Source organism: Propithecus coquereli, unplaced genomic scaffold, assembly GCF_000956105.1.
Source record: "Propithecus coquereli isolate 6110/MARCELLA unplaced genomic scaffold, Pcoq_1.0 Scaffold119, whole genome shotgun sequence".
NCBI lineage: Eukaryota > Metazoa > Chordata > Mammalia > Primates > Indriidae > Propithecus > Propithecus coquereli.
Window position 1 is genome coordinate 4,000,343 of NW_012135969.1, and position 67,345 is coordinate 4,067,687.

Genomic DNA, 67,345 nt, shown 5'->3' on the forward strand with positions numbered 1-67,345 from the left:
CCGCCTCGGCCTCCCAGAGTGCTAGGATTACAGGCGTGAGCCACCGCGCCCGGCCTTAATGTTCTTTTTTCGTTCCAGGATCCTATTCAGAATACCACATTACCTTTAGTCATCACGTCTCCTTACCCATCTAGGCTATGACAGTTTCTCAGAGTTCTCTTGCTTTTGATAACCTTAATCCCAGTTTCCTCCTTACTTCCCCCGTATACAAGCAGTATGCAAGGCCAGGAGATTGTGGGAGGACCGTCAGATTTGGAAGTGGTGATGTATGTGCAACTAACTGCACCTCAGTGTCGCTTTTGGAATACAGGTGTGGAAATGAGAACTCTGGTAATCCCAGGGATTTAGGAGAACAAAAAAAGGCCAGGAAAGAGAAAGTACCTATTGCTGAACGCCACACCCTTTCCGCACCTACTAACTAGAGGGTAAGGAAAGGGTGTCCGAATATGATGAAGCCCGGTCGAAAGTGACGTCATTGGGCGGTGCCTGGTTGCAAGCAGCTTTTCGCGCTCCCCCAGCTCCTCAGTCTCTGTGGTGCCCCAGCTCCTGGAAGTCCTCCCTTAAAAGACAGAAACTATGCGGACCGTCTAGATTTGTCCTTTAGCTTCCTCTCCAGCGCGGACAAATATGATCCCAGGCCAGAGAACTACAATTCCCAGAAGACACCGTGGCTTTCCTTGCTGCATTTCTATTGGTTCCTGTTTGTTACTCCCAGCCAATAGAAAATGAACTCCTTGATAAGTCCCAAAATGGCGATGCCTACGCTCTAGAACTAGATTGTCCGGTAGGCTTAAATTTGGGGAGGTAGCGAATAAAAAGGAAATAGGGAATTATAGTTACAAGGTTAGGGAAGGTGGAGGAAATGGAAAAAAAAAATCTGGACTTGGGGTGCTAGTGCCTAAGGGACTCAGCCAGAGTTAAGGGCGTAATTAGACAACCGGAACTGGCTTAACTCCTTGCTGCCCTCTTTAGTCTTCGTAGTAGCCCCCTTTGATACCATCTTCTTAGTGCCCCAGTTCAAGGAAGGATGGTTCAGGAGCGAAGAGCCTGACAGGATCTCTACCTTGCCTCATTCCACCTTTTTCTTTCTCGTTCCTGTGCCTTGCTTAAATCTTTCCGCATCTTCTCCATTCTGTTTAACTCTGCATTCCCTTGTTCTTTTCCTCAGAACTTCATCTCTTCTCTGGCTCCATTTCTCCCACCTCAAGGCAGCTGGCTGCCACCGGCCGCACCTCCTCAGAGTAAAGTCATGAAGGTGGTGAACCTGAAGCAAGCCATTTTGCAAGCCTGGAAGGAGCGATGGAGTGACTACCAATGGGCAATCAACATGAAGAAATTTTTTCCCAAAGGAGCCACCTGGGACATTCTCAATCTGGCAGGTCTCAAATGAAGTGGGATAGAAAGATGGGAGGGATAAGGGATAAACCCAGAAAGGTCGTAATCACATTCTTACTTGTCATTCCCCATGCAGATGCACTACTGGAGCAGGCCATGATTGGACCTTCCCCCAATCCTCTCATCCTGTCCTACCTGAAGTATGCCATTAGTTCCCAGGTAAAGCGCCCCTCCCCACCGCTCTCAAGGAGTAAGGGTTTTGGAAGTAAAAGACTTGGAGTGCAATTGTCAACTTACACTTTGTAGATGAATTTGTTTGAACTGGCCATTTTTCTGAGTTTCAGTCTTCCTGTAAAAATAATACTTCTTTTGTTGTGATGAATATTACATTCACTTATTTTGTCAATGAAGAAATATTCATTAATGGTTATATGTGCCAGATAGTGCTAGGTCCTGTGGACATAACTGTGAACAAGACCTGATCCCAGTACATAAAGAATTTAGTGAGTAATGCAGACATATAAATAAGCAGTGTGTCACAGAATGGGTTTATGATGAAGGCTAGGACAGAGTACAGATGCTCCTTGACTTATGATGGGGTTACATCCTGATAAACCCATCATGAGTTGAAAATATTGTTAAGTCGAAAATGCATTTAATACACCTAACCTACCAAACATCGTAGCTTAGCCTAGCCTACCTTAAACATGCTCAAAATCTCTTACACTAATGTACAGTTAGGAAAAATCACCTAACACAAAGCCTATTTTATAACTAAGTGTTGAGTATCTCATGTAATTTATTGACCGCTGTACTGAAAAAGCGAAAAGCAGTAAGTTGACTCAGTTGGGGACCATCTGTACCATGGGAGTACAGGGGAGGGGCACCCCTCCTGTCTGAACAATCAGGGAAGGTTTTCTGGAGGAAGTAATGTTTAAATCTAGACCTGAATATTGAGGAAGAGTTAGCCAGGCAGGTTGTGTGCCAGCCAGGCAAGGAGAGTGTGCAAAGCAGAGAAAAAGCATATGCGAAGTCTGGGAGGCAAAATCACATGATGTTGTTTAGGAAGCAAAAATAATTTGGTATGGCTAGAGTAGCAGTTTTGCTCTCACGACCCCATTATGCTCTTAAAAATTATTGAGACTCTGAGCTTTTGTTTGTGTGTGTTATGTGTATCTATATTTACCATCTTAAAAATTAAAACAAATTTAAAAAAATATTCATTAGTAAACTTAAAAGTAACAAAAAATAACCCATTACATGTTAATATAAATAACATTTTAATGAAAAATAACCATATTTTCCAGAGCAAAAATATTAGTGAGGAAAATGGCATTGTTTTACATTTTTGCAAATCTCTTTTAATGTCTATCTTAACAGAAGACAGCTGAATTCTCACATCTGTTTCTGCATTCCATCGTTGCAACAGGCTGTTTTGCTTAAGTATATGAGGAAAATCTGGCCTCACAAATCAGATGTTTAGTTTGAAAATGGAAAAGTATTTTTACTAAGTTTTTCAGAAAACTGGGGGTATTTTTCTTTGATACTACACTAAAATTCTACACTAAATACTACACTAAAATACTCGGTTACATTAAAATCCATTGATCTTTCTTGCACTTTGAATAGATCTTTTACCTATCCATGAATTTTGGTTATTTGGAAAATATCTATAAGTTATACAGCTATTCCGATTGTTGACATATTTAATTATATAACATCATCACACATCATGGACCTTCTGGGACACTCCACTGTACAATTGGGAGAAAATTAGAGTGAAAAGGTAAATAATACCTTAGTAGTATTTTAAAGATAGTTTTGACCTCCTAGATCCCCTGAAAAGGTCTTGGAGATCCCCAGGAGTCCTTGGACTGTACCTTGAGAACTGCTAGACTAGCACTTCAAGGAGAGTGGTTTAGAGAGAGAGAGGTAAGGTCATAAAGGACCTGTGGGTGATGTTAAGGAGTTTGGACTTTATCTTGACAAGTAATCATTTAAAGGGTTTTAAGTAGAAAAACAGTGTGATAGAATTTACTTATATATATATATATATATATATATATATATATGAATAAAATACACAAATCTTAAGATCAATTCAGTTAGTTTTAGCAATTGTATCTTCTCATGTCAACAACATCCAAAATAAGATAGAGAACATTTCTATTCTCCTAGAAAGTTCCCTTTTGTCCCTTTCTGTCCCACCTCCCTCTCCTGTAACCACTAAATGATTTCTATTACCAATTATTGCCTTTATTCGGATTTCATAGAAATGCAATCATATAGTATGTACTCTGTATACTGTCTTCTTTTGTTTAACATAAATGCTTTTGAGATTGATCTATGTTGTGTATGTCAGTAGTTCATTTTTTAAATTTCTGAATGGTATTTTTGAGTTGATACATAATTCTTTTTTTTTTTTTTTTTGAGACAGAGTCTCACTCTCTTGCCTGGGCTAGAGTGAGTGCCGTGGCGTCAGCCTAGCTCACAGCAACCTCAAACTCCTGGGCTCAAGCGATCCTACTGCCTCAACCTCCCGAGTAGCTGGGACTACAGGCATGCGCCACCATGCCCGGCTAATTTTTTCTATATATTTTTAGTTGTCCGATTAATTTCTTTCTATTTTTAGTAGAGACGGGGTCGCTCTTGCTCAGGCTGGTTTTGAACTCCTGAGCTCAAACAATCCGCCTGCTTCGGCCTCCCGGAGAGCTAGGATTACAGGCGTGAGCCACTGCGCCCGGCCTGAGATACATAATTCTTAATACTTCCTTTTTCCTCTTGGCATTATGTCTGCTTTCTATGTTAGCACATATTGATTTACCTTAATCTTCTTAACTGCTGCATAATGTTCCATATGTACTGTAATTTAGGTTGTTTGTAATGTTTTACTGTTTTTTTTTTAGACAGAGTCTCACTGTGTTGCCTAGGCTAGAGTGCCGTGGCGTCAGCCTAGCTCACAGCAACCTCAAACTCCTGGGCTCAAGCAATCCTTCTTCATTCAGCCTGCCAAGTAGCTAGGACTACAGGTGCTCGTTACCACGCCCAGCTAATTTTTTTTTTTTTTCTATTTTTAGTTGACTGGCTAATTTTTTTTTCTATTTTCAGTAGAGACGGGGTCTCACTCTTGCTCAGGCTGGTCTCGAACTCCTGAGCTTAAGCGATCCTCCCAACTCGGCCTCCCAGAGTGCTAGGATTACAGGCGTGAGCCACCTTGCCCGGCCATTTTCTTTAAAGGACCAGATAGTAAATATTTTTGGCTTCGAAGGCTGTATGGTCTCTCTCACTGCTATTCTGTCATTATAGCTGGAAAGCAGATATAGGCAATCTCTAAATAAATGGGCATGGCTCTGTTCTAATAAAACGTTATAAACAAAAAAGGTGCCGAGCCAGATTTGGCTTGTGAGCTGTAGTTTTTCTAACTACTGATTTGGGCCACTGCAGTAATTCAGGTGAGAGATGACATTAGCATAAAATTGGGAAGTAGCGGGCGGGGAGATGAATTCAAGAACAATTTAGGAAATGGCCTTGAAACGATTTGGTGATTAGCCAGATGAGGGGAGTGAGGGAGGGAAAGAGATGAAGGATAATGCTTGGGTTTCTGGTTTGGACACGGCCGATAGCTCATGAGCAGACAGCAGAAGCAGATAGGACTTTCGTTAGAGTTGGGATGTGGGCGGGGATGGCATATTTGATTTTGGCCTTATTAGATTTAAGGTGCCTGTATGGACTATCAGAGGCTACTCAGTAGACAGTTGAACGTATTGTCTGGAGCTCAGAAGGAGAAGTTGAGACTGGAGCGACTAGTTTAGAAGTCATCAGCCACAGGTGGTAATCAAAGCTGTGGGCATGGAGATCTTGCCCAGAGAGAGTGTGAAGTGTGAGTAAAGAAGTCATTCCAAAAAAAAAAAAAAAGTGACTCCAGCCAATTTCCTGAGGAACCAATGATATTTAAGGAACGCACATAGGAAGAGAATTCCTCATAGGAGTCTGAAAAGAAGGGGCCAGAGAGAAGAAAAGCAAGAGAGTGTGGTACCAAGAAAAGTCAAAGGAAGAGAGGAGTGAAGAATGAGGGAGTGTTTTATGGGGTCAGAGGCTGCTGGGAAGTCAGGTAAGATCAGAAGCAAGAAGCATCCACTGGGTGTAACATCAAGAGTTTGTTGATGACCTTAATGAGCAGATTCCCGGGGTGGTCAGGACCGAAGTGATTGGAGTGGGTTGAAGAGCAGCAGAGAGAGGGTGGTGGTTAAATGGAAGTGTGGGGTCTGTAGGAAGCTCTTTTAAAAATAGAAGAATCTCAAGATGTGTAAACACTGATGGGAAAGGCAAGAAGGAGAAAGAGGCTAAAATAACAGGGAGAGATAAATGGATAGAAAGACCTTCACGACCTGTCAAGTGCTGTGCAAAATTAGTAATTTATTCTTCCTTCAGAGTCAAGAGGCTCTTTGGTCTGGTGCTGTGCGTGTAGAGGGCACTTAAGCGTGGTTGGGGGTGTTGGATATGAGGAAGAGCAGCGGAGAGGATTAGAGAGCAGTGGCAGGCTCAGGTGGGGCTGGCCACAGGTGTGGTGGGCCACACAGAGGGTCTCCAGCCTTGGAGCTCGTGATGGTTCAGAGCTTCTATAGTGACAGAATTATTAAGACTGGAATAGGTCAGATCCTGCTGTGTTCAACACGTGGAAAGTATTTTTAGGTCTGTGGAGTAGCCATGCTTTATTGATACTGTTAGCAAAAATTTACTGAACAGAATTTATACTTTGAAGACCATAAATTCATTTTGACTAATGATATCCCTCTGAACATACAGAATTGGGGGGTTTCTCTCCTTGTAGTTTAGGGTCAGTGGGAACATCCTGCTCCCCCTACAGGTTGGTATCCAACAAGGTTCAGTTCTTTGCCAAGAGCTTGCTATGGGGACATCAGTTATGAATAAACAAACACTCGCCTGGAACTTTATGGTCATCCTACCCAGGCAGGCTCCCAACTTTCTGATCACTGTCAGACATTAGCTCTGGCTTCACAGTATGGTGCTTTTGAACACTGATTATATTTAAGCCCTTTCTGTGTTTTGTGCCTGTTCATCCAAGATTATTAGTTAAAGATGTCTGAACAGAGAGCAGTGCATGCAGGTGATAGGGAAATTATGCATAGAAGGAAAAAGTACCATTCTCAGGTGATTGAGGCTGACTTAGCTTTCTTCTTTCTTTCTTTCTTTTTAGAGACAGAGTCTTGCTCTGTTACCCAGGCTGGAGTGTAGTGGCACGTGGCACAATCTTAGCTCACTGCAGCCTGGAACTTCTGGGCTCAAGCGATCCTCCTGCTTCAGCCACCCAAGTAGCTGGGACTACAGGCTCACGCCACCACACCCAGCTAATTTTTTAATGTTTAGTAGAGATGGAGTCTTGCTGTGTTGCCCAGACTGACCTCAAACTCCTGGCTTCAAGTGATCCTCCCACCTTGGCCTCCCAAAGTGCTAGGATTATAGGCATGAGCCACCCTGCTTGTCTGACTTAGCTTTCTTCTTAAATCTTTGAAGGTTTCTACTTGCGCAGAGACAACCTTTGAGGATGGTGATTGTCTTGATCATTTCTGTGATTGTGTTCTGCTTTTTTATTTTGGCGTACTTTGCCACTGATTTTGAGAATGCCATCATAACTACTTTCTATGATATTATTCCTATTTTATCAGCATACTATAATTATTTTTTAAAAATATAACAACTTAGAAGAGTGTCTATAGGGTTTAATTCCATTCAGAACAAGTTATTTCTTTTGAACTAGATCTCTAATCTTATTATGGGGATGAATAGATTTTACTAACAGAAATTTATTTTAAGGTCAAATTTTTTCAGAATGCACAGTTTCACCACCTCTCTTAGTGGGTTGAGGAAGGCCTATTGAAGAGGTTGAGGTTTCAGGAGAGCTACAGCAACTTTAAGCGTCAGTGTTTGTTCTTCTCAACTGTGGGTGACTAGTCATCTGAATGTCGCCTTTCTTCCTTCCCTCCAGATGGTGTCCTACTCTTCTGTCCTCACAGCTATTAGTAAGGTATGACCACAGCCACTCACAAGCTAGATGGGGCGTGCCAGACAAGGCCCCACTCCACGGCTGCCCTGCTCGTGTGACCTCTGTGGCTGGACAGGCAGCACTTGATGCCTCTGGCTGGCATTGCTGGCCTTCCGGGCCTGGGTGGGGGTGGGGAGTGGGCGTTCCTGGGAAGTGGGGGCTGGCCCTTAGGCACCAATTTCTAGTGTTGAAAGGATGCTGAGTCTGAGTCCTGAGGTTGGAGGAAAGAGGGCAGGAGCGATGAATACCACACTTTTGTGCGCGACCCAGGGGTTGACTGGAGCATCCTGTAGCATCTCCACTGTTCTTTCCACAGTTTGATGACTTTTCCCGGGACCTGTGTATTCAGGCTTTGCTGGATATCATGGACATGTTTTGTGACCGTCTGAGGTAAGGGCATGGGTGAGGGGCTCACAGTGTTCCAGTGTTAGCTTAGTACAAAGGAGAAGCTTCTGGCACACAGACTGAGTCGCCTGTGGGTTCCTACATTTATTCTCCCCACGTCTCCCCCCATCCACACCCAGTCATCCCCATCCTTTTCTACTTACTCCCTTAGGACAGAAAGCCTCTTCTCTGTTTGGAGTAGCTCATTTGAAATCTTGTCCAGTGGAAGCCGAAGGGCCTAGGTGTCTTCCCCAGGACTTTGCTGGCTTCTGTTCCCTGGGAGGAGAGTGCCAGACACTCTGGGGAACATCAGCGTGGGTCGGATTTCAGCCTTTGGAGCAGAGACAAATTTTACATCCTTTCCCTATAGCTGCCACGGCAAAGCAGAGGAGTGCATCGGGCTGTGCCGAGCCCTTCTCAGCGCCCTCCACTGGCTGCTGCGCTGCACGGCAGCCTCTGCAGAGCGGCTCCGGGAGGGGCTGGAGGCCGGCGCCCCAGCCGCAGGGGAGAAGCAGCTTGCCATGTGCCTGCAGCGGCTGGAGAAGACCCTCAGCAGCACCAAGAACCGGGCCCTGCTGCACATCGCCAAGCTAGAAGAGGCCTGTATGTCCCCTGATTCCCCTGAGCCCCACCTGCCGCTGCTCCCATGGTTGGTCCTTTAATTGAGAGGGGAGAGGCAGGATGCCATCCCACTTCTTTCCAGGAGGATCTGAAACCATCCCACTTCCTTTTTTTTCTCCCCATAAGCATTGCACACATCCCAGGGACTTGGGCAGGGTGGCACCCGAGCCAATCAACCAACAGGTATTTACTGAGCATTATTGTATGCCCAGCACTGTGCCAGGTGCTGGGGGCGGGGGGAGGGGGGCTACTAAAGGAGCATGTGGCAGGGTCCCTGCCCTCAACAAGCATACATGCTAGTGGGGAGCCAGGCTAGTATGTCATATACGCAGAAAAAATTAGAGGGCAAGACAAGCACACCGTCTGTTCTGGTGTTTGTCTCCATGTTACTTACCGTCTGGAAGCAGACGATTCTCATATCTGAGTGTTCCCTAAAATGTCCCTTAAACACGGTGCCTGTCTGCTGTTGGGCCCGTTGTGCCATACACCTCTTGACTCAAGTTCAGATATTAAGTATTGGAACCTTCCAGAGCCTGAGAACAGACAGATCACCTGGTGGGAGGGAAGACTCTGGCATTTCAGGCAACGGGGTCCTAAGGCCACAGTCTTGCTGGAGCCAGGGTGGCTTGGGACCAGCTAAGGATCTCTCGTTCTCCAGTAACGAGAACACTAGAATGGATTTCACTTAAGTCTTCAGGACCTGGTCGGAGAGCTTGTTACAGGATTAGTGTATTTATTACTTCTGTAAATACGTTTTATTGCCTGTGAACAGTCCAGAAAGATAATCATTATGTAGAAATGGACTATGTTGACAGTTTCTTACCTATCTTGGGCACTCGATAAATGTTTATAGGCTGAAAAGTGGATGAATGCTTAATTTTAATGGATCTCAGGTCTTTTTCCCCCCCTGTGCTCCATGGAGTTTAATGGGCTAGTTGGTGTCATTAGTCATCATTTCACCCTCTGGAATTGTAACGAGGATATTTGGCTTATAATTAAGTGCTAACTGATGCAGTCTAGACCATGAGTGTAGGATCGAGGAGGGAAAGATCAATGGTTCAGAGCAGCTGGGTGGGTTGTTAAAGGAACCTGGGCTCGAGCAGAGACTTGAAGCATGATGGGGGCTGGAGAGGGTGTAGGAGAGGCATTCAGAAGGGGAGGGCCATGAGCATAGCGTCCAGTCAAGGGAGCGGGTGAGAACGGGGAGGCCATGTAGGGACCCAGCTCAACTAGAGGACAGTGACAGCCTCTGCAAGGCTGGCCTTTCAGATTGGCCCACTCCTGAAGGGCCTTCCTTGTTCCGGCCACTGGACTCTCACTTCCTCTGCCTCTCTCTTCCACTGCCTGTGTCATGCCATACCTAGTCACTAAAGTCAGCTGGGTGCATCCCCTGGGCCTTTGGACATGGTTTCTAGGGGCTCTAGCCCTTGGTGCTCACTCCCCTTCTGGAAGCAGTGCATGCTGCCCTCAGGCCCTTGCCTCTGTGTCATCCTCAGGGGAAGCCTCCCTGCGTGGTTTCATGGGCCTAACGGGGTGCCAGAGTCGAGGAGTTTGGGGCCAGGCTGTGCCTCCTCTGTTTCCCATCATGTTTCTGTGTTTCCTTTTCCCCGCCAGCCTCCTGGACTGCCATGGAGCACTCTCTCTTGAAGCTTGGGGAGATCCTGGCCAACCTCAGCGACCCCCAGCTCCGGAGCCAGGCTGAGCATTGTGGCAGCCTCATTAGGAGGTGTGGCTCCCTGGGCTGTGCTGGTGATGGGAGAGAGAGGGAGTGCCCTGGGGCATGGGGGAAGGCATGGCACCGGGCCCCGGCCCCTCCACTCTCCCCTTCGCCCCCCAACACTGTCCCCCATGTGTGTCCCCTCAGCATCCCCACAATGCTGTCTGTGCACTCGGAGCAGCTGCACAAGACTGGCTTCCCCACCGTCCACGCGCTGGTCCTGCTCGAGGGTACCATGAACCTGACAGGCGAGACGCAGCCCCTGGTGGAACAGCTGATGATGGTGAAGCGCATGCAGGTGGGAGGGGCCGGGGTCCCCTTTCCCCAAGATGGGCTGGCCTTTGGGGGCAGGAGGGAGGATTCTTCTGGGTTTCTTCTGCTCCTTGGTGAAAAGCAGAGGCCAGTCGATCACACTTCTGCCATGTGGCCTCATGTCCCTGGTTCTCAGGACTGGATCTGGGTGGCGACCGTGCTCTGCAGCGGAGAGGGGAAGAGGTGTGGGCAGCTTCTCGTGCCTCACCCGCGCGTCTTCCCACAGCACATCCCCACCCCGCTCTTTGTCCTGGAGATCTGGAAAGCTTGCTTCGTGGGGATCATCGAGTCTCCCGAGGGGACGGAGGAGCTCAAGTGGACAGCTTTCACCTTCCTCAAGGTACCTAGGGACGTGGCAGCCACAGAGAGCCCAGCCGAGAGTGGGGAAAAGTGAGGAAAGTGAGGACAAGCAGTGACACCCTGGACCTTTGCCTTGTGTCCCTCCCTGCTGGCCCGGTGCCCAGCCTGCCAGGTATCCCAGCACAGTTCCCATCGATTATTTTCTGTGAAGTCCCAGGGCTATATTTAGCCCACTTGGCAGGACTCTTGTTTCTTACCACAGCGGTGCGGTTTGGCTCAGTCATCAGCCAGATCGAGGCAGGACAGTGACGGCAGCCAGGGAAGGGGGCCCTCGGTCCTCCTTGAAACTAGGGTTCTATTTCTGCTCAAGGCATTTCTTTGTCAAGCCAGCAGAGATGAGAGGTCCCTGTGTCCTGCAGGCCGAGGGCATCAGGTGCTTGGGCACCTCTTGGTTTTCTGATGTAGCTCTGGGAGTGCTTTCACTGCCGGGGCAGGGTGTTCCTGTGTCTCTGCCCAGAGGAGGGGCGGGGAGGATGCTTTCCGTGGTAGGTGAAAGAGAAAAGAAATCGATCCTCCTGTTTTTCCCCTACCCCTCCCACTAGATTCCACAGGTTTTGGTGAAGTTGAAGAAGTACTCTCACGGGGACAGGGTGAGTTGAAGAATTGAGATGGGGCCATGGGAACAGGTGAAGATATTTCTGCCCCAGAGAAGTGAGGGCAAGGGGAAGGTCAGTGAGGCCCTAGCTGGGCAGTAAAGCATTCTTGTGCCCGGGAGAAGGCTGGAAGCATGTGTGTCCACGCACACGCACCCGGGCTCCAGACACGCCACCGGCCAGCTTAGGCCAATTGCTCCAGCAGGCAAGGTCCTTGAGATTATCAAGGCCAGGGTGGCTGTGCAGGGAGCGGGGATGCCTCCTGCTTCTCTCCATCCAGCCACTGGGGAGCCAGTGGTGGGCACGCCCGGCCGGCTTGCAAGCTCTTGTATCCAGCCGGGTGTCCTCGCGAGCCTGCATTGCAGACTGTGGGAGGAGTGGAGGACCTCAAAACCAGGTGGAAGTTTCTGACTCTTTGTAGGACTTCACTGAGGATGTCAACTGTGCTTTTGAGTTCCTGCTGAAGCTCACACCCTTGTTGGACAAAGCTGACCAGCACTGCAAGTACGGCTCCCCTGCTCACCACGCTCTATGGAAGGTGTTCTGGGCCCTTCCCCTGCTCTTTTGTGCCAGAGACGCCTCGGGAGACTCTGTCTCCTTGTTTACACCCCTTGGCAGAGGCAGGAAGCAGCAGCCCATAGGTGCTGAGTACCCAGAGCCCCTCTGCCTTCCCTGAGGCCCTCCAAAGTTTCTTCATCCTAAAGGAGGGAGGACCCTGGGCGGGGACCTGCTATTTCTACCCCTCAAAATCCCAGCTAGGTGCCCAATTCTCTCAGCATCCTTTCCCTTCACAGCTGTGACTGTGCAAACTTCCTCCTCCAAGAATGTAGCAAGCAGGGGCTTCTGTCTGAAGCCAGTGTCAACAACCTCATGGCTAAGCGGTAAGTGTGGGCGCATGTGGGCTGCCCCAAGACCCCCTCGAGCTCCCTCTCCCATGTCCAGATATGGCTGCTGCTGCCTTTCTCCTCCTGTCGAAAGTTTGGGTTGCAAGTGACTGGGCCCATGCCCAGGGGTACAGGAAACAGGAGGGAAAGAAGACACTGATTTCTTCAGACCAGAGTTTTACACTCTTATTTGCTGCTTTTTAACTCATGCCCACTTCTGTGATAAAAGTAAACATCCTAAATCTTCCTTTAATCTTAAATGAACTTTCAAAATAGATACAGTGACATGACCCAATCGCAGGGACTGCAGTATTGAGTACATGTTCGTAAACTTCACCCCAGCCCCAAGGATATGCGTCCCACCGTCTCTGTCCTCTGCTTCTGGGCTTGGACTAGGGAGTGTGTCAAGAACTTCTGTCTGTTCCTCTTCCCTTCTCTTGGCCTCCTGGTTATGGCCTCAGCGCATTAGACCGGGAGCACGCACCCCAGCTGAAATCAGGAGAAAACGCCAACATCCAGCCCAACCCTGGCCTAATCCTCCGGGCGGAGCCCACTGTCACAAACATTCTCAAGGTGAGTGTGCCCTTCCCGGGCCACCAGGGTCTTCTCTTTCCTCTTTACAGTTTTCCTTCTACTTCCAGATAAATAAACAGAGGCCACAGACCTCTCTCTCATTTGGCTTTCTATGTAATTGCTTTGGAAGTAGAGAAAGCGGGGGCAGCTACCACTGAACACTGACACTTGGGGGCTTCACTCGTACACCAGGCCTGTGCTGGGTACTTGCACCCAGGCCATCGCATGTGGAAAAATAGAAAATCCCTCAGCCGTGACCTCGCCCACCCCACAGTGGTGCCAGTGTTGAGAGGGATGGGTCAGGGGGCAAGGATAGGTGTTAGGAATGATTTTCCAGATTGCAGTCAGAAAGATGTAAATTTAAAGATTAAATTGCAAGCTGTGGGAGAGAGAAAATGTGGCTAGGCTGGATCTCGGGGGTGTCTTCAGTGTTCCTCAGGACTTGATTTCCTGTCCTGTCCCCAGACGATGGATGCAGACCACTCCAAGTCCCCGGAGGGACTGCTTGGGGTCCTGGGCCACATGCTGTCTGGGAAGAGTCTGGATTTGCTGCTGGCTGCTGCTGCCGCCACGGGAAAGCTTAAATCATTCGCCCGGAAATTCATCAAGTGAGGAAGGCCCATCCCTGACCACAGCGGGAGGCCCCGTACGAAGGGAGGAGTGAGGCATGTGGGTCTGGGTCTTGCCCGGAGATGTGCAGGCCCAGGAAAGCATCCCAGATAGGGAGCTCAGAGGAAGGGCCAGTTCTCTTGGCCCGAAGTGCTCTTTTCTCTTCAGCTGAGGATGAAACGAAGATGTTTAGTAGAGTGAGGTGGCATTGACTATTAGGCATGCAGGAATTCCCAGTATGCCCAGTTATTCACAGGGGGCACTCAGATTCTGTTACCTTTGCTAGTTGACGGAATTTGACATACAGAACATTGTTCCATTCAGCGAGCCATTCTCTAAGCCTTGGAAATCTTTTAGCGATAGCTAGAAATAGTTCTTTTTTCTGTAGCAATGGTGTTCATTTCAAGTCTAGCTTGTCATTCAGACTGTAATGACCAGCCCTGAGCATGTGCACCCCAGCACCCAGCTCCTGCCCGGCTCTTGCCCTGGCTGATGCAGCCTGTCTCCGTTCCTTCCACAGTTTGAATGAGTTCACGACCCATGGCAGCGAAGACAACCGTAAGTCAGCTCTGCGCATCCTCGGACCCAGTAGGCCCTGAGAGTGGGTGTGGAGGGAGAGAACAGGGGAGGGAGGAGGGAGCCTTTGCTCATGGTGGGGAGGCTGTTTCCTTCCTCCCCTGAGCCATGACTGACTGAAGCCCGACAGAGGGTAATGCTGGAAAAGGATTCTTCTAAAACTATCCCTGTGTCTGTCCCACTCCGGCCCCCTCTGGGATTTGGTTGGGTGTTGGGGGCAGGGAGGGCACCAGGTGCCTTTGATTCTAAGGAAGGGATGATGTTTCAAATGAGACTCAAGAAAAGGATTCTGAGCCTCAGAGCTTTGAAGGAGCCGCTTGGTCCCTGACCTTCCTGGAGGCAAGTCCTGATCCCCCCTACCCAGATGAGGGCTTTGGGCCCCTACCCTAGGCTGACGCCTTCCTGTCCTTCCCACAGCCAAAGCAGCCTCAGTTCGTGCCTTGCTCTTTGACATCTCTTTCCTCATGTTGTGCTACGTGGCCCAGACCTACGGTTCAGAGGTGAGACGAGAGCAGGCAGGACTAGGGTGCCAAGTGGGCGGGTCAGAGGGGAAGGAAGCAACCAGTAACTCTCCACCACCTCAACTCCCTGTCTCCTATCAGTCTCAAGCCAGTTAGTTCTGCTGGCCTCAGAAATCAGGCCCCCATCCTGGGCAAAGTCTAAGTAGATGCCCCTTTGGTCACGTCTTGAATCCTCCGGTGCCACGCTCACACTGACCACTAGGTGGCAGCATAGCCCCCATCCGCCTCCCTTAGACCAGCTCGCCCCAGGTCTTCAGGCTGGGGAGGGAGCAGCGGTGTGGCAGGAAACTGAAGTGTGGACGGTCCCAGGTCAGCTCTGGCAGGCGCCGCACCCACCCCACTCAGCTGGTGCCTCTCTACCCCCTTCCAGGTGATTTTGTCCGAGTCACGCACAGGAGCAGAGGTGCCCTTTTTTGAGACCTGGATGCAGACCTGCATGCCCGAGGAGGGCAAGATCCTGAACCCTGACCACCCCTGCTTCCGGCCAGACTCCACCAAAGTGGAGTCCCTGGTGGCCCTGCTCAACAACTCCTCAGAGATGAAGCTGGTGTTAGTGGCCTGGGCACCCACTCCAAGGGCGGTGGTGGGGGCAGGGTCGAGCCAGGGGTGGGGAACCTGCATCCTCACGGCCACATGTGGCCCTCCAGATCCCCAAGTGTGACCCCTCGACCGAATCCAAACTTCGCAGAGCAGATTCCTTTATTAAAAGGATTTGTTCTGTAAAATTTGGATTCAGTCAAAAGGCCACACTCAAGGATCCAGAAGGCCACATGTGGTGCAGCCCCTGAGACCCTCTCGCTAAGCCCATCCCACACCCCATAGGCAGATGAAGTGGCACGAAGCCTGCCTCAGCATTTCAGCTGCCATCTTGGAAATCCTCAACGCCTGGGAGAATGGGGTGCTGGCCTTCGAGTCCATCCAGGTACCCCACCTTTCTGGCAGCCTTCTCTCTTCCCTGAGACCCAGAGCCAGTCATTGGTGGATTATTTTTGTAAGAGCAAGAAGACCCTAATCTTTGGTATTGATCACGCTTTGGTATTGATCTTCCCTGTAATTGTAGTCTCAGCCACTCCTTCCCTCCCAGATAGCTCTGGGAAAATCAAACTTGTGGCAGAGAGAGGCGTAGAGTGTGGCCTAGGACTCCACCTGCTGCACTTAGCTGCCCCAGAGCCTGGGCAAGTGATGTCTAGGGAAGGGGCCATAGTAGCCTGTCACCCTTTCCCCCCTCCCCCAGAAAATCACTGATAACATCAAGGGAAAGGTATGCAGTCTGGCAGTGTGTGCTGTGGCTTGGCTCGTGGCCCACGTCCGGATGCTGGGGCTGGATGAGCGTGAGAAGTCACTGCAGATGATCCGCCAGCTGGCAGGGCCGCTGTGTAGTGAGAACACCCTTCAGTTCTACAATGAGAGGTCAGTAACCTGTCCGCTCCCTTCTCAAACCCTGCAGGTGTGTTGTGAGAAGTCAGCACCTCTAGTAACCAATACCCCTCTCTTTTCTCACCTTCCCCAGACGCACTGCTTGCTCACTCACTTCCTCTCTCACTTTCTTATTGACGTATTCACTCAACTGACTCAGCAAACATTTAGTGTGTGTCCCTGTGCCAGGAGTGTTTACAACCCAGCATCTACTCTGTGCCAGAAATATAGACCCCAAACAGCTTTGACTCCTACCCTCCAAGAGCTCAAGTTCTAGAGAACTAGCTCACCAAAAGCACAAAGCCATGTCACTGTCTAGGAAACTGTCAGCCCATCTGTAGATTTTACAGGCTGTCCCTCTACCCCCAGCTGTCTCTTGTGACAGTTTCCTGCCCTGGTTCTTCTGAGGCTTGGAGGACCTCCCTGGTGACTTCAGCTATGTTGAGGTCAGTGGTGTTGGTTCATTCGTCCAACCAATAAGTTGTTTTTAATTGTGGTTAAAAAAAAAACACATAAAATTTACCATCTTGAGCCAGGAGCAGTGGCTATACCTATCGTCCCAGCTTCCTGGGAGGCTGAGGCAGGAGGATCGTTTGATGCCAGGAGTTCAAGACCAGCCTGGGCAACATATTGAGATCCCATCTCTAAAAAAAAAAGAAAAAAAAAGTTTACCATTTAACCATGTTTAAATGTACTGTTGAATAGTGTTAAATATACTCACGTTGTTGTGCAACAGATCTCCAGAACTTTTTCTCCTTAAATCTCTGAAATTCTGTACCCATTAAGCAACTTCCCATTTCTCCCTCCCTCCAGCCCCTGGCAACTGCCATTTTACTTTCTGTCCCTATGAATTTGGCTACTTTAGAGATCTCATTTAACTGGAGTCATTCGGTATTTGCCTTGTCATGACCGACTGATATCACTGAGTGTAATGTCTTCAGAGTTCAACCATATGTGGCAGGTGACAGGATTTCTTTCCTTTTTGAGGCCTACTAACACTCCGTTGTATGGACACACCACGTTTTGTTTGTCCTTCGTCTGTGGACGGACACTCGGCTTGCTTGCGCCTCCTGGCTGTAGTGACTAGTGCTGCTGTGAACACGGGTGTTCGCCGGCCAGTGAGTTCTGAGTGTTGCCTCACAGACTCGCCGTGGAAGATGTCTTACAAGGGAGAAGCAGAAACATTTAGCTGAAGTGAGGTTTAGGAAGGATCTATAAAGTCACACCTCCCATTTTGCCCCTGCCTCTTCCTTTTTTCCTTTCTTCCCTCATCCCCAACCCCCAGCCAAAGGATGGAGCATTTGCTCTGACATAATTCAATCTAAGGACCCTGAGTCCTATCTGGGTGAGGGACAGTGGGACAGTTGGCTCCATTGTGCAGGTGGGAAAAGTCATAGCGACTTTTCCAGAACCACCAGCATTCCAGGAACAGTCAGCACTCAGACCCGGTCTGCCTTCACAGCTGAAGACTTTCCTTGAGAAAATTCCTGGACATACATTTCTATTTGCCCAGCTACCAAGGGCCGGGAAGAGTCCTGTGGGGCAGCCCTCGGGCCCTCCCTCTCCTGGAAGTGACAGTTTACTTTGGGAGGAGGCCAGGCTAGGCGGGGACCCCCCAAGCTCTCCGCCCAGGGGGAAGCGATTGTATTTATTTATGCCATCCTGTTGGCTGGGCCAGGCCTGGGGGATGGGGAGAGTTGGAGAGTGAGAGAGAGAGAAAATATGAGTTATGTGGCTGGAACTGGAACGGCCTGGGGGAGGAAAGCCCCCACTAATATGCCCAGCAAGAGAAAGCCCTGCCAGGAACAGGGCCATGGGGCCAGGTCTGCTGGGGGTTGTCTCCTCTCCCAGCACAGAATGGGGTTAATGCCCCAGGGATCTTTCCATAACCCAAACCCATGGGAGAGTCTGGCCTGGACTTTCCTCCCCTCCCCTCCCCACTGCGGCGCCTGAACCTCAGGTCCTCTCCGCGCCCCCAGGGTGGTGATCATGAGCTCCATCCTGGAGCACATGTGTGCTGACGTGCTACAGCAGACAGCCACGCAGATCAAGTTCCCCTCCACGGGGGTGGACACGATGCCCTACTGGAACTTGCTGCCCCCCAAGCGACCCATCAAGGAGGTGCTGACGGACATCTTTGCCAAGGTGCTGGAGAAGGGCTGGGTGGACAGCCGCTCCATCCACATCTTTGACACCCTGCTGCACATGGGCGGCGTCTACTGGTTCTGCAACAACCTGATTAAGGTGCTGGGGCTGGGGTGGGTGTGGGCCAGACCCATGGGCTGGGGAGCAGGTATCCTCAGACCTGTAGACATCTGAGGAAATACCTGACCGGTCCAAACTCCGTCCCGTCCCCTGACTTCCCAGCACCCAGCCTGGTCAGCTGGGCTTAGAGAGACTGCAGTGAGCTGGGCGGCCTCCTGGGAATAAAATTACACTAAGACAGGGCCCTCGCCTTGGAGTGGCCTCCTCGGGCAGCTCTGGCCAGAGGCTGGGATTCGGCCTGAGGGATGGCGCGGCACCCGGGCCCCTCTGCGCCTTCCCAGAGAGCCACGCTGAAGGCGCTGGGGTGTCAGAGCCCCAGGTCCAGGGCCCCCAGCTCCTAAACTGCCCCCCTCCCCTGTGTCCCCAGGAGCTGCTCAAGGAGACACGGAAGGAGCACACTCTGCGTGCGGTGGAGCTGCTCTACTCCATCTTCTGCCTGGACATGCCGCAAGTCACCCTGGTCCTGCTGGGCCACATCCTGCCTGGCCTGCTCACCGACTCCTCCAAGTGGCACAGTCTCATGGACCCACCGGGCACTGCGCTTGCCAAGTAGGATTCTCCTCAGGGCCTGCTCTGCTCTCACGCCACAGCCCCAAGCCCCCAGCCTGGAGCCCGCACCCCTCCCCTGGCTGTGGGGAGCCCTGTCGGAGGGGCCTGGTCAGTATGGACACAGAAACCTCCTTGGGGCCCCTCTAATTGTACCCTTTTTCCTGGAACCCTTCGCCAGGCTGGCTGTGTGGTGTGCCCTGAGCTCTTACTCCTCCCACAAGGGACAGGCGTCCACCCGCCAGAAGAAGAGACACCGCGAGGACATCGAGGTAGGGCCCCCGTGTTCGCTGGTTTACGTGTTTATTCAGCAGTTTACTGGTAAGACGCACCTCCCCAGGCGAGGAGAATCAGACACGGTCCCTGCCCTGGGGACAGTTGTGGCAGGGTCTGGAGGGGTGGCTGTGTGGCCCCCAGACTGCGCTTGGTGAGAGGGGCCTGTAAGGTGCTCTTTGCCCAGCAAAGGACCGTGGGCAGAGTGGGCGGCGTGGGCGGAGGGGCTGAGACCCTGCCTTCCAGGCCCGCAGAGGGCTGTGGGGTGTTGACTCTTCCCCACTCAAATCTGAGCTCCAGTCCTCTCTCCTGTCCCCCGATAACTGGCAATTTGAGATTCAGGGGTGCGTGACAGTGACTTTCCTGCCCTCCAGGATTACATCAGCCTCTTCCCCTTGGACGACACGCAGCCGTCCAAGCTGATGCGACTGCTGAGCTCCAACGAGGATGACACCAACGTCCTTTCAAGTCCCAGTGAGTGTGGGCAGGGCGGGCAGGCTGCTTCCTCTCCTGGCAGCCCACCCCCAGGTCTGCTCTGTCCGGGCCCAGCAGGCATCTTTGCTGGTCAGAGAGGGTGTAGCGGAGGCTTGTGCTGTTCTGTCCCCTGTCGGGGGGACTGTGTTTCCTACAGAGATTGCCGTCTCCTCTCCTCTGCCCAGGTCCCAGCCCAGCTCACGGTCGTCTCTGCCCCTCCCCTTCTTTCCCGCAGGGTTAAGGGGTTGACAAGCCACCAAGTGAGTTCACTGCCTTGGGTACAGCCTGTGCCATTGACTCACCAGCTCTGGCCTTCCTTCCTTACCCCAGATGTGCCCTGAGAGGCCCTGGCTGGGCCTTGGGGCTACCCCCGCTCTTCCTGCCTGAAGTGTGCCCCTCCCCACCCTGACTTCCCTGGATGTCGCTCCTTTCTCACTTTCCTCCTTCCCACCAGACTTCTGCCAAGAGCTCCTTCTGTGGCATTTAGAGATTTCTCCTGAGCCTATAAGTTTCTCTGAAGCCTTTAAGGGACTGGGGGACAAACCACGTGCTTAAGCAGAGGAGCGATGCTGAATCTGACACGTATAAACCCTGCGACTTAGCTATCTACTTAGCAAGTGTGCGTCTTGGTGTCCTCATCTGTAAAATGGGCTGTTGTGAAGGTGAAGCCTCTTAGTCCAGGTGGTGGTGGCCAAGTGTCAGCTCCTCTTTCTCATGGCCAGCGGGGCCGCCTTGTACTTCCGGCTCTGTTGCCCTGGCTAGAGTGCCGTGGCGTCAGCCTAGCTCACAGCAACCTCAAACTCTGGGCTCGAGCGATCCTCCTGCCTCGGCCTCCCAGAGTGCCGAGATTACAGGTGTGAGCCACGGCGCCCGGCCCCCTCTGTGCTCTTGATCTAAGGATCTTCCCTGGGCCTCCGTGCACCAGTTACCCCGTGGGTGGGGGACAGGATGCAGCGGGCAGCGTCCTCAGCGCTCCCTCTGCTCCGCCCTGCAGCCGACCGCTCCATGAGCAGCTCCCTCTCGGCCTCCCAGCTCCACACGGTCAACATGAGGGACCCTCTGAACCGAGTCCTGGGTGAGTCCCTGTCCCTCCCTGCTGCTGCACCAGAGGCTCAGCTGGAGGGGCTCCCGTACCGCACCTCCCCACCCCTTCCTCCCTCACCCAGGCTCTCCCGGCTCCCCGCCTCTTCCTAATTCTCTCACACCTCCTCTCCTCCACACTCCATTTTTGGGGCACTCTCAGCACGTTTTCCCTTTTCAGCCCCGTCTTCCCCCAGAGCCTGACCTCTTCTCACCCCTGTCATGGAATCCCTCTCGCTCCCCCCACTCTGCACAGCCAACCTGTTCCTGCTCATCTCCTCCATCCTGGGCTCGCGCACGGCCGGCCCGCACACGCAGTTCGTGCAGTGGTTCATGGAGGAGTGTGTGGACTGCCTGGAGCAGGGCAGCCGCGGCAGCATCCTGCAGTTCATGCCCTTCACCACCGTGAGTGCCCTGGGGACGGGGCCTCCCGCCTCCTGCCACACACCCTGCATGGGCCATCCAGTGGGCAGCTGTCTGTCTGTCTGTCTGGCAGGTGTCAGAACTAGTGAAGGTGTCGGCCATGTCCAGCCCCAAGGTGGTTCTGGCCATCACGGACCTCAGCCTGCCCCAGGGCCGCCAGGTGGCTGCCAAGGCCATTGCTGCCCTCTGAGGGGTGGCCAGGGAGGGTCCCGGTCCCCGGCGCCTATGAAGGGAGCAGTGAGGAAAGATGAGACATCGTTGCTCACATCCACATGATGCAAGAGCCCTTCGTCAGTGTCCACGTTTCCCCTGCTCCTGACTTCTGACCTCCGAGACAGCTTCCGGTCCCTTCTTTTGTAATCCCCTGTCCCCTTCGCTGGTACCTGGAGTGTGAGCAGCCCGGTTCCCAGCGGTCACCCCTGCTCCAGGTGGGGATGCTCCTCTGAGGCGCCGTGTGGATGCACAGTACGTGTGTGTAGATACATGTTTTCCTAACACTTGAGGGGAAGTCCACCCCCGTTCACTTGTAAATAAAGATCCTCGTGGATCCCTTTGTGACGAAGTGTCCGTGCCTGTGCCAACTGGGGCAGGGGACAGCACCTTCTCCCTGGACTCCCTAGTGCTGTGGCCCGGGAGAGGCGCAGTCCTGTGGGGGCGGGGGGAGGAGGAGGAGGAGCAGGAGCAGTGGAGGAGGGACATGTTGGTCCACTCAGCTGGGGCGGGGCGGGGGCATGAGAGCAGCTTCCCCCCTGAGTCAGCACCACCTGCCGCCCCCTCCGCCAAAGCGGCCGTGCCCTGGAGAGGGAGAGCTTCTGGCTGCGGGCCCGCCGGTGCCGGGGCAGAGTGTCCTGCTCCTCTGCTACTCAACCCGGCCTGACCCCACCCATGGTCTGGCTCAGATTTTGATCTGTCCCCTGCAGAAGAGGAACCGAGGGACACAGTGCAGGAATGCCCTGTAACCCTTCCTTGTCTGCCGCGCACGTCTCCAAGCCCCGAGACGGAGGACCCTGAGCTGAGCAGCTGGTGCCACTGACCCTGCTTTCTAAGGAGCCACATGGAGAGGGCAGGAGGGAGGTGGCCGAGGAGCTCAGGATGGGTTTGGGGGGACGGTGGGGGCACCCGGAACCACAGGGCATTCTGTGGTCTAGATGCCAGCCCCTCTGCTCGCCACAGCTCGCCACCCTCCCGGCCCCTTCTCCCCTCTTCAGCCCACAAGGCCGCAACTTCGAGGAAGTGGCCAGCCGGGCTGAGTGCAGAGGCCGAGCCTGATAAGAAGTTCTGACCCCAGTGGTCGCCCTGAACTTGGCTTCCTCTGTGTTTGCAGGTGACTTTATGGATGGGCACGAGTTTAGGGATGATGGCAAAGTGACAAGCCCTGCGCAGATGTCCGCACCCCCTTGGGTCAGCCCTGCCTGGTGGCGTCTAGCCTGTTACTTGAACCCCCAGCCCCATCTCTCTGTCGCACCCTTGGTCCCTGTGCTTTCTGTCTCCCCCTCAAGGCTGTGGCTGCATGCGGGTGGGGACTATGTCTGCCTTGTTCACTATGTCCCTAGCACTTCCGCCAGCACCTGCACATAGTAGGTGCTCAGATAAACACAGTAGAGGAATGTCGCTTGAGCTCCAGAACCCCCCTTACTCCTCCCCACACCTCCTCCCCCTCCCTCTGGCCTCTCCCACCATTCAGCCCCCACCCCCCAGCCCCTGGCCAGGCACCAGCTGGACTCAAGAAGGAGGAAGGACATTTGCTGGACAAACACTTTATTATTGTGAAGCTTGGTTACAGTGAGACAGTGGGGGCAGAGGTGGAAGGTACACGGTCGTGCTTCCTCTCGCACATACCTGACATGTTCCCTCCCACATCCCCAGTCCCAGCCACCTGCCCAGCCCTAAAAAGAGTCAGGGTCCTGACCCTGGTGGGGGCAGGGCAGGCGTCCTAAGGGCACCGAGAAAAACCACCCAGAAAAATGGGAGAAACGTCGCTGATGCCTGAGTGCCTCGTGCTGGGAGTCAAAACATGCCCCCAAAATCTTAAGAAAAAACTAGATTCCCCAGCAAATTCGTGGGACCCCAGGGTCAGCCCCCCTACAGCTCTGTTGCCCTTGCGAGTCCAAGGGATGCAGGGCCTGGCACAGATGGCCGAGGCCAGAGTGAGGGTAGGAGGACCCAGTTGGGGAACACTGTTGTTTAAATATTAAACAGGGATGTCTTGTCTCCCATGTGGGAGACCTTCTGACGCTCCCGAGGGCCCCAAGGTGGGTACCCTTGGGGGAGGGCTCACTGTGGCTCTTCCCAGGGCCCCGCAGAGCCAGGGCAGGAGCAGTCACAGGAACAAATACTTGGTATTTACCTATCTACCTCCTAGTCCAGGGGACAGGAGGACGGAGCTTTTTCTCGCTGCCACAGGCAGGAGAATGAAAGTTGGAGACAGAGGGAAGGACCCAGAAGTCTGGGGCTTCGTTCTTCTCTTCCCCGCCTTTAAATACAGGCTTAAATAGGCATAAATATTAAATAGAGATAAATACATCGGAGGGAAAGGGCTCTGCTCAGGGCTGGGCGAGGTAGCGCAGCACGCGGTACGCCAGCTTCAGGAAGCTCTGCAGATGGGAGATGACCAGGACACCTCCCGCTCGGCGCTGGAAGGCAGAGGTGAAGGTGGGCATGGTGCCCTGGGTGGGCTGCAGGGCAGGGGCCACCCCCAGGTCTTCCATCTGTGGGCAAAGATGAGAACAGTGGTCAGGCCGGCTGAACGGGCATTGGTCGCGTCACATGAGGAAATGCTGACACATCCGACTGTGGAAGGTCACTCGGATAACGGGGGAGCCAGGACTTGAACCCAGGTCTGTCAAGGTCCCGTGCTCTGTCTCCTGCTCTAGCTAGGGGACCAGAGGAAGGCCAGCAGAAGGAGGGGCCTGGGATGGGCCACATACAGGCCCCCAAGAATGCTCGTGGCCCCAACCCTAAAGACTTTGGGGATCCCCAGCCTGCTGTGCCGGCCGTGCCAGCGTGACCTTGGGGACCAGCTTCTGGCCCTGCTGCCTGCCTCCCCCAATGAGGCTCACCTGCTGCCAGATGGTGGTGGCAAAGTCGGCGACGTCCAATTGCAGCATGTCCACAGTGGGGGCCAACTCCGGGGAGATCCCCGCCAGGGCCTGTAGGAGGCCGTGGTAGAGGAAGAGGCCGCTGTGCAGCTGGCTCAAGCAGCCCGCCTGGGGAAACAGCAGGAGAGTTAGGTGCTGCTGGGGACACTCCTGTCCTTCCTGCCCCGTCACCCTCCTCCCCTCCTGATACTCACCAGCTGCAGGGTCTGGCTGGGGCAGCCACTCAGGGGAGTCCGGGGGATGCCCAGAAAGTGCCCCAGCAGCACCAGCTCCTCAGGGTGGCACAGCTTGTAGGTGGCACACTGGGGATGGAAGCGTGCTGCGTGAGAACCGCCTGGCCAGGCTGTCGCTCCTCCTCCCCGGGGCCTCCCCGGCTTCCTGGCCTTCCCTGCCTGTGCCCGTCCTGCCACGATGCGCGGACCCACTCGCCACCCTTGGCCCATGGCCCTCGATATCCTCCCTGGAGGTTCTGTTCCCCAAGTTCCTTCCCAGCCTTCCATGTTGCCACCTCTCCTAATTTTCTCCCATGTCCCCCGTGTGTCTCCCTCTCCCACGTCCCTTCCTGAGGGCATCTTCCCCCTCCTCTCCTGCTCAGTGTCCTCCAGCTCTCCCACTCACCAGCTTCTCCTGCAGGGCTGCGCTGTCACTCTGGATCTTTCTCACTTGCTCTAAGCACTTGAGCAGGAAGCTCTGGGGCAGGGAGCTGGCAGGGTCCAGGGGGCTGGCTTCTTGCACTGGCCAGAGTGCGCTGTGCCAGAGCAGCAGCTGCAGGGCTGGGGACGGACAGGGCTCAGGAGGCATGCCGCCCACCCACTCCCACCTGGGGACACTGGGTGTCCCTACTCCCCGTTCCTACAGTGAGTATCCCCAGCCCCTCTGCCACTCCGGCCTCCCTCCCACGCCCGGGGCAGCCAGCGCTCTGGTCCTGGGCCAAGACACTCACCCATCAGCTTCATGGGGCCAGCCATGGTTCTGGGTGGGTCTGGGCTGCAGGCGCCGAACTCTGTCGGGCCCAGCTCCAGAGGGCCTTTATACATAAGCCCATGGAGGTCTGGGAGGAAATTACCTGGGGCTTCGACTAAGGCTTAGTAATAACTTCCCAGGATTTATGCAAATTTAGTGTCCAGGACAATGCAGGGGGGTTGGAACAAAAAGCTGTTTGCGAAAGTTTTGTGAAATTGTGGAATCTCTGATCCTTCTTTGACGTCTTGTCCCCCTCAAATTCCCTTCCTCCCCTCCTGCCCCGCCCAAGCTCAAATTGCCCCAGGGTGTTTGAACAGAAAAGCAGCAAAGGCTGAGCCTCTGAGAGCAGCTGGGAGGCTGGAGGCTGGTCAGGCTGGTGGGGGAGAGGCGGCCTCCACATGGGCCTCCCTTCTCCGGCAGCCGTCCTGGGGCAGCCTCCTCTGCCCCCTCCTTTGGGAGTCTCAAGCCACCTGCATCCCAAGCCCCCAAATTCTAAGAGAGAAGGGAAGAAACTAGTTGCCCCCATTCCTAACCTCCAAGCTCCCTGGAGGCTGCCTTCCTGGGTCACCTCCTGGGGACCCCTGGCCTGAGACACAGACGCTGGGGTCTTGTCTCCTGTCCCCACCCCACACTTGGATAGACACCATCTCAGGTTCCAGGCTATCCTGCCCAAGCTGATTAGCTGGAAACTCCCCTATACCCCCCCATGACTCATTCCTTTAAGCCCCTGGAGTCCCGGGAGAGGCCAGAGGAAGCCGGATGTCTGTCCTGAATGAAGCAAGACTTTGGAGGCTCTCGGCTCACCTGACCTTGCCCTTCCACCTCCTCCAGCGCTACCCCAACAGCAGATCCCCAGGGCTTTGGAATTAGGGGACTGGAACACGTGGCTTCTCTGGCCATTCACTGCCCAGGGAAGAGGCTGCCAGCCAGAGTGTGTGGAGCCCGGAAGCAGACTCCGGCTGGGGGTGAGGAAGGGGGAACTGACCTCATCTTCGCATCCTAGAACCATGCAGTTGGTGCCGGAAGGGACCTTTGGAGTAGGTTCCAGCCCTGTGACCTGGGCCAGAGAGGGAAGTGCCTTGCCCAAGGTCATGGTTGACAGAGTCAGAGTACAACCAGGCCTCAGCCCTGAGAGCTTTCCACAGGCCCGGGACAGTCTGACTGGCCGCGCCCAAGGCTATCACCTTCTGTCCTAACGTATCCCCCAGCGAGCCAAGAAACAGAGACCTGACTGGGCAGCGGGACCATCTCTGGGGCTGTGGTGCCCCCTCGTGGCCACAGCTGGCAGGGACGTCACCTGCTGCTCTGTACACATCCTGCCATCTGTTCCCCTTGTCCTGTGGAGACATTGGCCCAAGCACAGTCCCCACTCCACCTCAGCTGGGCAAATCCACCACCGTGCACTGTTGGGGCCCAGCTCTGTGCGCAGCTGCTCAGGAGCAGAGGGTGGCTTTAACGGAACCACGGAGGGCGGGAGATTCACGTTCTTAAACATAGTGGCTGGCAGTTACTGGGTACCTCTTACACGTCAGGCACCTTTTGTTACACCTTTGTCATTTCTTCCTGTTAACCAATGAGTGTGTTACAGACGAGGGAAGGCCTCAGAGAGGTGAAGGGACTTGTCCGAGATCACAGAGCTTGTCAGTGGCAGAGCCAGGCAGGATTTGTGGTTTTGTCAGCGTCCCAAGCCCATTGTTCCCATACACTAGCTCGCTGTCCAGATGGCTGAAATCTCGAATAGTGGCTCAGTCCAGTCATCAGCCCCACCCAGGGAAGAGCAAAGACCAAATAGAGAGCAAGGGCTCGTTGCAGCAGACGTGACACACAGGGCTGAGCTGGACTGGAAGCTCAGACAGCAGGACGATCTGGAGAGGGCCCAGCTCCAGAGACCGGTGTTATCCATCTTTCCAACTTCCTGAAGGCTCTCCCAGGTATTTCTTTTTTTTTTTGAGACAGAGTCACAGTTTGTCGCCTTGGGCTAGAGTGCCATGGCGTCAGCCTAGCTCACAGCAACCCCAGATTCCTGGGCTCAAGCGATCCTCCTGCCTCAGCCTCCCGAGTAGCTGGGACTACAGGCGCATGCCACAATGCCTAGCTACTTTTTTCTATTTTTAGTTGCCTGGCTAATTTTCTATTTTTTAGTAGAGATGGGGTCTTACTCTTGTTCAGGCTGGTCTCAAACTCCTGGCCTCAAGCGATCCTCCACCTCGGCCTCTCAAAGTGCTTCGATTACAGGTGCAAGCTACCACACCTGGCCGTGAATATTCCTAAAGGTACCTAGAAAAGTGAATCCTTTCCAAAAAATTTTCGATTTACTTTGCCCAGATCTATCAGAGGAATCACCATCTATGGCAGCAATAGCCTTCGGAAATGGATTTCTTAAATAAAAATGCTTGAAAAGTCAAAATTCCTCCTTGATCCATGGGCTACAGAATGGATGTTGTGTTAGCGGCCATGAAAACAACATTAATCTCCTTGTGCATCTCCATCAGAGCTCTTAGGTGACCGGGTGCATTATCAATGAGCAGTAATGTTTTGAAAGGAATCTTTTTTTCTGTGCAGTAGATCTCAACAGAGGGCTTCAAATACTTAGTAAACTGTGCTATAAACAGATGTGCTGTCATCCAGGCCTTGTAGTTCCATTTACAGAGCACAGGGAGAGTAGATTTAGCATAATTCCTAAGGGCCCTAGGATTTTTGGGATGGTAAATGAGCATTGGCTTCAATTTACATTACCAGCTGCATTAGCCCCTAACAAGACAGTCCTTTGAAGCTTTGGAGCCAGGCACGCACGCTGTTTCGGTTACACTGAAAATCTCTAGTTTGGTGCAGCCACCTTCATCAATTACCTTGCTAGAACCGGACAACTTGCAGCTTCTCCATCAGCACTTGCTGCTTCACCTTGTACTTTTATGTTATGGAGACAAGTCTCTTCTTTAAATCTCATGAACCAACCTCTGCTAGCTTCAAACTTTTCTTCTGCAGTGTCCTTACCTCTCTCAGCCTTCACAGAATTGAAGAGAGTTAGAGCCTTGCTCTGGATTAGGCTTTGGCTTAAGGGAATGTCGTGGCTGGTTGGATCTTCTATCCAGACCCCTGAAACTTTCTCCATATTAGCAGTAAGGCTGTTTCGCTTTATCATTTTTTTTTTTAATCATTCTATTTTTCAAAAAAAATTTTTTTTTTTAGTAACAGTCTCACTCTGTTGCCTGGGCTAGAGTGCCGTGGCGCATCAGCCTAGCTTTACAGCGACCTCAAACTCCCGGATTCAAATGATCCTCCTGCCTCAGCCTCCTGAGTAGCTGAGACTACAGGCATGGGCCACCACATCTATTTTTACTGTTTTTAGTAGAGACAGGGTCTCACTCTTGGTGAGGCTGGTCTCGAACTCCTGAGCTCAAGCAATCCTCCTGCCTCAGCCTCCCAGAGTGCTAGGATTACAGGCGTGAGCCACCGCACCCGGCCTTATCATTCATGTGTTCCCTGGAGTAGCACTTTTAATTTCCTTCAAGAACTTTTCCTTTGCATTTATTACTTGGCTAAGAGTTTGGCACAAGAGGCCTATCTTTTGGCCCATATATATTTTTTTCTTTTCCCATTTCCCCTTTCAAAAATGAATTTATCTTGGCTTTTGACATGTCCTCCTCACTAAGCTTAATTATTTCTAGCTTTTGATTTAAAGTGAGAGATATGTAACTCTTCCTTTCACCGGAACACTTAAGAGGCCACTGTAGAGGTATCGATTGGCCTAATTTCAATACTGTGTCTCAGGGAACAGGGATACTCGGCACCGGAACAGATGGCTGGTGGAGTAGTCAGAACATACACAAATTTACTAAGTTTGCTGTCACACATGGGCGTGGTTCATGGCCCTGAAAACAACAGTAACATTAAAGATCACTGATCACAGATCACCAAAACATGTAATAATGAAAATATTTGAAATATTGTGAGACAGGCTGGTGTGGTAGCTCATACCTGTAATCCTAGCACTTTGGGAGGCTGAGGCAGGAGGATCGCTTGAGGCCAGGAGTGTGAGACGAGCCTGAGCAATAGTGAGACCCTGTCTCTACAAAAAATAGAAAAATTAGCTGAGCGTGGTAGTACGTGCCTGTAGTCCCAGTTACTTGGGAGGCTGAGGCAGGAGGATCACTTGAGCCTGGGAGTTTGAGGTTGCTGTGAGCTATGATGACACCACTGCACTCTAGCCTGGGCAAAAGAGTGAGACCCTATCTCAACAACAATAAACCAAAACCAAAACAACAAGAAAAGGAATACTGCAAGAAGTACCAAAATGTGACACGGAGACACTAAGTGAGCACATGCTGTTGGAAAAATGGGGCCAACAGACTTCCTTGACATGGGGTTGCGACAAACCATCAATTTGTAAAACACCGCAATATCTGTGAAGCACAATGAAACAAGGTGTGCCTGGACTGGGAGATGACAATCTGCAGCTGGTGACTGCACAGTGACCTTTCCTAACAAAACTTTATGGAACCCACAGTGTGCCAGACACCAGGCAAGGCCAGGGAGGACACGGGAAGAGTTTATGACTGGTGGGAAGGCACGGCTTTCCCAGCAACCACCTCCTAAGAGAAGCGTTTGAACATCAGGTGAGTGGCCCTAAAACCAGGGCCTAAATCAGTCACTGTGCGCCAGGAAGCCTGGAGGATGTGTCCAGTTCAGGTGGGGAGGGGAGGCAGCTAAGGCAGAGGCAGAAACCGGCAGGTATTCTTCAGATGAGAGAGTCTGGCAGGAACAAAGAGGATATGTACAGCAACGTCCAGGTGCTAGCAGAGAACACGTGAATAATTCAGTGACCCAATGTGGGGAGCACTGTTGTGCGTGGCAGGGAGGGAGGCTTTTAGACCAGGGCAGGCGTGTTTCCCACTGTGCACAGTGGAGTTGATGGGTGGGGGCCACAGGGGAGCCCCCTTCTGCCTGACCCCACCAGCTCTGCTCAGCGAGGAGCCCATCCCCCACAGCACAGCACCAACCGGGCCACCCCTGTTGTCAACCTGCCTTGCTCTTCTCTGCACCTCCCTGATGGTCAGCCTTTTTCTTTGAGCCTCTAGAAGTCTAGATTCTTAGTTTTAAGAGCCTAATCCTTTATTTGACAGATGTGGAAAAGGAGCCCGAGAGGTTAGCGACCTGCCAGTATCCGAGAGCCAGACAGAGAGAACAGCAAAGCCAGGCGCTTCTGCCCCGGCTCGTGGTCCCTTCACTTTGCCCTGGGCTTTCTCCCGCTCTGTGACCCACACAGACCCTCAGGTAACACCTGGGCGAGAACTCCAAGACCAAGACAAAAATGTGGCCCTGTCAATATTGCTGCCATGAGCGCCAAGTATAGTAACTGATGCCCAAAGACCTTTGGAGAACTTTTTATTGTTTAAAAACTGTATTTGAAGCTTCGAAAAACATACAACCCAACATGTCCCAATTCCAGTGCCCTCCTCCCTAGAGAGCAGCACAAGGCTACTATCCCCTCCTGCCGCCCACACCACCAGCCAGGACCCTGCCCTGGGGAGGCCACCTGCCCGCCCTCCTGCCTGCTGTGTGCTAAGTCACTGGCTGGGGAGGGGCCCCGGGTGAGGTGGGGGTGGCCGGCTCCTAGCACCGCTCACCCCCTGCAGTCTGTGAGCTGTGTGTGGGAAAAGGGGGCCGGTTCCTTGGGCAGGGGACCCCAAGGGGGAAAGAGAAGGAACCAGTCCCCACTCACCCCACCCCTCCCCAGCCCCCTAGCTCAAGGGAAGCTGTCGTCGTCATCTTCCGCCATCTCTTTGGCAAACTCTAAGTCTTGCTGCTCTCGCTCACGCCGCTCCTGCGGAGAGAGGTGCTGTGAGGCCGAAGCTTCGGAGCAGCTCCCAGCCCTTCCAAACACTCCCCTCCGCCCTCTCTGCGTGGAAGTCTGGCCTTTCAGCCTTGCCCAGGAAGCAAGCTTACCTCTGCAGACTCCAAGTCCTTGTTGTAGGATTTGGGAGGGAACCGCATGGCCTGGAGCACCACAGAGAGAGGAGGTGAAGGAGGGCAGGAAGCAGAGCACCCGCCGTGCTCCCCCGCGTACCAGACACCGACAGGCAACAAGACGGGCCACTCTCCAGTCTAGACTAGTGGGCAGCTCGGCACAGAAATGCCCTGTTATAATACCCTGTGGTACATGCTAAGAAGAGAATTAGAATTTGGAGGAATAATGAGCAACCCTCTCCACTGGGCAGGGAGGAAGAGGAGGAATGCAGTGCCTGCGGGAACGGGGAGAGGCTGTCCAGGCGGAGGATGCCACACGTGAGGCCTGGCCTGGGGTCAGTGGGGCTGGTTGAAGGAGTTCGGGGGGCAGTAGGGGAGGGGAGGCGAGATCAGACATAAAGGACCAAATGGCCTTGCGTGTCATGCTGAGTACGGCTTTGCCGGATTTTAAGCAAGGAAGCAATATCCCTGGTTTCCTGGGACAAAGAGACCGGAAAACAATATGGCAGCCAAAGAGTAACAGCATCCAACTCAGTGCCCAACAGAGGACAAGGGCTTAATAACCTTTTGTGGAGCCAGATATCAGCCCATTTTAGACTTTGTTGAGTGTCCCAACACAACGATTTCACTTAATTTTTACTGACCCTGCGAAGCAGGCCGGACAGGTAATCCCCTCACCGCCAGCTTCACAGACGGAGAAATAGAGGCTCAGAGAAGTTAAATGACTCAAATTTGGAGACAGATCTAGAATCTCGCACTCTGAATCCCTGTCTGGTCCTCCCTGGTGACCACATCCCTTAAAAGCAATAGGAGTGCCCACTCAAGCAACTGGCTATGGACCCTTGCCAAGGCCCTTTCCCCTCTGTAGCCCCTGCCCTGCTGCCCCGTGACTTTGCAGAGATGGCTGGGAACTGGGCCGCGAGCCGGCCTTCTCCGAGGCAGCCGTGGTGTGGGGGCGGGGCACGCCGCGGCCAGGCTGGACGCTGCGGCCAGGGGCGTCTCACCTTGACGGACATGTTGTGGATGTCCAGGCAGAAGGAGATGCGCTGGTGGAAGGCCAGCTGGGGCTCCCGGGTGGAATAGATGTCGATCATCTCCTTGGACTGGACGTAGCCCTTCTCGTGGTTGATGCTAGCCTCGATGACGCCATCCCGGATGGCCTGCAAGGCCCCAAAGGCAGGCAGGGTCACCAGAAAACCATCCTCTAAGTCGAGAACATCACGTGCCATCCTATTCCTCCGTCCTCCTCACACTCTCAGACGCTCACGCGTGCTCTCATTCTCTCTCTGGCTACTTACTGGCTTCACTGCAAATGGCTGACACTCCCTAAAGGACGACACTACTGCTTTACCCATTTCCCTCTGTAGCCAATCTCCTCCCACTGCCACCGCCTGAAACTGGCAGGAAGGTGACAACCTGGCCACTATGGTTCCTGAACCAGCCCCACCTTGGCAACGATGAACTCTGCATCTTCAGGGCTATCCAGCTGTAGTTTCTGGGCGATGTCAGCCAGGGAGATTCGGGAGTAGGAGAGGCTGATCATGCGTACGCCTGGGAGAGGAAGGCGCAGTGTGGTGGGCAGGGTGGGCACAGATCCTTTGCCCGCCCACTTGTACCCGCAAGGCTGGCCCTGGGCCCTGGAGAAGCCCAGCCTGGCTCCTGGTCCTCCAACGGCCCCTCAGACCCTGATCCACACCTGTCTTAATGACATTGTGTCGCAGTCGGATAATCAGGGTGTAGGTCCCATCTGCTTGAAACTTCTCCCCAAACTGATCCAGGACCTGGTTGAACTTGGCTAGGTTTCCTGTCCTGACAGCTGCAGGGGGACAGGAGTGGATTAGATAATACAAATGGGCACAGGTACCAGAGGCCCCAGTGGAAGGCGTCTGGCAGGCTTGGTGGGGGGAGACAGCCTTACCTTGGGTCAGAAGGAAGTAGGGCATGAGCGAGCGCTTGAGGGAGGGCTGACGGAACTGCAGCCGGTCGGGGATCTCCCCCAGCAACAGCTCCACCACGATGAGAAGCTTGTGCACCTGGACAGCGACAAGGAACACAGTGGGCAGGGAGCCCCACCGGTGGAAGAAGAAAACGAAATGGGGCGTCCTCAGTGAGACGTACTGGGAGATGGGAAAGGCAGCACCGTGTTTAGGCCCAGAGAGAGGAAACCCCCTGAAAACCTGTGCTGGGCATTGAATCAAAGCTCTGCCTTTAGAGCTGAATCCTGGGCACATCTGACCCTTTGGCCACAGAGCCCTAAGCTGCATTTCACCTGCACACACTGCTTGAGTGACAATGCTCTAAAACGAGGCCAGATGGACAGGTCCCGTGGCTCAGCCACGGCGAGGGAACGGAATGTGCGGCGGCCAAGGATGCACATCAGGGAAGGGGACTGTTTCTGGAGGCGAGGGAAACACTGCAGAACTAGTTATCTGGGTGGAAGCAGAAGCGCAGGAAGGGGCCTGGCAGAAGCTCAGGGAACGAGCAGTGTGTGGACATGGACGGCCGGCTGGAAACTGGGCCTTTCCTCCGCCGCTGTGCTGAGGTATTTCTGAATCATGCCCCTGTGGGTTAAGGAGTTCGCTGCCAAGCAGGAGGAACAGGAACACAAGACAAGACAGCTAAGTCACAACACAGCAAGTGTCATGGGAGAGGGGAGGGGTTAAAACGGGATGTGCGTGATCAAGCCCACAGCTGGGCAAAGACTCTTCACCCCGCTGCATGTACCCACAAGGTGGCCCTGTCTCTTGGAGTAATCACGTGCGGGGCAATCCATGGGAACAGTAACGTAATCAGTGCCCCAGGATTCTGACAAAGCAGAAAAAAGGAGGATGTTTCCGTCAAGGGAACAGACTGAGGGTGTTATGGGGGCTACCAGGAGAGAGGTCTGGGACCACAGTCTGGAGATGTGCCACTGTCAGGCTGAGCAGCTTGGAGTTTGCCCACAGGATGCTTGAGGTCTGTGCGATGTCACTATGAGTACACACCAAGCAAATGAGTTCTTGGTTTCCTCATCCCTAAAAAGGGCGTAACAACAATAATAGCACCTAGGCCGTCTACCTTGTCGGACTGTTACGATGCTCCACCGGGCAGGCAATGGGAGCAACGGAAGCTTCCTTGGCAAGGGAAAGACAGACCCAGACTTCTGCTCAGTTAAGCAATTGTGTGTACAACGGGCCAGTGGAGGGGAAGATGACAACCAGTCAGAAGTGTCCAGAAATGTTAGTGGCTCGAACAAGGGCACTGGCAATATCAAAGAGTAGTGAATACAAAAGACATGGAGACAATTCAACAGACCTGGTGATGGGGAAGGAGGGGTGGGGGTGAGGAGTCAGAGACAATCCCGAGGCTCCCTTCTAGACCAGGAGGGCAGGAAGGACTGGCGAGGGGTCTGGGAGGGGTTTGGGACACACTGTGTAGAGAGGTGTGAGCTGGATTTGTAGGTCTGATGTTCGTGACAGGGGCAGTTAGCATTAGGGGCTGAACTGTGTCCCCCTCAAATTCCCGTGCTGTAGACCTGATCCCCAGTGCCTCAGAATGTGACTGTATTGGAGATAAGGCCTTTAAAGAGGTAATTAAGGTAAAATAAGGTCATATGGGTGGGCCCCAATTCAAAATGACTGATATCCATGTAAGAGGAGAGTGGAGCACAGATATACACAGCGGGAAGATCGTGAAAATACTGGAAGAAGATAGCCATCTACTAGCAAATGTGAGAGGTCCCCCAAAGAAATCAATGGTGTCAACACCTTGATCTTGGACTTCTAGCTTCCAGAACTGCGACAAAATAAATTTCTGTTGTTTAAGCAACCAAGCCTGTGGCACCTTGTTCCAGCAGCCCTGGCAAACGAATACAGTTAGTAATGTACTTTGGTGAAGCATCACGGGGGCAAGAGTTGAAGCTATGAAAGCAAATGAGATCACTGAGGAGAGAATGTGGGTTTTACTATGGACAGAGGAGCTTTCCAAGTGTTCTGCTGAGGACCGGGGTGGTGAGAAGGAAGTGGCAGAGGGGACACTTTCTGCCCAGAGACTTAAGCAAACAGGCAATGGGCCAAGGCCTTGGAAGAGACGGAACAGACTGGGATGAAAAATGCAGGTTGAGAAGTTGGCTTTAAGTAAAAACAGGAGGGTAGGAATGTGTAGAGAGAGCCAGTCAAGTCTGCAGTGGAGAGAAGGCAGCTGCAGTAATGAACGCTGGATGCCCACAGCGGATGAGTCAGAGCCTCCCTACTCAGTGTGGCCTATGGACCCAGCGCAGACTGTGCAAATCAGAATCCACAGCTCAATCCAAGCCCCAGGTGGCTCACATGTCACTCGTAAGCTGGGGCCAGGGTGAGGGCATAGGGAAGCAGCTTTGGAGAGGGCTGGTTGCAGGGCCTTCTCCCAAACATGCCTTCTTTCCCACCTTCTGTCTTCCAGGGCTCCCTCAACAATAATACACTGGCCAACGACCTCCCGCCAGCTCTTTCTGTTCCCTCCTGCCACCTGGCTCTACCACAGGAAACTGAAACCCTGGACATCCGTAGTGAAATCTGGTTTGAAAACACTGCTTTACCCCACAAAGCCTCTCCTCGGTAAATGACATATTCTATTTGTTAATCATCTGTATTTTCAGTGATTTTTAAAAGAAACATTTGCGTCTTATATTGTAAGTAACCTAACATTTTGCTCATGCACCCTGTGTGTCTGAAAAGCCATTCCTTTCTGCGTAAATTCTGCCCATCTTTCAAAAACCAATACAAATTTAACTTTTTCTTTAAGATCTTTTTTTTCCTCAATTTTTCAATTTTTTTCTTTTTTTGAGACAGGGTCTCACTCTGTTGCCCAGGCTAGAGTACAGTGGTGTCATCATAGCTCACTGGAACCTCAAACTCTTGGGCTCAGGCGATCCTCCTGTATCAGCCTCCTCAGTAGCTGGGATTAGAGGTGCGCGCCACCCCATCTGGCTAATTTTTCTATTTTGTAGAAACAGGGTCTCACTCTTGCTCAGGCTGGTCTTGAGCTCCAGACCTCAAGTGATCCTCCCACCTTGGCCTCCCAAAGTGCTAGGATTATAGGTATGAGCCACTGCGCCTGGCCAGAAATACCATTTCTGATCCTTCTTTCCCGTCTCTCATAGTGTCTAATACCAAGGTCAACACTCGAAAAAATACTTGGTGCCTGACTGTTCCTAGGTGGCCAAGGTTTATCTCCACTCGAGCCAGTCAGCTGTAAGGAGATTTTTCTGGGTTCCTTGGCCACAGACAACACTGCTCCTGAATGGGCATGTGAGGGACCAGGTAAGAGCCTGGGGTTTATCAACACCATCCAGGCCCACACCTGGAATATCTGTCAGGAGTGCTGGGAATCAGCAATATGCCGAACCTGTCTCCCAAGGAGAACACTCTGAACACACCTGTCAGAGATGCAGGTAATGCCCGCTTCATGTGGTCTGGAAAATGATGCCCACAGACAGACACCTGAAGCAACCTTTTGGATGAGGAGGATGAAGGATGCCTTCCTGGGCCCCTTGTACAGGTAAACAGACTGAAGTGGTACCAGATAGTAAGAGGCGATGGGATGGTGGTAACCGTGGCTCACCGTCTGTTTGAAGCCGACAGCCGTGTGCTGAGGGGCCTTGCGAAGGGCATTGGTCATTGTTCTCCGGGCCTCTGAGTACTCCAGCTGGATGGCTTTGATGCGCCCTGGGTGTGGAGGAAAGGAGAGTGGGTCAAGAGAGTGGCATCACCCGTAGCAAACCAGAGTGCCAAACGGGCCTCTCATGCATCACCCCTGAAAATCTGCACCAAGTGAGCCTGAGACACCTGATTTGTGGGCTGGGCCCTCTCCTCACCTGTGTAGTAGAGGTACCTTGCCCACTCATTGTTGTTGGCCTGCTCAGGGAACACGGACTTGGACACCAGCTTCTCGGCCTGGTCGTACAAGCTGTAGTGTAGGTAATTCCGCAGCAGGAGGTTCAGCAGGGTGGCCTGCCCGTCTGCATCATGCCGCAGGGTGGCTGTCCGGAGCCGAGCGTGCAAGAAGCTGCAAGGAGGAGAGAAAAAAGGATGTCACAGGCTTCAAATTACAACTCTTTGAACTGCCTCTGCGTCTTCATTCACTCTCAAGGCCTCAAAAAAGTGATACAAATTGCTTTTCTGGTTATTTACTGAATATTCAACTATTGACTACCCGCTGTGAGCAGCACTATTCTAGGTGCACAAAAAGGACAAAACCCTGTGCTCAGGGAACTCAGTGGAGCAGATAGGCAACGATCATGATGAAGTATACCATGTGGCATGACAGAGGTGGTAGGGGCCGTGAAGGAGTCAGGGTAAGTGCGACGAGGAACGCAGGAGGTGTGAGAGACGGGGCTGCGCTTCTCAACAGCTTGGTCACCGCAGGACTTGCTAAGGAGGTAACAGTCCAGCAAAGGCTGAAGGAGGCAGCGAGACAGTGCTCTCGGCAGAGGGAGAGCCAGAGCCAAGGCTGTGAGGAAGAGTGCGCCTGGCACACCTGAGGAAGAGCAGGAGGCCAGCGGGGCTGAGAGGAGCGAGTGGGGGGAAGCAGGAGGTGGAGCCAGGGAGGCCGTAACAGGGCAGAGCGTTTCGGGCCTTAAAAGCCATCATGAGGACTTTGGCTTTTCCTTGAGAGAAATGAAGAGCCACTGCAGGTTTTGAGCAAGAAAGTAACGTGTTTTCCAGCCCATCCTTCCACCCCTAACCCACTACTCAGTCCTCCCCTGATGTGGGGTGAAGGGAAGAGCCGGGGGGATAGTTCCTAATAGCCCAGGAGTTAGCCATTTTTCATCTAGAATTGATCTCTCTCCGGAACACCCCTGCACGGCTCGGGGCATGTTAGCCATGACCCCCATTTCCTGCTGGGCACCTCACATCTACCAGCTCATTGCCCTCTGCAGCTTCACTGCTCCGTGGTAGTGACTCATCAAGTCTCTGACCCCAGGGGCCGCAAGTGAGCCCCTTGGCCCCCTATACCTGCGCACCACATCCAGCTTGTCCAGGAACTCATAGACCCGGGCGTGATAATAGTAACACTTTGCAGCCACAAGGTCCAGGGCCCGGCGGTTTTGAGTACTGATCTTCTGCATCAGGTCATCAGAGATTTTCTGTGCCTGGGGAGGAAGCCAAAAGACAATCAATGGCAGTTCCTCAAAAGCTCAGACATGGAGTTATCATATGCCAGCAATTCCCCTCCTAGGTCTATCTCCAAGAGAACTGGAAACATATATTCACATGAAAGCTTGTATATGACACAAAATTTTAAAAAAAGAAAAAACAAAACTAAAAAAACCTTATACGCAACATTCACAGCAGCGTGATTTATAATAACCAAGAAGTAGAAACCATCCAAGTGTTCACCAGCTGATGGATAAACAAAATGTGGTACATCCATATGATAAGTTATTATTCAGCCATGAAAAGAAATGAAGTATTGATGCATGCTACAACATGGATACACCTTAAAAACATTATGCTAAGTGAAAGAGGCAGGCCAGGTGCGATGGCTCATGCCCATAATCTCAACACTTTGGGAGGCTGGGTCTGGAGGATCGCTTGAGCCCAGGAATTTGAGGTTGCAGTGAACTATGATTGAGCCACTGCACTCTCGCTTGGGCAACAGAGTGAGACCCTGTCTTTAAAAAAAAAAAAAAAAAAAAAGCTGGACACAAGGTCACAAATTATATAATTCCGTTTATATGAAATGTCCAGAATCCTCTATAGAGACAGAAGACAGATTAGCAGTGGCCAGGGGCTGCAGTGAAGGAAGAACGGGGAGTGACTACTAACATTGACATGTGGTGCTTTCCTGGGGTGATGAAAATGTTCTGGAATTAGTGGTGATGGTTATAAAACCTCGTGAATATGCTAAAAACGACTAAATTGTAGCATACTTCAAAGGGGTGAATTATATCTCAAACAAAACAATGGTGAGGAAAGGAAAAAAACAAACCAGGGAATTGGAAGTGGGACCTCTCATTTCCCGAGCGTCCTCCTGTAACAGTGGCTACAACTGACAAAGAAGCTGGCAGTAGCTGGGGGAGTGGCTGTGGTATGCGAACTAGAGCTGTCCAGTCCCATCATAATAGCTGTTATTTAGTAAAATATCATCGATGCTCACTATGTGTAGATTATTGTGCTAAGTATTTTAAAACATTTTTTATTTTATTTGTTTATTTATTTATTTTTTGAGACAGAGTCTCGCCCTGTTTGCCCTGGCTAGAGTGAGTGCCGTGGCATTAGCCTCGCTCACAGCAACCTTGAACTCCCGGGCTCGAGAGATCCTACTGCCTCAGCCTCCCAAGTAGCTGGGACTACAGGCATGTGCCACCATGCCCAGCTAATTTTTTCTATATATTTTTAGTTGTTCGATTCATTTCTTTCTATTTTTAGTAGAGACGGGGTCTCGCTCTTGCTCAGGCTGGTTTCGAACTCCTGAGCTCAAACAATCCGCCTGCCTTGGCCTCCCAGAGTGTTAGGATTACAGGCATGAGCCACCGCGCCTGGCCTCCCTAAAACATTTTTTAAATGTAATGCTAACAACAAGGCTGGGTGTGGTGGCTCATGCCTGTAATCCTAGCACTTTTGGAGGCTGAGGCAGGAGGATCACTTGAGCCCAGGAGTTTTAAGTTGCTGTGAGCTAGGCTGATGCCACTGCAGTCTAGCCTGGGTGATGGAGCAAGACTCTCTCTCAAAAATAAAAGTACTGCTAACAACAATTTTGTAAGGTCGGCATTGTTATCTTCATTTTACATATGAGGATATGGGAGAAGTTAATTTGCCTAGGATATGGCTGGGATTGGAACCCAGGTCTTTGTCTTCAAATCCCCCAGTTCCCCCCAGAAAATCTACACTAGTATTACAGCACAGACAGGCACAGAATAAGCACTGCCAGCCCATTTCCACAGTGCCCAGAGCGGGAGTGGAGGGGCCTTCCCGGTGTGAGGTCGAGCACATACCCCCATGGGGGAAGAGTCTGGGGGACAGTTCTTAAGAACCCAGTGATTATTTCCACTTCCTCACCAGGGACAATCTCCCCTGCAAACCCCTTGCACTGCTTGGGGCTCATTAATTGCTCACACTGCATCCTGGATACCTCTTTGTAGCGCTTGCTGTTCATCAGAAAGATGACCATGAGGAGCTGGAGATAGGCTTCCACCTCCGGCAAGAGGGGTGCCGACGCAGCTTTTCCCGTGCGGGGACGGAACTGCAAATCGGCTTCTGTGTCCATGGGCTAGGAGAGGAAGAAGTTACCATGGAAAAGCTCAGTCACGTCAATCAACCAAGAATTTATTAAGCATGCACTGTGTATTTCAACATATATTTACTGAGTGTCTACTATGTGCCAATATTTTGCTAGGTGCTGGGGATACAAACATAAAGACACAGTCTTTCCCGAAGAAGTCAAGAAAGCCGGCAATATGATAATACAATAAAGTGTCACAGGAGTGTAACAGACTCCTTTACAGAATCTAGTGGGGACATAAAGGGTGCTGTAAGGAACTCACAATCAAAAAGCCCACAGTGTAAGTAGAGAGATTAAATCACCACACCTGACAAATACTCATTTGTCACTGGGCAAATGAGTATTAAAATGGGCTGCTTTGGCTTCACTCCTCGTGCTATAGAAGGTAGTAAGACAGGTCTTCAGGAACAATTCTCTCCTGGGGGTCTGAAACCAAGCCTGCACCCTTTAAGTTGGCCCAACCCACTCACCTCTTCCAGGAAGGGGAGCAAGAAGTCTCGAGTGGCATTGTTTGAGGTGAAGAAGCCATGCACAGCTTTATACAGAACATAGTGGTTGAGGCGGCGTGATGTGGAAGGCAGCATCCGCAGGGCCCGCAGCACAAATCTCGGCTCCTTGCCCGAAACTGCCTTCTCCAGCTGTTTCACATGCTCCTTGATGTCTGCAAAGGACCAGAGGAGAGAAAAATGATGTCACTTCCCACTAGTCCCCACCACCTTAGGCAAGATCTGCGGAGCCTCTCACAAAGGGGCAACTTGTGGCCAGTCATCTTTTGCCCTAATGAGGTTAAGCAATATTTACAGATTCCACACATTCATTTTTAAATACAAAATCAAGAGGCAAGGAAAAATATAGCTGGGGTGGGGGATGGGGTAGAGGCTGACAGAGGAAGAAAAGAATAAATAAGAAACAAAAGAAATAGGTGGAGATTCATCAGATCTTAAAATAGGAAAAGATTTTTTTTCTTTCTTTTTTTTTTGGAGACAGAGTCTCACTCTGTTGCCTTGGCTAGAGTGAGTGTTGTGGCATCATCCTATCTCACAGCAACCTCAAACTCCTGGGCTCAAGCGATCCTACTGCCTCAGCCTCCCGAGTAGCTGGGACTACAAGCATGCGCCACCGGCTAATTTTTTCTATATAGTTTTAGTTGTCCAGATAATTTCTTTCTATTTTTTTTTTTTTAGTAGAGACGGGGTCTCGCTCTTGCTCAGGCTGGTCTTGAACTCTGGAGCTCAAACAATCCGCCCGCCTCAGCCTCCCAGAGTGTTAGGATTACAGGCGTGAGCCACCGCGCCCGGCCTAGGAAAAGATTTTCTAAATGTAAACAATGGGAGAAATCACATGCACACACAAAAGGCTGATGAACTTGACTTCTGGATAACTGCATAAACAAAAGAAAAATATTTGCAACAAATGTGATCAAAGATTCACATTTTCATTCTACAAAGAGCTTGTATAAATGGTTAAGAGAAACTATGTTGCCGTAATTTGAAAATAAAAATAGACATGAACATACATATATAGAAGAGGAAAGATAAACAGCTAATAAGCCAGATGTGGTGGCTCACGCCTGTAATCCTAGCACTCTGGGAGGCTGAGGCAGGAGGATCCCGTGAGCTCAGGAGTTTGAGACCAGCCTGAGCAACAGTGAGTCCCCGTCTCTACTAAAAATAGAAAAAATTAGCTGGGCGTTGATGTATTTTTATCTTTTATAACAATAATGAAAAATAGCTAATAGACAAACAGTGTATTTTAGTAGTACTTGAATAATTCCAAGTGGAAACATTTTTAAACTACAAAATTAGTAATATTTTTAAAATCACAGAATAGAGTGGAAAGTACATTTCTGTTGGTATAATGTAAACCAGTGTAGTTTTTCTGGACAATATCGATCAAAAACCTTGAGGATGTTCACCTTTTTTGATCCAGGCATATAGATTCTGGGAATCTATACTAAAGAAATAATAATAAAAAACTTGGGCACAAAGTTGCAAAGCTACTTATAACAGGAAGACGCTAGAAACAGTTTAGATGTCTAGCAACAAGGGAATGCTAACAATTGGTTTTTTCTTAGGCACATTTGTATATTCAGCACTTAGTACGGGGTGTCTGGGCCACATTAATGATATAATAATATCAACAGCTGACATTTATGGAAGGTTTACTATGTGTTCACCATGTGCTATATACAGTTCTAAGCATTTTAATGTTTACAACAACCCAATAAAGTAGGTACTATCACTCTCATTCATACAGATGAGGAAACTAATTCCAGAGCCTGTACTCTTAACTACTATATTAAGTATTTAATAAATGTTTCTGAAATAAATTGAATGCTGATCATATCTATGGATATGTTAAATGAAACACACAAAATTCAAAATCATCTGTATTTAGGTACACTCTGATACAAACTGCATCAATTACACAAGAGCAGCTCAAATATTCATAGGAACAAATATTAGCCATGATTTTTTTCCCTGCTACTTCTGACTTCTTATACTTTCCAAAATTTCTACAATGAACATGAATTACTTTATAACAAGAAAATGAAGTGTTTGTAATAAACATACCCTGTAGGTAATGTTAAGTGGCGCCTTTGCCACTGGCTATCACTATTGGTAAAAGGTTATCGCTAGAGGTAAAAGGATCTCTATTAGATACTGATCCTGTTGCTCAACTTTAGAGTACAAGCTGATGTAGTCAACGCTATCACATCATCAAAAGCACCATCTAGGAGCATAACTTTGCTTATCTCAATGTTTTTGAGCTAGTTTCTCATGCAGTTAAGTAAAAAGAAATCCCAGTAAGTAGGCCAGGCGCAGTGGCTCACACCTGTAATCCTAGTACTCTGGGAGGCTGAAGCGGGAGAACTGCTTTTAGCTCAGGAAGTTCAAGTCCAGCCTGAGCAAGAGCGAGACCCCATCTCTACTAAAAATAGAAAAAATTAGCTGGGCATCTTGGCATGCACCTGTAGTCCTGGCGACTCAGGAAGCTGAGGCAGGAGGGTGCTTGAGCCCAGGAGTTTGAGATTGCAGTGAGCTAGGACGACAACACTGCCCTCTACTCAGGGCAACAGAGTAATACTCTGCCTCAAAAAACAAAAAACAACTAAAAAACCCAATGAGTTGTCTGGTTCCACTTGATCCAGAACCAGGAAAACAATACCAGGACCACAGTGGGAAGCTCTCACTTTACCCGCTTCAAATATAGACGGGATGCTGTAAGTGGGAAAAGTAAAAAAACATGAACTTGGAGGAACAAGAGGACGATAGGAAATCGGAAACAGGAACCTAGGAGTAAAGAAATGGGGGACTGGTATATAGAAGTTTAGGCCAAAGATGAGTATTGAACTCAAAGGTGACACCTAAAAAGTTTTAAGTGTGTGTTTAAACCCTCTAAAAACAGAGTAGGAGTAGGAACTTGAAGGAAAAGAAGAAGAGCAATGGGATAGTTTGGGCACTTCAATTAGATAAATTATGAAACAAGATCCTGGGTCGAAATGGTTCTTTTAGGGGAGTTTGCTTAAAGGCAGTTAGGACCACAGAAGCCTTTTGTACACTCTTAAAACTTAGGGGCCAGTACTCTGTGTCATCCTGGCCCTCTTCACAAACATAAATACAAACACTGGTTTCTAAAGGGATCAATCATATATATTGGGGGTGCTAGAATCAGTGGGGTGGGATGCAAATGGAGATCAGAGGGGAGGGCTTAGAAGAGTGAGTCCCCGGGCCCATTAAGACCTAGATCTAGATACAACCCCAGATTGGGGAGCGGGGGGGATATGAGGGGAGTAGTTACCGTGCTGGAGTTGGGAGTGGCAGGGTAGCGGGGGCAGGCATCTGGGGGTGATCCCAAAGAACTGGGTGGGGGGAGAGGCGGGGAGCAGGCTGCGCTGGGGTCCCAAGGAGAAGCTGTCACCCGTGATCGTGGCACGTCCCCGGCCCAGGCTAGCCTACCCTCCAAGGTGACAGTGTCCAGCTCTCGCTGGGAGTGCTCGGCCGCTGCCGCCGCCGTCTTGCCGTCTGCCTCCCCCGTGGATCCGCCACCCGCCGCCGCCTCCTCTTTCATCTCCACATCCTGGGGGGCCGGGGGCGGTGGTGGCTCTTGTTCCCCTCCGCCGGGCGGCGGCTTCGTCTTGTCCGCGCCGCGGCGCCGCGCCGAGCCCTCCTGCTTCATGGCGCCCGGGGTCGCGGCCTAGTCCAGGGGCCGAGGCCGGGGCCTCGCGTGAACCCTCGCACCCGGGACCAGGAACTGAGCCGGGCCTGCACACGAGCGCGGGCTAGCGTCAGGCCGCACGATGACGGAGCAGCTGCAAACCCCTTCCGAGCGCTGGGCTTTCTGGGTAACGCCAGGCCCGGCGGACCGATGGCCGACTCAACAAAGGGGAGAGAAATCAACAGCCGAAGTGCAGGATGGAGGCGGATCTTCGAGGAAGGAGCGGGGAGGAGCCTGGATGGGTTTATGGGACTTTCTTTCGAGTACTTAAGTGTGTTGATTTTCTTTTATGTTTCTCTGGGGTGCATTTCTGTAGATGTCCACGAGAGGTCCCCTCAGGCTCCAACCTGAGTTACAATGGACTCTAAGAGCACCCCGACCGGCGTGGAGTTGGTATGGCCTATCCGAGCGCGGGGCGAGATGACGTCACTAGTTGCCGGGCGGGTTTTGCGCCCAAGCTCACTCACTTTGCCCTGGGTCTGGGTCGCCTTCCAGATCCACTCGGCAGGTGCTCAACGGCCATCGGGTGCATCCGGCGCCAGGGAAAGAAAGAAGGCCGCGAAGGAGGGACGTGGAGCTAGGGGCTGTTGGGCCTAAATTAATAAACCGAACTGGAGAGTGGGAAAAACCCTATGGGATCCAGACTTCCTTTTCAGATTTTAGCTTAGTGCTGTAAATAAGACATAACATTTCTGCAGCCCGGGAGTGCGCATAGTGGAAAGGGTGCATTTGTGCAGAAATCACTCTGATTTAATAAAAGATAGGGGTCCACCCTACATATGGCCCAGGGTTAGCACATGGGGGGTGAAAAACTCAGCTCAAGAATGTAGTCTACGTGGGAGTCAGACGGTGTAGATAACCGGACACCCCTCTCTGGCCTGCGGTGTTTCCTGAGGGTTGGGAAAGAGGGTGGAAGCTCGTTGAGGGGGCCTTCGTACATCCAGGCAGAGTGTTGTGAAGTGGGGAACAGAATAATGGTGTACCTAAGGGAAAGGAAATTGAACCGGAAACCCTGCCCACTTATTTTTCAAAGGACTCCCCCACCAATTCTCTGCTGTGTAGGTGAAGCCAAGGAGGTGAATACAGGTCCCAGTTTATTAAGACACAAAACAAAAACTCTCTCCCTATCTTGGAACATTCATCTCTCCCATAAATGGACGTCCTGAGTTTTATACCTTTGATGGACCTTACGAGACAAACTAGCCCTGTTGTAGGGACCTAGAAGCCAGGGAATATGTTTTGACCATATCTTCCTTTTTATATAAATGATATCCTATATATTCTTTTTATATCTATGATATCCCACATATCTTTTGTATTCTCCTTTTCATATGATTGCAGCAAATAGTTCCTTGCATTACACAGCCACTTGCCAAGTGGAAAGATATGTGTTCCAGTTTTAGGGAACATGCCTTGACAAATTCCTCCTTAACTGTCCTCTCACACCCCCCTCCCCTCTCTCCCCCCAGCTGTGGGATGGACTTTTGAATCATCACTGGAATAAACTCACTAGAGCTTCTTCATAACACCATATCTGTAACTGAAGGTGGGCGAGAATGGTAAGGAAGAAAACAGATGATATTTGTTGTTTATCCTTAATAATCAAAGAAGTTACTCTTCTGGATGGTTAGGATGTTAGCTCACCTCTCTATTAAGTTTACATCACAAGGCAAAAACAATTTAGTCAGCAGATAACAACCCAGTACGTCCATGAGCAATGTAGTGAGGCTTTGGAAGATGCCCAGGGTGGGGGAGGATGGATTTGCACAAAGCCTTTGGCAGTTGGTCATGAATTCTTGGTGAATGAGGGAACCAGCTTGGGCAGGGGGTGGCTAAGAAGGAGGAGAGTCTGACTCCTGGGGCCAAAAGCCTTAGAGAAATTATGCCACCCATAAAACTACTTTAAAAGAGATTGGTGAAGGATGTTCAAACCCAGCTTTGGGCGGAGGAGGTTGATATAAACACAGCTGTTTGATGAGATTGCAATATACATATTAGCAGGTCCATGTGCTAAGCCTACCCATACTACTTCCTCCCATAACCACCCTGAATTTCAAGATAGAAAGGCGAAAGAAGATAATACCACGATTTATTTTTAAAAGGTTTGGGTCAGTCTTATTCTTGGGTCTCTCTTTTTTTTTTTTGAAGACCCGTCTGCATTTTCCATTCAACAATACTCAAAAGCTGTCTTATTTTTGTTTTGGGTTTCTACCACATATCTGTAGATCTTCCCCTCAACCCAGTGCTGGAGGACCCCCAAATGCTCGTCTTTGAAGACAAGCTGCTTTGATGATCTTCTCACTTTAGAATCTAGATCCCACATTCTGCACTTGGACCGTTCTCTGAGCATTCTCCAGCTCGCCTGAGGACAGAATAGGGTAGTGTTCATGTACATATGGTCTATATGTAGTATCATGATGGTAATTTCTTTTTCTGACACAAATTAAGAATTTCCTCATGATAAATTCTTTAAAGAAAAATATCAAAAGACACCTCGTCTTAAGATTGACATAATATTTTTCATTAATTCCAGTGAAGCTTGCTTTTTGGAACTACGAGTAGGAGAGATTAGGATAGGAAGTTAATTAATTTATTTTTCCAGTTTTGCTGAAATGGCTCATAGGTTTAAAAGTTTGAGTGCTTCTACTTCTAGAGGATTTAAGCCTCAGCAGATGGGCTTAGTGGGTTGCAGGGCTGGAGGACAGGCAGAGATACATGGTTGGGTAGGTGGAAATTGGTTATCGTTGGTGACCAGCTAGGATTTCAGTCATCGTCAGCCTGATGGCTCTGAAATGCCCTTGGATGTTAAGGACACACCACGATGAGGTTGGGAAGATATTTGGGAAGCATGAAGCAGGTGGAAAAGGCAAGTTAGGAAGCCTTGGTCAGCAGCTGAAAGAGGGAGAGGCTAGCGTAAAGGGCACAGAGGCGAGGGAGGGTGTCTGGGTCCCATGTGTATTGGGGGCCGGATCTCTGCACTTCCAGGCCACTCAGTCCCACTAGGGCCTCCGTGAGGGTCAGTTCCTCTTCCCCAAGGGAGGAGAGTAGCTCTGGTCGCAGAGGGAAAACACTCTCTTTATCCTGGAGGAAATTCTGTTCCATTGTGCTCTCCACCTAGAAGGAACCAAAGCAGCATGAAAAGAAAGAACTGGAAAACTCTCTTCCTGTCTCCTAACTCATAAAAATCACACTAAGGCTACACTCCTCTGATTGTAACTCCTTACTTTACCTTACATTACAACTCCATCTGGGTCTTTTGATAGCTTTATATAGTGAACAGCACATTTTTTTAGCCCCATTTTACAGAGGAATAAATTGAGACAGACACATTAAAAATTTTGCTCACATTATTTGGCTAGGAATAAGCAAAGCCAGAATTTTCTGTCTTGTCTCCCAAGATCAGACTGATAAACCCAGATCCCAGAAATTCAGCCTTCTACCTCTTGCATGAGCTTCTGGGAAAAGACAGGGCCCTCTAGAACTGTTGTATCATTAAGCGACATCTGCATCTTCCCGTTGGCTGTAACTACTCCTAAACTCTCCCAGCATCTGCCTTTTTTTTTTCTCACCAGCTTTAGCTGCACAGGTAGGATCTTCTTATCCATGGATTTTACCAGCAGTTTCTGTTGGGCTTCACTTAGCTCTGGAGAAAGAAAAAAAAAACAGAAATAGAGATGAGTGTTGCTGGTGCCGAGTGGACTACAGATTCCAAAGAGTGCGCTTCCAGAATTTCAGCATTCATTTATTCATTCAGTTGAATGTCTGCTTTATGCCAGGCAGTTTTGCTGAGTGTTAGGTAAAAACTGTACTCCCTTCACTCAAGGAACTTGCAGTCTTGCGAAGACAAAGTAATGTGTAATTACAATACAGGTGTTAAGAGAGCTGTAGCCGAGGGGTCTACTTCGGTCATGGAGTTGTATACTTTCAGTTTACATCTGAAGGAACAGAGAGTTTTTCCAAGAGGTGGAATGTTTCATACAAAGGGAAGAAGAGAATTTAGGGGACAGATCAGAAGATGTTATCCCCTGAAATTAAAGCTAACAGGTATCAATATAGACAGGATGAACTTAGCTATGTGCAAAAGTTTTTTGGTTTGGTTTTTTTTTTTTTACTTTTTTTTTAGAGACAGAGTCTCACTCTGTCACCAAGGCTGAAGTGCAGGGGTGCAAACATAGCTCACCGTAACCTCAAACTCCTGGCCTCAAGCAATCCTCCTGCCTTGGCCTCCCAAAGTGCTGGGATTACAGGAGTGAGCCACCGTGTCCAGCCTTATGAAGAAGTTTTAAATATGCGGCTGATAAAACTAGGGCTATTTCTGAATCTCTATTAGCAAGACTAGGCTGTTTTCTCAGACCATTCAAGGTGACCAAGTGAATTCTTAGGAATGAAACCAATTTTTAAAAATGTAAATATAAACTACTTAACTATGGTGTATTTTGTCTGTCATTCACTCATCCATTTATTCATTCATTTGGGAACTCATTCAAGTCAGTCATTCCTATCACTGGAAAGGTCTATAAATGAAGACCTTATTCCCCACTTACCTGTTAGTGCTCCAAGGAAATAGAGGATGGCACCCATTGCCTCCTTTGATAGCAGGACATCTTTTGGGAGTGCCTCCAGTGTCACCTCACGTCCCTTGTCTAGAGCTCCTTCAAGCTGTGGGGAAAGACAGGCGACTGTTGAAGATAACATGAGTAAAGGGCCCAACATGGTGCCTGGCACATAACAATCCCTTGTCGCATGTTAACTCTCTCCTATTTCCTCATTTCTTTTTCGAGGTATCAAGTCCTGAAAAGTATTGGACTGGAAAGGGAAAGTTCCAGCCCCTTCCAGCAGAGGGCCCTTCTGGCCTGCCGCCTGCCCTCTGTCCATCAGAGGGACCATGTGCCTTGGAGGAATCTGCACTGTTTGCCCTTTTCCAGGGGACAGAGGGAGCAGCAGTGGCCTGGCAGCCTGGGGGCACTTGGCCAGCCTTGGGGAAGGTGTCCACTACTGACTCCGCTGGCCACTGGCCACCTTGAGCCACTGTCAGATGCCCCCACCAGCTACAATATTCCCCTCCCCAAAACCTGTCTTCCCCCACATCTCCCAGCCTTCCACCAGGGCCTCACCTCGAGCTCAAGGTCTTGTAGCTCCTTTTTCTTCCCTAGGAGTTTGCTGAGGGAGCTGAGCAGGGAGCTTTGCCCCACCCGGCTCAGCCTGTCCACTTCTTGGGTCTCTCTCTGAACCTCTTCTTTTAGAGTCTTGAAGCCTTCATGTACATCCCCTATGGGGGCAGTGAATGTGGCACACGACCCTCCATCAGGCACCCTCCCCGTCCAGTAAGCATCCTCCCTGCAGGGCTCATTCACTCTCCGCCCTCCTCAGGTCCACGCACCCTGTCCCCAGCTGGAGCCTGGCCCCTTTCTGCTTCACCAAGGAACGAGGTTATGAAGATATCCACCAGCCCCTACCTGAGGGTTGGGACAAGGAGATGGCCAGGACCTGTAGTATCATCTAACCCAACAGTTAACCTCCCCTGAGACCCCAGGCCTCATCCTATATCAGTACACATTTGACTTCCCATTCACTAAGATGTTAGCTAAGAGTTGAGAAGGAAGGTCTATTTCTCCTTCTCATGAGTTAGTCTGACAAAGAAGAATGACTCTGGTGACTGAATGAGGGCCAGGATGGGGCTGTTCCAGAGAGCAGTGCATCTATATCCAGGGACGTGGGTGGACCAGGGAGAGCTTGACCCTTAGCTTGGCCCTCTGGGGGCCTGGCATCCTAAGAACACATCCGGCCTACTTTGGAGAGGGTGGCTCCTGGGAAGTGGCTCCAATCCCTGGGACCCGGGACTCAGCCCTTCCCTTCCCCTCTCTCTACCTCCTGCCACTTGCATGCCAAAGTCTTGGGAGAAACTCACAAAATTCCTTACCAACGTCAGATGCCTGGATAACTGAGAAAATAACAAAGAAACAGAAACAGGTAAGAATGTAATCTTTCAGGAGGGCAGCCATACCCAGGGGATGAGACACCCAGGAGGATGAGGATATATGTCCTGTCTGTCTCCTGGGAGCTCCCAGCTATCTTAAGGATACTCTTGCTCCTGACATCACTGTGACTCAGTGGCTCCAGCCCTGGTTGCTGGGTGGCAGAGTTGCAGATGTGTGTGTAGCAGGTTACAGCTACTGAGGTCCTTGGGGACAAAGGTTGAGCCATCAGACCACCTGGGCATCTTGTCCAGAGACTTTCCCCCTCCACTGCTTTTTCCCAACCTATTGGAATTTCTGCCCTGTTTCAGGGACAATTGTCAGCTGAGACCTGCTCTGCCATCTTCCCTGTCAGTCCCACAGAAAAGGGAAGAAAAAGATTGGAATTTTAAAATTCTGAGTCAAGAAAGTTGCAGTGAATGAAAGGAAACACTTACGGATGAACTTCTCCTCTCCTGGCTTTTCTGAAGACAGAAACAATGCACATCTGTCAGCATAAAACCCATTTTTGCCTCTTTATCTAAAGCAGTTGTCAAGGCAGCTTTATCAGCGATCATTATACAAACACATGGAGATTATGTCAGCTCATCCGCCCCCGCGATTTGGGAACAGACACTGTCTCCAAGTCTCATTTCTGCTTCCGACTGTACCTTCTGGTCTCTGTCTTTCTGTTTCTCTGTCTTTCTTGGGCAGTATTTATATGTCTCTATCTGTCTTTCCTAAAGTTGAGGAGGGACATTCTTAGGGACTTGGGAAACAAAAGCAGGGGCTCCTTAGGGGATTATAGTATGAGTGGAGGGTTTAGGATTTTAGCAGATAATGTCAGGGTCAGACAGAAGATGGGAGCAGTCTGGAAGCAATTTCACTTACCCCCGGGAGGGAAGGTTTGCATGTTGTCATTGCAGATGTGCGGAATATCTGTGAGGGGCCAGAGAGGGAGAGCGGAAGGTTGCTTAACGGCTGCTTCATGTTGCCTTCCCAGTCTCAAGCCCAAGGGATCTGTGAAGGGCTAGGACCCTGCCCCCAAATGCCCCCTCTAATTCCCTGCTCAGCCTCCATTGCTGGAAGCAATCTTTTCTTCCTGTGTAAATTTTCTCCTATGTTAACATTATTTTCTGCCTTGCATTCTAGAACTGATGTCTGTGTCTGTTTATTCCTTTTGCCACAGACAAATGAAAGCAGAGGCTGTGCTTGTTCATTTTGTACCCCCTCCCATCAACCACCACAGTGCCCGGCACCCAGGAGATGCTCAGAACCCAGGAGCCCCTTCTCCCCTCTCCCCAGAGCAGCCCCGGTAGCTCTGTCCCCCGCAGTTGGACCACCATACAATACACTCCTTCGCTTATTCTCTGACATTGCCACAAGAGGGGACCAGGGTGCCTTGAATTCCTGTGGGTAATTCTCATCTCTGCTTACCCCACTCATCTTTGCCTTTGACCATCAGCTGTCTCACTCGAAATGCCAGGACGCAGCCCTTGGGGATGGTCACAGCCTCCTTGTGGTCGACAGACCCCTAGGATCAGACAATGAGGATTTGTGAATCTGCGGAGATCTTAAGTGCGAGACATTGCGAGTGGGGTGGGGCAGGTGCAGGGTCAGGGCAGAGAGCATTTGTGCAGGTAAGAAGTTGGGAACTTCAGTGGTGTCCCCAGTCATCCCTCCAACGATCTGTATCTCTCTTCCTGGTTCAGACACGAGCAGGGAACTGGGCAGACCTGCTCCATCACCTGCCTGTGCGTCGCCCTGTCCCCCCTTAGCGCTTCCACCAGGCCCTGGCTCCTTCCTCCTCTGTGCCATCTGTCCCATACTCACTTTGTTCAGGAAGCCTTCCATGACTAGCCCCCACTCTTGGCTCCCAATTCCAAATCATCCCTTGAATATTGCTACTCAATAGCTATAGATTTGTAGACCATTACTTATTCCCATTGAATCTTCCAAACCTGTGTTCTCTGGGCTTTAAGCTATGTGTCTCCTCCATGAGCCTGAGCACTTTCTAGGAGCAAGGATGCCTCCTTTTCAGGTTGGGAGCACCATGGTGGAAAACCCATGAGTGTGAGTTTCCATTTCCCCCAAATTTCCTGTGGCATCTGGCACAGGGATCTGCCTATCCTGGGCGCTGCTAACCAGAGTGGGGGATTGTGTCTGGCCAGCAGGGGGAAGGAGTGTGTCCTTTCAGTGTCCTGTGTGGGCACCGATGGTGCAGAACCAACAAAATCTCTGACAAGGGGCTGAATGTAAACATGCATGTGAGAGAGTGTGTGTGCGCGTGTGTGTTTGAGTCAAACCTGTAGCCCCAGGGGGGCAAAGAAGGGCAGGGAGAAGCAGCCCTCTGCCTTGCCGGCTCTCTCCAGGGTGACCTCCTGCACCGTCTCCACCACCTCCATCACGACGTACAGGTTCTCTCCCCGATCTCGCATCTCCTTCAGGAATGGGTGATCTGCCACCAGCTTCCTGAGGCAGGAGGACATGAGGGAACCGTTCAGAGCTTCCCCTGCCTGGGCCATACCCTGCTCCTTTCTTCTGTCGTTCCCAGGAACTGGACGCTGTGGTGGCAGGGAAGGCCTGAGGACTCTGGGGTAAGACTGAGGTTGACACCAAGACTTTCCGCTCACTGGCAAGGCAGCTTCCCTGAGTCTTAGTCGCCCCATCTGTAAAATGAGGACGATGGCGCCCACCTCCAGGGCTGCTGGGAGATAAACTGGGAAATGCTCTGGCGACGCTCCTGTCTGGAACAGGGCTCACGAGTGTGTCCTTCGCCCCTTTTCCTTCAGTCCAGGGGAAGATTCTCCTCCCTATCCATCTCTTCTGGGATCTTTTTTCTCCATCTCTTGCACCATTAACACCGGTTCCTCCTCTCCACTTGCTCCTGTATGTAAACATGTCCCTGATCCTAACAAACTCACTTCTTTTTTTCCTGATATGTAAAGAGCTTAGAAAATTCACTTTCTTTGATCTTGCTACTCTCTCAAATTACCACCCTCTTTCTTGCCTGCACTTAGCTGGCAAAGATCTCAAAAGATATGCCCACGCACACTGTCTACTTCCTCACTGCTCACTCCTAAATTCTCTATAATTTGCCTTCTCTTAGCACTCCTCAGCTGAAATCACAATGACTTCTGACCCGCCAAACTCAATGACTTTCCCTAACTCTGCAATGCTCCACCCTGTTGTCCAAACCCTCTATGTGATGCTGGCTTCTCTTGCTTCCGATCTCACTGTACCACCCTGGTTCTATCCCATCTTCCTGATGCTAAATCTTATCCATTCTGTCGTCACCTCATTTTCCAGTTTTTTAGTTCCCTAAAATTTTATGTTCTCTAAGCTTCTGTTCTCACTCCTCTGTTCTCCGAACTCCCCCCAGCAGCACCCTGATTCCCACAGCTTCATCTTACATTGTCGCCACCACCTGTGTGTCTTCACCTTGGGTTTTCTCCTGAGCCCCAGCGTCTTATTTCCAACAACCTGGCAGACATCCTCAGCCCATGTATCAGCAGAGCCACACACTCATGGGAACACACAATGTCTTTGCAAATCTACCTCTGACCTCTGTCTTCCTGTTTGTCACCTGTAATGTCACCTTTAATGTCCTGTAATGAATACCACGACCTGGGTCAAATCTCAGTGTTGTCCTTGACAAAATCCCCACCCTCATCCTGAGATCAGCCACCATGCCCAGTCCATTCGATTGCTGTTTGCAATAGGCCTTGCCTCCGACCCCTTCATCCCGACTGCTGCTCCCCAGCTCGGGTCCTCAGCTTGCCTCACTGACGAAGGTGGGACAGTGTCTTGCCTGGTCTGCCTGCTTCACAGCCCTGGCCCCCTTCCTCTATCAGACACTTCCTCCATCTGGCCAGATGAGTCATGAGACACAGCAGAGCCTTGTCAGGGTCTCCCTGGTGCCTACAGAATGGTTCAATCTCCCTGACCTGGCACCCGGCACATCCGTGACCTGGGCCTACCCTACATCTCCCGCTCCTTCCATCCCCACCTCTTCTGCTCCCATCAAACTGGCTGTTCATGGTCCTAACTTGTTTTGAGATTTCTCACCTGTGTGCCTTGGTGATATCTGTCTCCCAGCCCTGCATGTCCAATTTCTGCTCATCTTTCAAGGTCTAGATCATAAGCTGACTCCTCTGTGAGGTCTTTGCTTAATTCCCCAGTCAGAAGTCCATCTGACCCGCCACAAGACTTAACAGAACCATTCCTGTGGCTCTTACCACTTCTTGCCTTGGATTATAATTACAGTTGCAGGTTTCGTTTGTTTTTTTCACACTCCTGGATCCCAAAGTTCTTGGGCAAAGATGTACTAGGTGCAACCCAGCACGTAGTAGGGTGCTTTGCTACTTAAATAGAGCTCTATAAATGCTTACTGGGTGATTCCCAAGTCCTAGCCCTTCCTTCCTGCCTCCCCAGTCCTCACCTCCTTCTTTCAACTACTACTTAACTACTTAACAGTCAGTTTCCCATCAAGCCAAACATCCGCGGTGCCCAGCATCAACGTGGCACCTGCCACACCCTTTGTGCCGTGAGGCAGCGTTCCCAAGGGCGTGCCTGGTGTGTAGACGGGGCCGGGGGGAGGCTTCACTTATGGGTGCAGGACATTGTGTTCAGGCCTCAGCAGGGCACAGAGACCCACCCCTCCCCTTTCCCAGTCTTAGAGTTGGAAGGAACCTCAGAGATTATCATCCAACCCCATCTTTTGCAGAAAAGATGAAGTGACATTTCCAAAGTCACACAGCAAGCTGATGTGAACGTCCTCCTCCCCGAGCATGTGTGGTAGTTGGAGGTGGTCCTGGAGGCCGTGGGAGGACCGGGAGGAGTGGTTAGGGCAGGGCCTGGATGCACCCATAGGCCAGAAGGGTCCTTTTCAAGAGCCCCCCTGTAGTGAAGGTGAAAGCCAGTGTGAAGGCCCCACCTTTCAACCCAGGGCCCAAAGCACCCTGTCCATGCACTGCCCTGCCCCCTCCCGGTCACCTCTGGGCCCTGTCCCCTCTCACCTCTCCCCCTGCAAGGTCTCCAGGGCCTTGGGAGCCACACTGAGTGTCTGGACCTCCAGGGTGCTGTTCCGGGACAGCCCCGCAGTCCCTGTCACCTTCACCGTCTTTGGCACATCCACCTCGCCCTCCACTCGGGCATCCAGCATGTTCTTAAAGCCAAAGCTCCCAGTGTCTGTTGGATCTGCGGGAGGGAGAAGGCGGAAGGAGCTGGGCTGAGGGGCATTGCTTCCCCCCAGCCTCCTCAGCTCCTAAAGAGAGCTTTGGCCTAGATGACACCCACCCACGTCTGGGCAGAGGGGGCTTTGGGGTCCTCCTTGTGGGCCCCCATTCCTCAGCATCCCTCAGTACCCAGCCCCATGCCCGGGGCTGACCTGAAGGGGAGCTGCCGGGCTCCAGCACATCCAGGAGGGTGTAGTCGGTGCGGACATAGCGGGCCCCCCAGAACAGCGTGCTCTTCCTCTTCCTCAGCACCAGGCAGAAGGGATGGAAGCGCTTAAAGTCAATGAGGCTGTCAAGCGGTGTCAGGTCCCCTCGAGGGTTTAGTTGCCTGGCCAGGGCCCGGGTGACATTTTCAAACATGGTCATCGTCTCTGTGGGGGGTGGGAAGATGGGAGAGAATCAAGGTGGCTGCCGAGGAGACCAGGACCTGGTGAGGCCCCTCCGCAGGGAGGGCTCACTGGCTCTGGGGCAGGGACAGCTCTCAAAGGTGCCCGGATCCCCCGGTGTCAGAGTTCTTTGGAAAGGACCAAAGGTGTCTTCATTTTATGATGAACAACCTCTCTCTCGAGAGCTGAAACAGCTGCCGGAAGTCACACAGCTGGCCAGAGACGCCAGCCCTCCCCTGTCTTTGTCAAGGGCTCTTTTCTCACTCCACACTCATTTTATCCACAGACACGGAGCCCGGCTGGGGCGTTTCATCAGCAGTGGAAGTAAAGCTTCTGCTCACACCAGAGAATAGCGACAGCCAGGACCTGGGGACACCAGGGAAGGGAAGCAACCACCATGGGTGCCGAGGGTCTGGGAGGCAGAGCTGGTCACCTGGCCCGGTTGTCCTTCCTTCAGATGGGGGACACTTCCCTGCACCCTGTGCTTCCCTGTCTGTCCTTTAACACTCAGTTCAGGTCACCTCCTCGTGATCTCTTCCCTCACTCCTTCAGGCAGCTGGTGACTCCACCTGTGTCCCCAAAGCACTTTGTGCATCCGCTTTTGAAACACCTGCACTTCATGTCGTTATGCTCTGTTCACGTGACTCTCTCGCCTCCTTGGCGGTGACTTCCCAGAGGGCAGGAAATGGGTCTTAATCACCTCTGCAGCATCAGCACCAGGCACCGCACCTGGCACAGAGCTGGAACTTGGCAAATGTGTATGGAAGGAAGGAATGAATGTGGCCCTGGGAGACATACGCTGGCTGGGCTGACAGGGCACTGGAGAATGTGGGGCCCATGAGAGCCTGAAGTTCACCACCGTAGGTCCCTGTCTTTGAAGTTCAAGTCCAGGTTCTCTGGTCTGGCGGCCAACTGGCACACCCAGATTATCCCCGTGGGTGGAAGAGGACACACCAGCTGGCATGGAAGAGCCTCACCTCCACTGTGGGTACCTCACAGTGGCAGGAAAGTAGGAGGAACAGGCACAGATGGGGCTGGGGCCCTTCTGCCAGCTCCAATGTGATTTTTTCACCCCTTATTCCTTGGAGGGCCAGGATGGGGCAGGACAACCTCCAGGGCCAGCGGGGTGCACCTGGGAAGGGCTCAGGCGACTGCAGTCTCCTCCTCTCCAGAGAGGCGCTCACAGGGCCACCTCCCCCTTCCCTCCCCAAGGCCTATCAGATATCTACCCCGCTGGACTCTAGCGGAGCCCCATACCCTTCTGGTTCCACCCACCTCCCTCTATCCCCCGAACACCCCCCAGCCTCCTCTGTTGTCATCAAGTTCTTACCAGGGAGAGGGCTGGGTCCTGTCCAGCAGTGGGATCTGGGGTGAAGGCCCAGGGCTCGCTTGGTCTGTAGGTTGAGAGAATGACTGTCCCTTGCCAGTACCGGCTGCTTTATGCCTCTATGGAGGCAGGGATGAAGGCTTCCAGGGACCCCGCCTGCCCCAGTGACCCCACCCCCCTCCCGCTCCACTTCCGGGAGAACAGCATCAACCTGTTCCATGTGTGCCCTGGTCTCCTGAGGGCTGAGGGGGTGGATGGGGAGCTGCCAAGCAGGTGCCAGCGTGGGTGGAGGGAGCCAGGGCTGAAAGAGAGGTGACTGAAGTTTGGCCGTGGGTGGAGAGGACAGGAAGGCGGGCACCTTCCCAGGGTTGCAGAGAGAGGCAGTGGGAGCTGATGTATGTGCGTGTGTGAGTGCACGTATGCGTGCACGTGTGTGTGATGAGGGAACACATCTCTGTTCTGTCATCTCATCATCGTCATCAGAAAGCATCTTGGATTCATGATGGGGTCTGCGGGTATGATGCGAGGATAAGAAATCCTGTGTGTCCACAAGTTCCAGCAGAGAGCAGAGCAGCGGAAGTGCCGTCCTCCCTCTTTGTGCCTGTCAGCCTGCATATCACTGCCTCACTCCGTTTGTCTGAGCTGCGTGGACATATCTCTGGTACCGCTAGAAGCATATGTCTGAGTAGGCAGAGATGGAGCTAGACCAAATGGTTTTCTGCTGTTTAGCGTTCAGTGTCTCTGCTCCTCGTGGAACAGCACACACACACACACACACACACACATACACACACACACACACACACACACACACACACGCACATTTGTGTTGGCAGAGGCACAGCAGTATTAGTGGAAAAGCCCAATAAACTTATCGTGGAGATTCAGATGTCTCAGCAGAGGTCACTCAGGTCTTGCTCTTATCTTAGGTCTCTGTCTAGAAGGAATCTTAAAGGGGATTTACACACAACGCCACGTGTCTATCGGACAGATTAAGGGATTTTCAAGGGAGGCTCGCACAGTGGTGGGCTATAGGCTATGTTTGCGTGTGCACGACCCGAATACACCCGAGCCTTGCTGCTCTCACTTTGAGGCTCTTTTCAGCATCACTCATCGAAAAAGAAACGCCACCCAGAACACCATGAAGAGTAGGGATCCTGGAGCACCAGGAAGAGTAAATTCGATTTTTACTGGAGGTTTTCTTGAGGGGATGGGGGCGAAGGGGGAGATTAGACCATACCATACTCTGTAAAACTCCCTAAAAAGTCACTACTCCACTTCTGTCCCTAAAGTCTCATTCAATATGACGGATGCTCCCAAATATCTCTTCTTTAAGTCTTAAACCCAGACCAGGCTGGCTCACACCTTAATCCCCGCCTTAGGGTCCAGAGGCTCCTCCTCAGAGTCCTGGTTTATGTTCAGGGGACTCTGGGACAGAATTTAAGTTGCGCTGGAGGATATTTAAGTTAGGCTAACATGTAAGGACTCCTTAGGTTAATTAAAAGCCCCTTAATGCTGACGCGGGAGGCTGCGGAGCGCCTGGTGCTAGGCAGGCGGCAGGCTTTGCTCTCCACCTCCCTCTGGTGGTCAGCCAAGGTAGTGATGCGTGATAATCATCCCTGATCTGAGGATCAAGCTTGTGATGGGGGTGGGCGGGGGCTTGCTAGGAGACGGGGATCAGGAGAGGGAATTGACTTAGGGGAGGAAGCCCCAGCCACTTGCTCTCTGGCAACCGTCCTTTCTCTCTGACCCACAGAGTGCACTGCAGACAGACACAGGCATTCGGATAGGGCGTTATTTCCTTACCCATTTTCCATTTTATTACTGTTGATTTTCCCCTCAGCAAGGGGCTGAAGGGGAAAGAGTGAGGGGTGGGCTACGGGAGTCCAGGCAGGTGGAAGGCTCTGACCCTGGCCAGAAAGGGAAAAAGCTAACAGTCTGGGAGTTGCAAGGACGAGTAGAAGGGTCAGGAACACACTTGTAGGATGTGAAGCCCACTCATAGGGTGTGGGACGACTGGAGCATTTGGGGAAATGAGTCCCACACAAACATATTCCCAGACCTTCTTTGAATGAAAGGAGGCAGAATTGTTAGGGGTGAAGACAGGCTGGGATGGGGGCATGACCACCTGGAGGAGGGGCAGGAAGAGCGCTCCCCAGGGGCATTGGTTTTATATCTCACATGGTAGATTGGAAGTTTTGGGGTGCAAGTCATAGATTGTGAGCTATACTTCCATAAATTCTCCTTTCTGAACAAAGTAAAACTCTCACACTCTTTTCTTATCTCCTAAAAAGCTTTGAGGTTTCTTCCTAAATTCCCAAATCAGCTTCGGAGTCCAAGACATCCCCAAGCTCCTGGCTAAGCAGATAGAGATGTTCAGCTTGAAGTGCGTCAAACTCAGCATCGAGCTTCACAAAGTCAGCCCTCGCTGCCCCCAGCCCTCCACTGCCAATCCATCGCCCTACCCATCAGGCTGGTTTGGGCAAGGAGGCCACTGCCAGCTCCCAGCACAAACCCAGGGAAGCCCCCTCTGTCAGCTGATCCTCTTAGGATCCCAGCTCTTGCTGAGGCCCTGCTGATGCAGCAGGACCAGGTATTGGAGCTCCCGTCCACCTCGTGGCTGATGGGAGAGGAGCTCTCCTCCTCAGCTGTGATTGCCGGGCACTCCTGATGCGACAGAGCTCCCAGGTCCTTGTTAAAGAGACTAGGTCCTTTGACCAGAGAGGAGTCTACATAATAAAGAAAGAAAGAAAGATTTTAAAAAGAGAGAGAAAGAGAGACTGGGTCCCAGACGGAGCCTTCAAAGCTAAGGAAAGCTTGGAACTAAAGCTTCTATTTTCACCAGATCCCCCGAGCCTGTCCCTAAGTCGCGCTCTGCTTTCCCTGGTCTCCCTTTGTCTGGTTTTTTAAACAAGGAACCCTGAATTTTCGTTTTGCACTGGAACCCATGTGGTAGGTTCTGCTTGGTATCACTGGGCCTAACCTAGTAGACTCTGCCCTTCAGGGACTGCCCTCACCCTCTCTCCTGACCCCTCACTACACAGAGCCCCAGCAGGTAGAGAGGATGTTCCCAGCTAGCCTGGGGTGGAGTTTGCTAGAAATCTCCTGCAGACTCTATTCCCGCCGCCGCTCCCGTTCCCCTTCCCAGAACCACTGGTTCCTTAAGATCCAGGGCCCCATCCACCTGGAGATGGGAAGTGAGGAGCTATCTAGATATTCCTGAAGTTAGAGACGGAACTTCCTGAAGGAGGGGAAGGTTTCCCTGCTGAGAGTGGGCATTCCCTCGGGCAAGGGCCCAGCCTCTCCGTCAGCCTGAAGACGCCTCCACAGGTGGGCAAACTTCCAGGAGAGGGAGGCGGGTCAAGTCCCATCCCTCCCACCTCCGGCCCCACCTATCTGTAGCCCCGCCCCAAGCCGCCTTAAGCCCCGCCCAGTCCTGAGGTCTGCACCCAGCTCCGCCCCCGGACATCATCCCCAGTCCAGCAGCCCGCAACCCCGCCTACTCCGTCACAGGCCCCGCCCCCGGCCGCCTTGCCCCGCCCTCACGGTGTCCACGGTGTCTTGCTTGCCCAGCCGCGCCAGTCACTCGCTCCGCAGGCGGCCCGCTGCCAGAGTCAGGCCCTTCAGCACACAGCTCTAGCTGTGTGTCCTCTAGCTCAGCCTGCAGCGCCCGAAACCCCGTGTGCTCCCTGGGGCTGTCTCAGGCCCGAGCTGAGCTTTGGGTACAGGACAGTGGTGACTGGGACCCTACCACTCTCCACTAGCCTCAATAGGACTGCACTCAGCGGAGTCCCCACTCCAAGGCACTGAGGTCCTTTTCTGAGGTGTGGCAACCTGCTCCCTCCCTCAGACTCTCCTGGCCAGGGAAAGATGATCAGGGCAGGGTCTGGGGTAGGGTGTGGGGGGACTCAACTCCTTACATGGTTTCTGATGGGCATTAGGATCCCGTCGAGGGGAAAGGGGCACACTCTGTCACCACAGGTGGCTGCCATAGACAGATGGAGAGACAGAGCATGAGGACAGAGAGTCCCAACAGAAGAGACATTCTCCTGCATCCGGTGCAGCCCTGGGTTTAGCCTCTGCCTGCCTAGAACAGCATGGTGGAGGCTGGGGGTGGGGAGGATAAACCAAAAAGGCCCAAGAAACCTGTGCGGGTCCCAGCCATCACTACATCCTGCACATGTCCTCTGCATCCCACCCACTACCACCCCAAGATCTTGAGAAGGGGCTCTGGGCTTCAGTTCCTGACTTGACAGGTTTCTTTCCTTTGCTTAGGAAGGGGGTCTTTGTGTCCCTCTGACCTTCTAAGGCTTTGTCCTTCCTCCCCCAACCCCCATCACATTATGGGGTGTGGAAGGGGAGAAAAGCCCCTCTGCTACCCTCACCTTTTGAGGGGAACATCTTCAGCTTCTTGTCCTTGAATGGCTGAATGGGGGAAGTCTGTGAGGGTCAGAAATGGGGTGCTGACATCTCCTTCCCTTCCCACCCCCAACATGAATGGTGTGGCCTCCCTGACGGGAGGAGTGGGTGGAGGGCACAGGCATTAGGGAGCCACACAGAGGGGTGTGAAACAGGGGTTGGGAGGGGCGCAGGAGGGGGGTGGAATTGCCAGCTGGTTTTGGGGGCAGAGCCCAAACAGGAATGGAGGACCCCAAACTTCCAGATTTCAGCTGGGCTCTGAGCGCCTGGCCCCGAGGTATGGGAACTGTCCCTGGGACAGCCGTGTCCCCTCCTCTCCCTCACATTCCATCTGCCACCCCGGCGCTTCTCCCCAGTGACTAGCTGCTTGAGGCGAAAGGTCATGGTGCTCCCATGTGGAAACGGTGGTCAACAGTCAACAGGACAGGGAGAGGAGGGGAGGAGATGCCAGAGAATGAAAGCAGGGAGGCTGGCGGAGGGTGGGAGACCTCTGGGGCTGCTAGGGGAAATGCCAGCGGGGAGTCTGAAAACCTGGGTGGTGCTCACAGACTCGCCTTGGGTTAGCCGCTGGACTGTCCGCGGTGTGGTTTCCTAAACAGTATGAAATGGCGATTGCAATAGCAATTTAGCCTTCCTCATGGGATCCGTGTGAGATGATAGATGGAAAGTCTTTAGAAAAGTGCTCTTATTAAGAGAACTGGCATAAGGATGGGCAGGGATGCAGGGGAGAGTCAGGGGCTGTGGGAGGGAAGGAGCCGGGCAAGTGTTCAGGGGTGTGTTTGGGGCAGATTGGAGATTCCCAGCCTTGAGCCCCACAGCACTGAGGACAGGACGGCACTGGCCCCTGTGGTCTTGCCCCCCTTTTCCAGCATGGCTACCTTCAGCGTCTCCACAGTCTCTGTGTCACCACGTACAGATGCTCCCCACCTTCTGGAAGCTTCTGCAAGAAGGCCTGCTCTGGCTTCTTCAGCTTCCCGTGGTGGATGGGGTGGGACTGGACTCAGAGTCTCTGAGTGGGTAGGACCCTCGTCCCTGGGCCACCCTAGTCTCTCCCAACCTCTTCCTCGTCTCATTCCCTTGAAAAGGGAATATATGTATGTCCCAGAGGGACAGGGGCCCTCTGGTGTCTAGGCCTGGTTCTTTCCTGACTCCCTCCCTGTGTGACCTCAGACAACTCACTGCCCCTCTCTGGGCCCTTTGGGAAAATGAAGATCCCTGCCAGCTTGGACAGCCTGTGCGGTTCTGGGTGGGTCGTGTGCCTCCGTGCCAGCCCCTCTCATCTGGCCTGGAATCCTGACCTGCCTCCTCGCCCCGCCCGCAGCTCACCGCTTCTTCAGGCTTTCCAGATCGTATGCGATGATGCGGAAGGTTTTGGAGGTCTAGAGAGTTTTGACATTTGCCCACGACGGTGACAGAGGTATTCACGAGGAGCCCTGTGGCTGCAGTCTGGATGATCTTGAGTCATCTCTTAGTCCTACAGGGACTAAGGGACAGACAAGCCTCTGTGTTTGTTCCCACACACCTTCTGCAGAAATGTTCCCTGATAAATTGCCCTGGCCCCAAAAGTGAATGAGAATTGGAGGCTGACCTCAGACTTTAGTGTTAGTGTAAGAACTTCAGTTTCCTTTAGTGTCCTAAAGAGGAAGCTAGTAATCGCCCCAAGTGCAGAATGAGTGCTGTGACTGGGAGATCAACTGGATCCCAGGGGCCTGAGGCAGGCACATGTGTGCACACGTGCATGCGTGGAAGGTGGTGGTGGGACATAAAAGGGAACAGAGACAAGAACGGAGAAGAACCATGATGTGCTGATCCCACGTGCTGGAGACTCCCAGAGCCATCTTCTAACCAAAGGGCTGTGTATCCAAGAGAGACTGGGCTTGTTCTGCCTGGGGGCAGATCTTGGACCTGGGGCAGGGAGGAACAAGGAGGTAGATGCGGTAGAGTGAGCATTTTCCAATAATCATTCTGCATTATTTACTTTGGTCCTGATAGGATGGAAAGATGGAAATTCTTTTTTTTTTGTTTGTTTGTTTGAGACAGAGTCTTGCTCTGTTGCCTGGGCTAGAGTGCCATGACGTCATTCACAGCAACCTCAAACTCCTGGGCTCAAGCGATCCTCCTGCCTCATCCTCCTGAGTAGCTGGGACTACAGGTACACGCCACCGTGCCGGGCTGATTTTTTCTATTTTTAGTAGAGATGGGGGTCTCACTCTTGCTCAGGCTGGTCTTGAACTCCTGAGGTCAAGCTATCCTCCTGCCTCTGCCACAGTGCTAGGATTACAGGTGTGAGCCGCTGCGCCCGGCAGGAAATTCTTTCTCATGTGCATCACCTGCTCCCTGCTTCTGAGAGTGGACACTCCAAGATTTGACCTTTTTTGCAGGTAACCCGAAGTCAATGTGATTAATATTATGCATCTTGCCAATGCCCATAAGCTCCTCTGAGGCAAAGAGAATCAGTTTTCCACACAGGACCACGTAAGAGACACTAGAATGCCCTAGTGCCATGCTTTCAAGTTCTTCTGCTCTCAATAATGTCCCTCCCTGCTGTCAGGCTGTCATTTCTCTCTGCTTTATTCTGACTGTAATATAATTTTTGCTACCTCAAACATATTGTTTCTAACTTGTTTTGTGCAGGAATCCAGAGTTCTGAAACTATCAGAACTCGTAAACTAAGAATAAATGGGTTCTGAGCAAGTGCTCCTGTGGGCAAAGTACCTGACCCTCAGCTGGGGTTTGGTTCTGATGCCTCCTGCTGGGCTCGCAGGACCCCTGCGCACATTCCCGTCCCCCTGAGCACATTCCCGTCCCCCTGGACTGTCATCATCGATACACTGGCCTGCCAGGTCCCCCAGGCTGGACACAACTTCCTCATCCTTGCATCTGCAGTGCCTGGTGTGTAGTAGGAACTCAAGAGATGTTTGTCAGATGAATGGGTGACTTGTGGTGGCACCCACTTGGCACCTTGGGGGTCTTGCTTGGCTTTGCCTTTGCAAACCTTCCTGGTTTGGGGCAGGGTTCCTCGTGGGCGGGAGAGGTTGCTAATGGCCGAGTCTCAGAGGGATGCGGTGAAATTATTTCTATTAGTTTGAACGCCCCTGTCTATGGGGAGCCGCAGTCCCTCTCTTGGGAATGAGCTGCCTGGGTTGCCTCTGGCTTCGACGCAGACGTGCCTCACTCCTGGGAGAGCTCAGCCTCCGTGTTGTGTTTGAAGCATCTGCCCAAGACAGGAAGGGTGGGGCCATGCCCGCATCCTCCCTGCCTCTCTCAGTGCCGTGTACTCTGGGCCTGCTCTCTACCCATCTCCCTGTGTAGACAATGAGGCTTTGTTGGTGCTTACGTCTCGTGTCTGGGGTATGTCTTGGTCTCCTCAGGTTCAGAACTCCTCCAAAAGAAAGAATCCTATTTCTTCCGTTAGTTTGGGGGTCTCCTGAGATTTAGGTTCCTATGGCTCCCCCTCAGCCTGGGGGCTCCCTGAGGGTGCTGTCTGCTTTCTCTGCCGCTCCAGGCCTCGGCTCCAAGGGAGAAGGGAGAAGCTCGTGGAGGACAGACTTTGAGAGTGGCAGGGGAGGGACTGAGGGTGAGTTTCATAGGGAGGGGGCCAAGATCCCAAGGCCCAGGACAGGGTGTGGCCGGGATGACCGGTCAAAGCTACAGCACAAAATTTCCCATACCCTAGGTCCGAAAGAACTGAGCAGACCTGGAGGTGGGGAGGCCCAGGTCACCTGAGAAAGATGATGGGGGTTCCCAGGATTTTCTGAGATGCGTCAAGGGGCTTCCTGGATGCTATTAGGGAGCTGAGACTTGGAGTGGTTGTGGGGGGACCCGCAGTGATGGACAGAGGAGGGGTAGAAGTGGGGGACCTAGAAGGAGACAGGGAAGTCAGGATGAGGCAGAGGCACGAGGGGAGGCATGGGTTCCCCTTTGCCACTCTTTGAGTGACTGACGACACACTTTGCCCCAGTCACTGCCCAAGCAGGGTGGAACCTGGCTCAGTGGTTTCCATTCAGGCTCCCACGAGCTTCCCAAGAGCAGCTCTCTTCCACGAAGGCCACGTGGGTGTGTCGTCCTGAATGGAGGCAGGAGACAGCGTGTGTTAACCCCTTTGGGTTCCTTGAGAAGCCTGTTTGGTCACAGGACTATATCACCTGGCCCTCTCCTTCAGCCAGCTGGGTCTCCCCCTCCTCAGTTAACTTTACAGGCATCGTTTCTCCCTACACCCTGCTCCGACTCCCACTGAGAGAAAAGACAGATCACCAAGAGGGTCACAGCCTCTCTGTCCCCTTCCTGGGCCCCAGGGAGGCTGGCTGGGCCAACATGTTGCCGACTGCTGAAGGATGACCAATGCCTGAACCCTGCCCTCTCTCCCTCCTCCATGTTTGTCCTCCCTCGAGGCTCCCTCTCATCCTCCTTTCAGTTCCATCATCATTAATTCATAGGCCCTGGCCTCCCAGCAGACGGACTCTGGTGTCAGGAGCTGGGGGGCCGGAGGGGAGAGAGGAAGCTGGCATTTGTCCCAGCGGGAGCACCACCCCACAATGGGGTGGTGCTCCCATTCTCCTCAACACCAGGCCACGCATGCCCAGTAAATGAGCAATAAGAGATCAGGGAAGGCCGGGCGTGGTGACTCACGCCTGTAATCCTAGCTCTCTGGGAGGCAGAGGCGGGCGGATTGTTTGAGCTCAGGAGTTCGAAACCAGCCTGAGCAAGAGCGAGACCGTGTCTCTACTAAAAAAAATAGAAAGAAATTAATTGGACAACTAAAAATATATAGAAAAATTAGCTGGACATGGTGGCACATGCCTGTAGTCCCAGCTACTCGGGAAGCTGAGGCAGGAGGATCGCTTGAGCCCAGGAGTTTGAGGTTGCTGTGAGCTAGGCTGACGCCACGGCACTCACTCTAGCCCGGGCAAAAGAGTGAGACTCTGTCTCAAAAAAAAAAAAAAAAAAAAAGAGATCAGGGAAATTCATCAAAGTGACTTTATTGAGTTGTACAGTGATGCTCTGGGTCTTCCCCCTGCCCACAGCTCTCCAGTCACCTGTCCCCAGCTCAGTCATGGAGGAGACCACCTTTCCTCCAGGAGAAGGAGCTCTGGAAACTCATCAGGGCATAAAGGAGAGGGCAGAGAGATGGGGAGTCTCTGGAAAAGGAAACAGGGGACCCTGAGCCGGGGGGTCCCCAATAGAGGGCCCAGAAAGAGGAGCCTGGGGACATGAGAGGCAAGAAGTGAGGGGGAACTTCTCAGAGGCAGAGGGAGAAGGGAAGAGGAGCCCATGGGTCCTTGTAAACCTGGCTGCACCCCGACTTTCTGCCCTCACCTCCAGCTTGATCCCTTCATCCCCTCGCCCATCCTTTCACCCTTTCTTCCAGTCTTGGGGTTGGCCTTGCTGCTGCCCAGACACTCCATGTTGTTTTGCATCGTCCTTGCCTGTCCCTGACCTTTCGCGTAGGGTCCCTTCCTCTCTTCTGCCGGAGGAGTCAGCTCACACGTCTCTGCGGTGAAGCCTTT

General features: G+C 51.9%; 4 protein-coding genes across 7 annotated transcripts; 1 reads left to right on the forward strand and 3 right to left on the reverse strand.

Annotated features, from left to right (window-relative positions):
• The first annotated feature begins 739 nt into the window (after window positions 1-739).
• On the forward strand, window positions 740-21,588 carry MED24 (mediator complex subunit 24). 4 transcript variants are annotated; one of them, XM_012661451.1, is made up of 27 exons: window positions 740-784; window positions 1,169-1,379; window positions 1,472-1,554; window positions 7,343-7,381; window positions 7,716-7,789; window positions 8,154-8,386; window positions 8,531-8,587; window positions 10,019-10,130; window positions 10,269-10,419; window positions 10,660-10,773; window positions 11,336-11,383; window positions 11,808-11,890; window positions 12,181-12,267; window positions 12,732-12,843; window positions 13,273-13,451; window positions 13,973-14,010; window positions 14,446-14,528; window positions 14,920-15,098; window positions 15,372-15,471; window positions 15,784-15,959; window positions 17,945-18,209; window positions 18,598-18,779; window positions 18,958-19,048; window positions 19,424-19,523; window positions 20,518-20,598; window positions 20,860-21,008; window positions 21,100-21,588. In XM_012661451.1, the coding sequence occupies exons 2-27, from the start codon at window positions 1,250-1,252 to the stop codon at window positions 21,214-21,216; spliced, it is 3,063 nt and encodes a 1,020-aa protein (XP_012516905.1). In that variant the 5' UTR covers window positions 740-784; window positions 1,169-1,249; the 3' UTR covers window positions 21,217-21,588. The 4 variants fall into 4 exon arrangements, with proteins under 4 accessions (XP_012516905.1, XP_012516913.1, XP_012516921.1 ...); XM_012661459.1 differs by having other exon boundaries at window positions 13,309-13,451; XM_012661467.1 differs by lacking the exon at window positions 8,531-8,587.
• A 1,210-nt stretch (window positions 21,589-22,798) lies between these two features.
• On the reverse strand, window positions 22,799-25,197 carry CSF3 (colony stimulating factor 3 (granulocyte)). The gene is made up of 5 exons (XM_012661488.1): window positions 25,068-25,197; window positions 24,743-24,897; window positions 24,319-24,426; window positions 24,086-24,232; window positions 22,799-23,734 (listed from the first exon to the last, which is right to left on the reverse strand). Exons 1-5 carry the CDS (start codon window positions 25,159-25,161, stop codon window positions 23,570-23,572), a joined length of 669 nt encoding a protein of 222 aa, XP_012516942.1. The 5' UTR covers window positions 25,162-25,197; the 3' UTR covers window positions 22,799-23,569.
• A 5,261-nt stretch (window positions 25,198-30,458) lies between these two features.
• Window positions 30,459-44,813, reverse strand: PSMD3 (proteasome (prosome, macropain) 26S subunit, non-ATPase, 3). Its single transcript, XM_012661497.1, has 12 exons — window positions 44,257-44,813; window positions 40,768-40,958; window positions 40,148-40,285; window positions 38,029-38,165; window positions 36,888-37,078; window positions 36,635-36,738; window positions 32,973-33,087; window positions 32,751-32,870; window positions 32,502-32,605; window positions 32,059-32,214; window positions 31,034-31,084; window positions 30,459-30,911 (listed from the first exon to the last, which is right to left on the reverse strand). The coding sequence occupies exons 1-12, from the start codon at window positions 44,474-44,476 to the stop codon at window positions 30,834-30,836; spliced, it is 1,605 nt and encodes a 534-aa protein (XP_012516951.1). The 5' UTR covers window positions 44,477-44,813; the 3' UTR covers window positions 30,459-30,833.
• A 2,445-nt stretch (window positions 44,814-47,258) lies between these two features.
• On the reverse strand, window positions 47,259-57,528 carry GSDMA (gasdermin A). Its single transcript, XM_012660928.1, has 12 exons — window positions 57,423-57,528; window positions 55,859-56,077; window positions 55,488-55,668; window positions 52,776-52,941; window positions 51,907-52,003; window positions 51,361-51,408; window positions 50,928-50,954; window positions 50,436-50,456; window positions 49,630-49,784; window positions 49,060-49,174; window positions 48,085-48,158; window positions 47,259-47,629 (listed from the first exon to the last, which is right to left on the reverse strand). The coding sequence occupies exons 2-12, from the start codon at window positions 56,070-56,072 to the stop codon at window positions 47,387-47,389; spliced, it is 1,341 nt and encodes a 446-aa protein (XP_012516382.1). The 5' UTR covers window positions 56,073-56,077; window positions 57,423-57,528; the 3' UTR covers window positions 47,259-47,386.
• Between the last annotated feature and the right edge of the window lie 9,817 nt (window positions 57,529-67,345).

What these genes read in the sequence shown, in the direction of transcription:
- MED24 (XM_012661451.1), top strand. Translation starts at nt 1,250, where the DNA reads ATGAAGGTGGTGAACCTGAAGCAAGCCATTTTGCAAGCCTGGAAGGAG. An exon ending in CCATGGCAGCGAAGACAACC is followed by an intron (nt 14,011 to 14,445) that starts GTAAGTCAGCTC and finishes TCCTTCCCACAG; the next exon opens with CCAAAGCAGCCTCAGTTCGT. An exon ending in TGGCCTTCGAGTCCATCCAG is followed by an intron (nt 15,472 to 15,783) that starts GTACCCCACCTT and finishes CCCCTCCCCCAG; the next exon opens with AAAATCACTGATAACATCAA.
- CSF3 (XM_012661488.1), bottom strand. Translation starts at nt 25,161, where the DNA reads ATGTATAAAGGCCCTCTGGAGCTGGGCCCGACAGAGTTCGGCGCCTGC. An exon ending in TGGCCCCATGAAGCTGATGG is followed by an intron (nt 24,898 to 25,067) that starts GTGAGTGTCTTG and finishes GTCCGTCCCCAG; the next exon opens with CCCTGCAGCTGCTGCTCTGG. An exon ending in CCACCACCATCTGGCAGCAG is followed by an intron (nt 23,735 to 24,085) that starts GTGAGCCTCATT and finishes CTTTGCCCACAG; the next exon opens with ATGGAAGACCTGGGGGTGGC.
- GSDMA (XM_012660928.1), bottom strand. Translation starts at nt 56,072, where the DNA reads ATGACCATGTTTGAAAATGTCACCCGGGCCCTGGCCAGGCAACTAAAC. An exon ending in GAGACCTTGCAGGGGGAGAG is followed by an intron (nt 52,942 to 55,487) that starts GTGAGAGGGGAC and finishes CTCCTGCCTCAG; the next exon opens with GAAGCTGGTGGCAGATCACC. An exon ending in TACCTGTGCAGCTAAAGCTG is followed by an intron (nt 47,630 to 48,084) that starts GTGAGAAAAAAA and finishes GGTTCCTTCTAG; the next exon opens with GTGGAGAGCACAATGGAACA.
- PSMD3 (XM_012661497.1), bottom strand. Translation starts at nt 44,476, where the DNA reads ATGAAGCAGGAGGGCTCGGCGCGGCGCCGCGGCGCGGACAAGACGAAG. An exon ending in AAGCTGGATGTGGTGCGCAG is followed by an intron (nt 37,079 to 38,028) that starts GTATAGGGGGCC and finishes TCCTCCTTGCAG; the next exon opens with CTTCTTGCACGCTCGGCTCC. An exon ending in AAGGTACCTCTACTACACAG is followed by an intron (nt 36,739 to 36,887) that starts GTGAGGAGAGGG and finishes CTCCACACCCAG; the next exon opens with GGCGCATCAAAGCCATCCAG.